This window comes from Herpailurus yagouaroundi, unplaced genomic scaffold (assembly GCF_014898765.1).
Source record: "Herpailurus yagouaroundi ecotype Mexico unplaced genomic scaffold, PumYag 246, whole genome shotgun sequence".
Classification (NCBI taxonomy): Eukaryota; Metazoa; Chordata; class Mammalia; order Carnivora; family Felidae; genus Herpailurus; species Herpailurus yagouaroundi.
This window is the reverse complement of record NW_024412463.1, coordinates 4,591,829-4,663,668: the sequence shown is the minus strand read 5'-3', so window position 1 is coordinate 4,663,668 and position 71,840 is coordinate 4,591,829. Positions and strand designations below refer to the sequence as shown.

The 71,840-nt window shown below is 46.1% G+C and overlaps 1 protein-coding gene and 2 long non-coding RNA genes across 4 annotated transcripts in view; 2 read left to right on the top strand and 1 right to left on the bottom strand.

The window, feature by feature from the left end:
* CYP24A1 (cytochrome P450 family 24 subfamily A member 1) overlaps window positions 1–6,507 on the top strand; it is a 20,182-nt gene extending 13,675 nt beyond the window's left edge. For both annotated transcript variants that reach the window (XM_040459716.1, XM_040459715.1), the window contains exons 8-12: window positions 129–295; window positions 1,123–1,201; window positions 1,906–2,103; window positions 2,640–2,759; window positions 5,073–6,507. In XM_040459716.1, the coding sequence (XP_040315650.1) occupies window positions 129–295; window positions 1,123–1,201; window positions 1,906–2,103; window positions 2,640–2,750 (555 nt within the window). In that variant the 3' untranslated portion in view covers window positions 2,751–2,759; window positions 5,073–6,507. The remainder of the gene's footprint in view (window positions 1–128; window positions 296–1,122; window positions 1,202–1,905; window positions 2,104–2,639; window positions 2,760–5,072) is intronic.
* Window positions 6,508–32,637: 26,130 nt separating this feature from the next.
* On the bottom strand, window positions 32,638–40,136 carry LOC121020102 (uncharacterized). The gene is made up of 2 exons (XR_005785938.1): window positions 39,768–40,136; window positions 32,638–33,112 (listed from the first exon to the last, which is right to left on the bottom strand). It is a non-coding gene; the product is annotated as an uncharacterized LOC121020102 (long non-coding RNA).
* A 27,473-nt stretch (window positions 40,137–67,609) lies between these two features.
* Window positions 67,610–71,840, top strand: part of LOC121020131 (uncharacterized) — a 12,810-nt gene continuing 8,579 nt past the window's right edge. The window contains exon 1 of the long non-coding RNA XR_005785963.1: window positions 67,610–67,859. This is a non-coding gene — a long non-coding RNA (uncharacterized LOC121020131). The remainder of the gene's footprint in view (window positions 67,860–71,840) is intronic.

Genomic DNA, 71,840 nt, shown 5'->3' with positions numbered 1-71,840 from the left:
AAAAGGCGTCATGAATGCATTTGCAAAGCAAGGTGCTAGGCATCAGCTTGTATTCAGCTCATAACGGTTTTAAGGCAGTTTATTTGCAGAAACTCAAGTTTACAAGTTTATGTCCCTTTGGCTTTCAGACGGCAAACAGCTTAATGTGGATTCTCTACAATTTATCCCGTAATCCCCGGGTGCAACAAAAGCTTCTTAAAGAAATTCAGAGTGTATTGCCTGAGAATCAGATGCCACGGGCAGAGGATTTGAGGAATATGCCATATTTAAAAGCCTGCCTGAAAGAATCCATGAGGTGAGAATACATGGAGAAGCCAAGAAGAATATTCTAGGAAGCCGTTCTCTTAAATACACAGTCAGGGTCTCTGCACCCACAGACAGCACCCATAGTTGATTCAGAAACATTTGTCAAACTGCAAAAAAAAAAAGAGCCTTCAGATCATATGACCATATTCTTTTTCTATTACTCATTTCCTAAATCATTTGGGCAAATTCTACTAAAATTCGGGAAAGTCAGTGTCCTCTCCTTTAAATCAGTAATAATAACAATAATAATAATAATAATCATCTCATGAATGCTATAAGCACTAATTAAGATCAGGGCATAATTGAAGGATATGAAAAGAGGTTGAGCGAGGGAACCATATTATTATTTGATAAGACAAAGAGACATCTTTGTTTTTGAGCCTCTGTTATAAAATGTTCTGTGAAAATTATGGTTCCACCCTTTCTGGAAAACAAAACTCACAATGTGTCAGCATTAGAAACAAACAGCTTTCGCTTCAGGAAGGGCAGACGGGAGAACACTAGGACAAATCAAGCTGAAGCGTGACACGTAAAAAACACACATTTGAAGTCTAGAATGAAACAGAAAACCACTTTTGACAGCTACTAAGCAGTGACTGGGGAGTTAACCAACACGATAAAAACAAGGGGTTCAAACAGGAGGTATAAATATCAGGAAGAAAGAGACTGAACTTTACGAGAGTTGTGATCACGCTCGCTTTTTGAGTACGAACTTATGCAGGAATTATTGATTTAACCAGAATCTGCATTTTCTTTGACACTTGATCTAGAAATGGGTCTATGCTTACCTTTACACCTTTAATTTTGTTTTTTCAGGCTGACCCCAAGTGTACCATTTACAACCCGGACTCTTGACAAAGCTACGGTTCTGGGTGAATATGCTTTACCCAAAGGAGTAAGTAGCATTTGCTCTTGAAGCGCTTTGAAAGATACACTTCATCAGATCTCCATAAACACCTGTCCTGGGAGAGCATTCATTTTGGAAATATGTATATTTTAGGATGTAGTTGACCTGTTGCATCGTACGGTGTTAAGATGAATGTTTCAGGGACTCAGAGACCTAGATTCAAGTATCTCCTTGAGTGAGTTACATAACCTCTGAGCCTCAGCTTTCTCATCTGTAAAATGGGGATAATAATGGAACGTACCCCCTGGGGTTGGTGAGAATGTGATGCAACATTTTAAAGTTCTTCACCGGTTTATCGCCTGGTACATTTCTAGTACTAAACACGGTCTGCCAGTCACCATATTATAAACTTGGGGGTTGCTTTTACATTTGTAAGGTGATCACTTCTGTAAATTTTGTTCTTCAAGTGTTTTCTTCTAGTGATTTTTAAAAATTTTTTTTTCAACGTTTATTTATTTTTGGGACAGAGAGAGACAGAGCATGAACGGGGGAGGGGCAGAGAGAGAGGGAGACACAGCATCGGAAACAGGCTCCAGGCTCTGAGCCATCAGCCCAGAGCCCGACGCGGGGCTCGAACTCACGGACCGCGAGATCGTGACCTGAGCCGAAGTCGGCCGCCCAACCGACTGAGTCACCCAGGCGCCCCTCTTCTAGTGATTTTTAAGTGCTTTTATGTTTCTGTGTGTTTTTAGACAGTGTTGATGCTCAATACCCAGGTGTTGGGATCCAATGAAGAAAATTTTAAAGATTCCAGTCAGTTTAGGCCCGAACGGTGGCTTCAGGAGAAGAAAAAGATTAATCCTTTTGCGCATCTTCCGTTTGGTGTTGGGAAGAGAATGTGCATCGGTCGCCGACTGGCTGAGCTCCAGCTCCACTTGGCTCTGTGCTGGGTAAAACTCTGGTTTGTTTGTTTGTTTCTTTCTTCCTTTCTTTTTTTTTTCTTTCTTTCTTTCTTTCTTTGCTTCTTTCTTTCCTTCCTTCCTCCTTTCTTTTTTCTTTCTTTTTTCTTTCTTTCTTTCTTTCTTTCTTTCTTTCTTTCTTTCCTTCTTTCTTTCCTTCCTTCCTCCTTTCTTTTTTCTTTCTTTCCTTCCTTCTTTCTTTTTTATTTCTTTCTTTTCTTCTTTCTTTCTTTCTTTCTTTCTTTCTTTCTTTCTTTCTTTCTTTCTTTCGTTTTTTCTTGTGTTTATTTATCCTTGAGAGGAGGGGGGCAGAGAGAGAGGGAGACACAGAATCAAAAGGAGGCTCCAGGCCCGGAGCTGTCAGTGCAGGGCCTGACGCAGGGCTCGAACTCACGAGCTGTGAGCCTAAGTCGGATGGTTAACCGACAGAAGCCCCTGCACTCTGATTTCTGCATTTGTGCTCTGTGCTATTCCACCACCCAGGAGAAGAGGGGTAGCGCTACCTTTTCTGTGCATGTGTGTTCCAGATCGTCCGCAAATACGACATCGTGGCCACGGACGACAAGCCCGTAGAGATGCTGCACCTGGGTATTCTGGTACCCAGCCGGGAGCTCCCCATAGCTTTCCGCCAGCGGTAAGAGCCTCAGGTGAGCATCCGGGGTGCTGTGGACGACCGACGAGTGAGCTGAGCTCAGAGGTCAACCACACTTGGCTTTGAATCCCTGCTCACCACTGATTTGCTGGGTGACCTTGAGTAGTTTTCGAACCTTTCCGTGTCCATTTTCTTTTCATTTGTAAAGTGGGGACCGAAATTGTATCTCACTAGAAAGTTGATATGATACTAAATACTCAACTGAGCCGAAATCCTAGCATCAACTATGTGCTCAGTAAAGACAAGCTGCCGTTATGGGTTTCGTGTGTGAATAGCAGGGGTGGACAACCTTTTTCTGTAAAGGGCCGGGTGGCAGATATTTTAGGCTTTGCAGGCCCGAGGCCTCCCCCACGTCCCCTTAACCCTCTGCCTTGTAGCTCAGAAGCAGCCTCGCAGGATTCATCAACAAACAGGTGTGGCTGCTGTGTTCGTTTTCTATTGCTGCCGTTACAAATTACTAAAACAAATGAAATACAAATTGCTAACGCTTGTGTTAAATAATAAATGTATTCGCTGAACAGATTTGTGGGTCAGAAATCCGACCCAGCTCTTACCAGGCTAAAGTCAAGGTACTAACAGGGCTATCTAGATTCCTTTCTAGAGGTTCCAGGGGAGAATCCATTCTCTTGCTAATTTGGGTTCTTGGCAGGTTATTGCTGCTTGTGGAGGGCAGCTGGTCCCAGCTCCGAGGCACCTATGTTCCTTGGCTCATGGCCTCTTCCTCCATTTTCAGAGCTAGTCAGAGCGGCCAAGTCCCTCTCCAGGCTTCCAGTCTCTCCTCCTTCTGTCATTCAGAATAATCTCCACCACCCCCCCCTCCCCCGCAACCCCTCCCAGGGGCGCCTGGGTGGCTCAGTCGGTTAAGCGTGTCTGACTTCAGCTCAGGTCATGATCTCCCAGTTTGTGGGTTCGAGCCCCACATCGGGTTCTGTGCTGACGGCTCAGAGCCTGGGGCCCGCTCCAGATTCTGTCTCCTTCTCTCTCTGCCCCTCCCCCGTCCACACTCTGTATCTCTCTGTTTCTCAACAATGAGTAAACATCAAAAAATTAATAAAACAAAATAATCTTCCCATCTCAAGGTCCATACACATAATCTCATCTGCAAAGTTCCTTTTGCCATGCATTCACAGGTTCTGGAGATGAGAGCATAGCCATTGTCCCAGGGCTATTATTCTGCCTACCGAGACTGTTCCAATAAAACTTTATTTATAAATACAGGTGGTATGCTTATTTGACCACAGGGCTTTGATTTCCAGACCCTGGAATGTAAGTGTATATATTTACCACCCTGTATTAAATACAGTGTAACACTTTTTCTGCATTGTACCATTCACTGCCTTTTCCAACTGTATACCTGTTCTCTCACCACCTTCACAACTGTGGCCATATGCACGTACCAGCTACTATTTATTTAATCACTACTTAATTGTTTCCTTGAAATTAACACCTAATAGTATACTTTAGCCTTATTTCCCAGGCAATAATTTCCTTGATGAAATGATAAGTGTTTCAGTTCAGCTATTTTTCCCTAATGCACAATACAATGCATTTTTAACTATTAAGGTGATACACACTGAGCTTGAAAAATCTCTACTCTCATCTTCCGGGGAAAGATGACACTTCCAAAATCAGGCTTTCTAGCATCACATGCCACTATTCAGTCTCATTCTGCCCTCTCAAAAGCCTCTCCTGGGATTTACCTAGAACTGGCTGCAATTTGCTAACTGCGAGTGAAGGGGAGTTTGCTGACAGGTGGATTATTGCGGGAAATATGCATTTGCAGATGAAATTTCCCCCCAGGTGTCTGGCATTAGACAATTGTCACATTCCGAGCATCCCAACAGAATGGAATCAAGTAGGATAACGAAGGAATTTTTGATTAATTTTGAAACGCCCAAGTCTTCAGCAAGGACAACACGCACACTTATCATAAGAGAACCACACCTTCGACACGAGCCCCTGGCATTTTTGGTGTGAACACTTATTTCTTCGCTAATAATTCCTCTCGTTTAATTATAATCCTTTATTTTTTTTTTAATTTTTTTTTCAACGTTTATTTATTTTTGGGACAGAGAGAGACAGAGCATGAACGGGGGAGGGGCAGAGAGAGAGGGAGACACAGAATCGGAAACAGGCTCCAGGCTCCGAGCCATCAGCCCAGAGCCCGACGCGGGGCTCGAACTCACGGACCGCGAGATCGTGACCTGGCTGAAGTCGGACGCTTAACCGACTGCGCCACCAGGCGCCCCTAATTGTAATCCTAATTATAATCCTTTAATGTATAATTGGTGGTTACTTTACTTTCCAGAATTTTTTTTTTTTTTTTTTTTACCATGACCAACAGCAGCGATTTTTACCCTCTTGCAAGAATGGTCCTATGGCTTCTACGTTACTGGAAAGCAAACTGCAAAAGCTAGAGCCTGCAACAGTGCACAAAGGACAGCTGGATCTAGACGCTTCTACTCCTTCTTCGATACAATTGTTCCGGAAGCTGCACTATGTAGACGATGGCATTTAATAAGATTGTATCTGGCTCCGGAGAGCAGACTGAGTGTTGGGAGACAAGACACTACAGGGTATGCTGCTGGCTTACTCCGAACCCGTGTCCGCACCGGCTTGGCTTAGAGAATTGTTCAGGATCCCGTTTTCTTTTGCATCTCACCGTGACGTGACAGGGAGGCTGAGAATGAATAGATTAGTCTGCAGACGTCACGACATGTTTCTGCCCCCCCCCTTCCAAATTCACACCGCTTGGATCTTTACTTCTCAAGAGTGAGTTTACGTTTCATGATGTTAAGCTAAATTGTCTGGGGCTTGGGGTTAATAATGACAGTCCGTTTATTGTAACTCTGCTTAACGTGATATTGGGGAAAATACTTGTTTATCACGTCAGCAAAACTAAATGTTAAGGTTACCGGGTCTCCGTGAAACTGCATTTTTCCTGTTTTGAAATTGCAGCATTCTTGGGAAATTAGAGAAGAACTCTATTTTAAGAAGTACTTTGATGAAGTCAGAACCTCTTATCTAAGAATGCCTTACTGACATACTGTGGCATCATTTCGTGAGAGGATTCTGAAATTCTTTATTTAGGTAATGGATTTCCTCTATGGCATTAAGAAGTGAATCAGCAGTTTTTTAAAGTGTGTATGTGTGTATACTGTAATGGAAATTTGCTTATGTCATTTTTAAAAATATATATGGTATTTGATTTAGGATCTGTGGTTTAGAGCAGTGTTCCCCAAAGTCCAGCCACAGTTTAAAAATATTCAGTGACTTATCATGCCTTAATTTTCCCCTCTATAGAATGGAACAGTAGTAAAGTGTGTATATGTTACACATTTGCTGTATCGGCCATGTTATGTGATTTCAACTCCCTGAGAAAATACAGTTTCATAATGGAAAATGCATAGAGATTTATACAATACTTACAAAACTTTGTGAAAAAACATCTGTACGTATGGTTTATTTTTATATATATTTACTACTACGTTTCCTAAAAACATACTATATGTTTCTGTATATTTGATAGGTTTCTCTTTTTAGGTTATATTTTTAGGATATTTCAGAAGTGTACTTTTATATCATTCCATTTGAATGATTATGCACATATCACTAAAATAGATGTATGCTTTCTCCCTACTGTGAAATTATTTTGTAGAATTCTAAATCCACATGTCATCAGATCTCATCTGTAGATCTTCATTGCACTCCCTGAAAATCAGAATAAAAGTTTCCAAATATTCCAAAAATGTTTCCTCTTCATTGCATCTGTTGTCTTACTAGGAAATTTTCTCAGTGTGGCCATTTTACAAGCCCCGGATCACAAAATCTACTCTTACAAACAGCTGGACTCGTCCAGAACAGTTTTACAGAAAGATAATCATTTGAATGGCAAAATCGTTTTCCATTTTTTGCTGCTTAAATATTTTTCAAGTCCATCTAGTTCTCTTTTTTTTAATGTTTATTTATTTTTGAAAGAGAGAGAGAGCACACACATGGCGAGAAGAGGGAGACACGGAATCTGAAGCAGGCTCCGGGCTCTGAGCTGTCAGCACAGAGATCGACACGAGGCTCTAACTCACAAACCGTGAGATCATGACCTGAGCTGAAGTCGGACCCTCAACCCGCTGAGCCACCCAGGCACCCTGAATCCATTTAGTTCTATCTGAACCACCACCTCCCTCCGGGTGATTGCAGACCCTCCCAGCCGCTCTCCAGTCTGTTCTTTGTCCACTGGCTGTATTAGCCTCCTCAAACCCCAAACCTGATTTGGTCTTATCCCTGCTTCTGTGGTGTTCCATTGCTTCTATGAAAGGATCCAATTTCTTAAGCCAGACGTCAGTGTCCTGGCATATTTGGCCTCTCTGAACCACAGGCCCCAGCCCACATCGCCCACACCCAGATGCCTCTGGACCCCTCCACACTGGCTTCTGCCAGTTTCTTTGATTCCTTCAACACTATCGGCCCACAGGGTTTTGCACCTGCGGTCCCTCCTCCTACCATCTTCCCTCCTGGCACATTCTTTGCCTGCTCTTCTCCTACGCACCAGTCAGAGATCAGCTCAAGCTTCCTAGAGGAAGTCTTCCTTGACGACTAAGATGCCCCAGAGGCTGACCCTGGCATCGGGATTCATTAAGGAAGTGATTCCAGAAGATACTGTGAGAGACTGAGGGCAGCAGGGTAGGAAAAGGAGCCGAAGGCAGTGCAGCTTGGGGAACGTTCCAGCTTCCTGATCCTCTGGGGAGCTCTGGGCTTGTAGCTCACAGCATGGCTGGTTTGATCCGTGGGAACAACTCCCAGGCCGCACCGTGGGGCTGTCCTCTCTAGCTCTTAGTGGTGTCCACACAGAGTAGCCGCAGAAGCCCAGATTCATCCTGTTGATGGGATTCATGCCAAGTCATAAGACCTCTTCCCTGAGGCCCGGTGGTCAGTGTGGAGTTTGGTGCTGGTCACAGGGCAAATGTAACTCAGATGTATTAAGATTGTCACCAGTCATGCATGCCATTCAGTGCCTGTTCTGTCTCCCTTAAGACCGGCTCAATTCTTTAGCTTGAGCAAAAGCCTAGTGGATGTTTCTAAGAAACCAGCTCATGTCACCAAGGAGAAGACAGTCCACTCACTTTGTGGTGTCCAGATAATTTTCTGAGAGAGCAAGAGGGAAGAAAAGAGAGAAGGAGAAGACAAGGGAGGAAGGAAGGAGAGAACTGAGAGATGAAGGGACTCCCTCGACGTTTGTGGTGGAGATTCCACACACTGGCACTGACCGCCTGACGGGCAGATTATTGATGGAGTAATTACTCATACGCAGGTGGTCGAGTGGAGTTGCATCACACGCACGCATTCGGCCCATGCAAACTCGACCACCCATGCCCAGGGTGGAGGACCGACGGAGAGCAGGCGACACAAGTGATTCCAAGAACCTCACTCCACGAGGAGCTGGTTGGACCTGGAGACCCAGCTTCCGTCCCATTTCTCATACACATCTCAAAGTGTGAGTGTCTTCTGGGCCTGTATGCGGCCTGAGGAGTCAAGGATGTGCATTTTCACATGACCTAGACCGTAGACATGAGCGAACCACTTCATGGTGTTTCCAGCTAAGAGAGCAGAAATGTCTTCCAGCCCTGGAGGGAATGCGAGCTGTGTGGACAGATAAGAGACGATACTTTGTCTTTACAATATAACTTGGGGATGGTTTTAGGGAGGTGAAGGTAACTCTAGGCAATTTTGGCCTTGCTTGCTTGATCCGAGAACCTAAATCCTCAGGGTGCCTCCCCTCTGAGGCAACACCTCTGTGTCCCATGTCCTGTAGACTCCATGTTGGTGTAGGAGGAGAAACATGGACTTAGGTTATTAGCCTCACTTGGGTTTCCATTCTAGAGGTGCCATCTTCTACCTCTGTGACTTGGGTTATCTGCTTAACCTCCGTGGGTCTCAGCTGTTCAATGGAGGCTAACACACCTCATACAGAAGTGTTCCTCTAAGGGAAAATTTGACGTGTGCCTAGCCCAGTGCATGGCACAGAGCAGTAATGGTGTCCAAAGTCATATTTCCGGATCAAAGCAACAAAAATGAAACAGCTCCCCTTATAAGCTCTCCTTATAGAGCACGTCAAATAAAATGTTCTGGACCTAGATGGAAAAAATGGGATACAACCACAGCGTCTACAAATTCGGTCAGTTTTCTCTCCTTATGGAGCAGGGCTTAGGACACTGGGAGTGCAAGGAATTAGTACTACGGGGTGTTTATTTCTGTTCAGTATTTTCACGAAACTGATGGAGAATTCTCAGACCAATAAAAAAAAAAAAACCGTTTATTCCATCAGACCAATAGTCTCTAATCATGGGAGCTTTTGTGCTAAATATTGGAAACCACATTCCATTTGGTCCAGACAGAGCTGCCAAATACTGATTATTCTAATTCCATCGATCTTGGAATAATCTACTTTTATTCATTGGTATTTTGTTAGGAAGAATTTTTCTTTTTTTTTTTTTTTGTTTTAAATTTTTATTTAAATTCCAGTTAGTTAACATATAGAAGAATTTTTCTTTTTCATTTGTTTATTTACATGTGTGAGCTTATGACTTTTTAAATAAAGTATAATTTTTCACTATCATTATTTATTTTGATGTTCAAATTGTCCCAGATCTGGCTGGTGGGAGCTTTTTCAGATAGGTTCCTCTGTGTGCGCAAGTGTGTGTGTGTGTGTGTGTGTGTGTGTGTGTGTGTGTAAAGAGAGAGAGAGAGAGTGGGACAAAAAAACAGAAGTAGTAAAATGCTAATACTTGATACATGAAAATTCTTTGTATTGCTCTTTACCTTTAAAAAAAATTTTTTAATGCTTATTCATTTTTGAGAGAGAGAGAGGAAGAGACAGAGCACGAGCAGGGGAGGGGCAGAGAGAGAGAGGGAGACACAGAATCTGAAACAGGCTCCAGGCTCTGAGCTGTCAGCACAGAGCCCAATATGGGGCTTGAAGTCACAACCGTGAGATCATGACCTGAGCTGAAATCAAGAGTCAGACGCTCAACCGACTGAGCCCCCCAGGCGCCTTATAGTAGGAGGTATTTTAAGATGCACTTATGTTGGACCCTTGTGAGATCTGACATATGATTTTGGATTTCTAGCTTCCATGGATCCACGGGAGGCCTGATCTTGGGCTCCTGCAATCGCACAAGGGCCATCAGCAGACAGGCTCCTCCCCCAGAGGCAGGGGTGTGCTTCAGGCCCCAGCGTACCTGCCAGCCCTCCTCTGTATTACCCGCCACACCTCATTTCCTAACTCCATTTTGCACATCCTAGGAATCGCCTACATTTTCCCCTTGGTCTTTCGGGAATCTCCTTGGACTTCACTGACATATTAAAAAGCCCAAAGATCCGATTAGAACAACTCACATTTACAGAGAGTGTTCTGGGTCCTTTCCTGTGCCTTATTCTTCACTGGTCTTGCTGGGCAGCTGGGAATCTTCCCATTTTTTTAAATAGGCTTGGAGAAGTCAAACGTCTTGCTCAAGAAAAACCCAGTAGGCAGGAAACAGACTCAGCCTGATCTCCCTGACTCCATGGGCCTTACTCATTCCCTCATACTTCGTGGAGCTCAAAGCACCTGCAAATGGGTCAATCCATTAATCTATCAGCAAGTATTTCATATAAACCTGTTGAACAACTCTGGCTGAAAGCCAAGGCTCCATTTATGGTTCAGCCTAATTTGTTGGACTTCCCCTAATCTCCTGTATTGAACGTTGATCCAAATGACATAATCACTTATTGCTGTCCATGATTGTTCTGTCCTGCAGAACCTCCTTTTATCAGCAAAAAAATATTTGTGGAACTCTTAATCATCAGGACGCCTTGCACCTGAGGCCATCCGAGTAGCATCAACTCCCAAGCATGATGCCTTAGAATTAATGAGAAGATTTGCACCGTGGACACTTTTCCTCCAGATTTGTTTTGGTTTAATGAAAAGGAGTGTGAGATACTTTCCGCACATGCTGAGCAGGAAGGTGAACGGAGGAGGAGCAAAAAAAGATCCGGAAGTCAAAAGCCAAGAGTTGGTGGCACAGCCTTGAAGGACGATGAGTGCCTCGTAATTATTTTTCATTTACATTTGCTTTTTTTTTTTTTTTTAAATCAGGAGATTTCCTTCCTCAACTCATTTATTGTTAATGCTCCTTGTTTCATTCGCCCAGACTTTGTGACACCGGGCGACATCTCTCGGAGGCCAAAACCAGTAGGTCGGTGGTGGCTGCCCAAAATACAAAATTGAGAAGAATTGGAAAGTTGAGTCCAGATACAGCAGGAAGAGAATCACGATTAGCTCGCAGAATTTCACACCCTGTGTTAGAGATTTATCCATCCTATACACAATAATATTCTGGATACGAAGCCTACAGATATTTAATAAGAACACCTAACCTTTGATAAGCACTGTCTCTCTGGTTGGCACTGTATTAAGTCCATTACATTGATTTTTTCCCCCCAGTGCTTTTATTAAGGGTGCAGGTATACTCCTCACAAGTTATGTGATGAATTTTGAAGGTGGGCAGACAAATCATTTTCATTACCGATAATCTGTGTGTTTATAATTATCTTCTGGTAATACTAGTTCTCTTTTAGTATTTCCAGTAGTATTATTAAATTTGCTTTTTCAATGAGTCGATTTAAATTTTAAAGACAGGATGATAGTAAATGAATGACATTTCATGAGGCCTACAAATGAGGCAACAATCATGAAAACGGCACAAGGGTACCTGGGAATTAAGGATTGCTGGAATTTAATAACCCGACGATGAAGAGATGAGTAGATTTTCCATCTTACAGTTGAGGAAGCCGAGGCCTGGAGAGTACTGATGCTCGATGGAACTGATGTGCTACAGGGCCAGGATATGAACCCAGGAGATCTGACTGTGGTGGTCAGAAACTCAGGTGGCCTGTGGGTCCCCACCTCGTGGTGATCACCTATTTTTGACTTGGGCATGGGTAGCCCTGTAACTTGCTTCTAACCAATGGTTTTGATGAGTAAGCAGCTATGTTGGAAAGCCTGGCAAGGAACCAAGGGTGCTCTCCTATTAAAAAGGGACGTCCGAAAAGGAACTTAATAAGTCCTAACAGAACCAGCATCATGCACTCATTTATCCAACGAATACCTATTAAACCCTTATCTATTAAACTGCATACCTGTTAAGGGTAAAGGAATTCTGATCTATGACAAGAGTCGTTCCTTATGGCCACCTTGAAATTCTGTTCTCCACACTGTAATTCACTAGGAGACAAGCTCATCCCGCCTTTCAAGCCTGACTTCATTGGTTCTTTTTTACATACCTGCATTGCAGGAAATTGTCAGAGATCATTGCTCTCAAATAATTTCCAGGTAGGAAAGCCCCACATAGGAGCTACCTCACCTCTCCTTGGAAACGAATCCACGAAAACAAGAAAGAAAACATGAGCAAGAAAAGACATCACTGAAGTGGACTCTGGTTTTCATTAAATAACAGAAGCAGATTATTCATTAAAACAAGCAATTAACATCACAAGGCCACAAAGACTACTTCAGGGCTGCCTTCTGGAGTTATGGTGGTAGTTACATCAGAGCTGTAGAAAAAAACAAATATGTTGCCGTTTTGTTTTTAATGAGATTCCTGAAACTAAGTCCATTTTTTTTTTTTTTTTTCTCTTTAGAGTTTCCGGAGTAAGGTGCTGAGTCAGACTTTGGACGACCATTAAGTAAACTTGCCAAATCCTTCCAAGGTTCACTAGCAAGTGACCTGGAAAAAAATTCATATTAAGGCTTTAAAAGTCTACAAGTGCCGGAAGAGCTTAAAATAGTTAACTCATCAACTGGCCCAGCATGAACTTGGGATAAGCTTGTCTTGCATGTTCCTTGTTGGGACCAGAAAACAAAAAATCAGAAAACAACTTCATCGGAGGAAAGGACGATTCCATTGTATAGGTCAAAATCAAACGCTTTAGGTAATGAATGACTACGTAGTTATTCATGTCCTGGCAGAGCTGATGAAATCACATTTTATCCCTTAATTTCTAAATGACTGATCAGAAGACCTTGGAAGTTCATGAAATTACACTACTCTTCTAAAATGAACTGCGTAAGTTGCCTTCTTTCCCCTTTTTTCAGAAAGGTTTTGCATTGTCAGTACCTTAAAAGTGACCTGTAAAACTCACCTATGAAACCATATAGACGTGGACAGGATAGGCTACATACATTGTAGGGTCCAATATGCAAGGAAAAAGAGGAGTTCCTTGTTAAAAAAACAAACAATTAAGAATTTCAAGATAGCGGCTTGCAAAGCATTAAACCAAGAACAGGGCCCTTGTAAGCATGAGACCCCATGCACCTGCCCACAAAGGTCCCATACGCATGGACTTGATGGAGACCTTTGACCATGACATTAATTCCTTTAATGGTTACTGCTTTATTCAGATTTTTTTTTCTTCATGGGTCAGCTTAAGCAATTCAAACTTTTTTTTTTTTTTTTGAGAAAAATATCAATGTCATTTTATTTATTTTTTTTTTTAATTTTTTTTTTCAACATTTATTTATTTTTGGGACAGAGAGAGACAGAGCATGAACGGGGGAGGGGCAGAGAGAGAGGGAGACACAGAATTGGAAACAGGCTCCAGGCTCCGAGCCATCAGCCCAGAGCCCGACGCGGGGCTCGAACTCCCAGACCGCGAGATCGTGACCTGGTTGAAGTCGGACGCTTAACCGACTGCGCCACCCAGGCGCCCCAATGTCATTTTAATTTATAGACAACTTGGCCTATAATTGCTCAGTATATTCCCTTCCAGTTTAAAAAATATCTACCATAGGGGTGTGGCCTAGCAGGCTCAGTTGGAAAGCATGTGACTCTTGATCTTGGGGTTATGAGTTTGAGCCCCACGTTGGGTGTATAGATTACTTAGAAGTAAAATTTTTAAAAATTTTTTAATTAAACAAATAAAAAATATCGACCATAATTGTAGGATCTTTGAAACTCTTACCATTATTTATTTGTATGCTCTCTGTACCTCAATAAAAACCTATGTCCAGTCTTTACAAAGAACAAAACTTTTTTTTCCCATTTCATTAACTGATGTTTTCATTCCTATTATTTATTAACTTCTCGTTTCTTCGTCTTCATTCTGATTTTCCCTCTGACTTTTATAGCCACAGATATGGAAAAAAAAATAGGGCTTGGACTCTTTCCCTTCAATAATCACTAGTTTTAAAAATCTATTTTTAGTTCCAAAAGTTTTGGAACAAACTTTGTGAATTAGGAAGAAGCAAGAGAGGGGTGCCTGGGTGGCTCAGTCAGTTCAGCGTCCGACTTCAGCTCAGGTCATGACCTCACGGTCCGTGGGTTCGAGCCCCGCGTTGGGCTCTGTGCTGACGGCTCAGAGCCTGGAGCCTGCTTTGGATTCTATGTCTCCCTCTCTCTCTGCCCCTCTCCCACTTGCACTCTGTCTCTCTCTCTCAAAAATAAATATTGAAAAAAAGCGGGGGAAAGAAGCAAGAGACTAGTGAATGAGAGAACCCATGTTGGAAACCACAATGTCCATCCGGGCCACAGTTACTTTTATTCAACTGTCCTCACCAAAGGGAACCCAGGTGCCAAACTGGTGCTGACCCCTTTCAGAGAATATATACCCGTAGTTTATAATTGCTCACACTTGCAAATGTCACGTTGGTGCAACACTTCCGCTGTAAATAAGGACAAAAAATAAATTTTAAAGAATAACCCTTTAAAAACGCTTGGTGGAAGTTATGGAGTGGCGAACTTCCAATAAAACTTGATTTGCAAAAACAGGTGGCCATTCTCTGGGATGTGATTTGCCAGTTTGATTTTTTTTTAATATTGCGTTGAAATATTTATCTAAACTAAGTTTTTTGGAAGCACCTTTATATTTGCAGCCAGAGGGGCGGCTAGGTGGCACAGTATTAAGCATCCAACTCTTGATCTCGGCTCAGGTCATGATCTCGAGGTTCGTGAGTTTGAGCCCTGAATCGGGCTCTGCACTGATGGTGCGGAGCCTGCTTGGGATTCTGTCTCTCCTTTTCTCTGCCCCTCCCCTACTTGCGCGTGCTCTCTCTCTCTCTCTCTCTCTCTCTCTCTCTCTCTCAAAATAAGAAAAAAATACTTGCATCCAGAATGAGAGCCTCACTTGCTTTACCCTAGCCCTGGTTCCGGTGAGTAACAAAAGTTGCACAGAAAGCATGAGGAGAAGGAAGCTAGGAAATCACCACGTGCCTTCCATCCAGCCTGCCTTGTAAATCACATGACTCTAATTCCATCTTAGACTGCTACCACCGTCATCTACGTAGAGAAGCTAATAGCAATAACTATCTTTTACTAAAGGGCTTACTATGTGCCACGAATGTACTCAGCACTCTGCCTACGTAATTTCACTTTAAACATACAGCAATAAGTCATTACTATTACCAAAGCCAGGATACAAGTGAATAAACAGGGTTGGATCAATAAACAGGTTGGAAACTTGTCTGAGGTCATTTGCCTAGAAAGGGAGAGCCCAGACGTGGACCTTGGATTTGATTAGAAAGCTCAAAGCCTTAAAAACTGTATTTTATCACTTCATTTTATATGATTTTTTTTAAAGCAGAATTATCCAGACCAACCCAAGTGGATCAGGGTTTCTCAGCCTCATCATTAGTGACATTTAGAGCTCAATAACTCTTCATTGTGGGGGTGCTTGCTGCCCTGTTCATTGCAGAATATTTAGTAACATCCTTGGTCTCACCTTCTGGATGCCAATAGCACCTTCTCTTAGGTCGAAATGATGTCACCAGACATTGTCAAATATGGTGAAATCACTCTGGTTGAGAATTAGGGCTCTAGATCTCTCTTTCACTAGACTTTTTCTCAAGATACTATTTAAAATACACACACACACACGTGTGTGTGTGTGTGTGTGTGTGTGTGTGTGTGTACATATATATACATGTATATATATACTATTTTAGTGCAAAATTTCAAGAATTCAATGCAAATTCCATTCATTAAAATGACCATGCATTCATTCCACAAACATTTATTGTTTCCCTAGAGACCTGTATACACACAACTTTAAAAACACCTACATCGGCAGCTGTGAACTTTCCAAGATATGTAGGAATGAGGTATTAATTGTTGGAGATCACAATCTGCCCTATGGATTAGCAATGAAACAAAAAATTGGTTTGTCAGGCCAGATTAGGCTGACCAGTTTATGACCCCCAGGAGCCACTGAGTTCATTGTAACAAAAGGTGCACTTGACGGAACGCATTCCATTTACCCAATTTGGAAGGAATTTCACTTGCCTTTGAAACAAAGTTTAGGGAATGTATAAATTTCCATACGGTGTTGAAATTGCTCTGGGAATCTGTTCACTACTAACATATTTACCTTGCAGTACAAACAGTTCCCATGGATCCTGTATCATCATCCTTCCGAAAGTCAGTTGAGAAAAATGACTTGCAATCATGCTATTGCTCAAGCCACGTTGTTGACAATTCGATTCTAGGCAGTGGCTTTGGGAGACACGTTTGTCTCAATAAGTTAATGCATTTCTATTATTGAATAATTAGGCTGCTAATTAGCTGGGTGCCAGTGCTGTATGAGGAAAATATTAGGATTTTTTTCCTCCTGCCCACCACTCATTCTACTCGTTTGAATAGATAGCTGGTAATACTTCAAATTTCCAGTAAGTTGTAAGAACTTAAGCCATCAAACCAAATATTAAGGGCTATGCACTCAACTGGCTGTTGACTTCACCTTTGAACACTATGTGAGTTGGGGGTTTCGGACAGTCTAGTCTTGATCTGATCTGCTTTGTCAGAGCCCTGTATCTGGTATACGGTAAAGTGCTCACAACCTTAGCTGGAAAAAAAAAAAAAAAAAAAATGGATGATCTTTAAAAGTTCCTTAGCTTCATTCCCTAGAAGACTCACCAAAAACTGTAATTCTGGAATGACTATGAAATCCTGCTTCTCATCCTCTGCCACATTCCAAATAATCTTTTAACACCTTCTGATATAAATACCTGAATCGTTAGCTCATTCTTCGACCTTGAGAGTTGATTAGATTGTTGCACTGGGGTTGAACTTAGATGCCTCCTATTGTGCTGACCCAGTACTTGACTCACAGTGGAGGATGGCAGGAGGTATTGCCAAGTTCTACCGTATCGAGGGGGAATTTTTTTTATTACAGGTCTGAGCTGCTGGCATCCTGAATATGCATTACCAGGGCACATTAAGGGCATCAAATTCACTATCCCTGCAATCTAAACGGATTGTAGGCTTGGCTTCCCAGAAGTGTTACCAAACTTTATGAAAGACTTCAAAAAGTAGCTGCATTCTGCAGTAATAAAAAAGGGAATCCGAGCCAGCGCAGTGGTAGGTAACATACACGGAGACTGTGTGTGCCGGCCTTAATGGCTGTTTGCTATAAGCACTCTCTCACTTTTGTCTTCCTATTGATCGGAAGGACCTGGGATCATCTCCATGGATAAGGGGACAGAAGCTTAGAGGGGTCAAGAAATGTGCCACAGGTCACAGAGCTAATAAGTGGTAGACTTGGTTTCTAAATCGAATACTTATTTATTGTATCTTTTTTATTTCATTTTATTTTATTTCATTTTATTTTATTTCATTTCATTTCATTTCATTTCATTTCATTTTATTAGCTCTTCCATACTCCTTCACTTTTTAAAATTTAAATCCAAGTCAGTTAACATAAAGTGTAATGATTCCAGGAGTAGAATTTAGTGATTCATCACTTACATCACCAGCGTTCATCCCAACAAGTGCCTCCTTAACATCCGTCACCCATTTAGCCCAACCCCCCACCCAACATCTCTTCAACAGCCCTCAGTTTGTTCTCTGTATTTAAGAGTCTCTTGTGCTTTGTCTCCCTCTCTGTTTTTAGATTATTTTTGCTTCCCTTCCCTTACGTTCATCTCTTTTTGTTTCTGAAATTCTACATAGGAGTGAAATCATGTAGTGGTCTTTCTCTGACCCCCTTATTTCACTTAGCATAATACAGTTTAGTTCCATCCGTGTGGTTGCAAACGGCAAGATTTGATTCTTTTTGATCACCTAGTAGTATTCCATGATACAATCTTCTTTATCCAGTTGTCTGTCGATGGACATCTGGGCACTTTCCATACTTTGTCGATAGAGCAACTATGAACGTTGGGGTGCATATGTCCCTTCAAATCGAGCGTTGGCTGACACCCTGACTGCAGTCTCATGACAAGACTCTCAGACAGAACTGACCAAGTGAGCCACCCTGGATCCTTGATCTACAAACGCAGCATGAGAATAAGATTTAAAAAAAAAAAAAAAGTTCTTCCCGTTTTAATCCACTAATTTTTTTGTGTGAAATCGGTTATGTGGCAATAGGTAACTAATACAAAAGGGGAGAATGTTTTCAAGGGAATGGTCATAATGACAAGCCATGGGACCTGGGATGGATAAGCAGGAAAGTGAAGAAATGTGGGGTGTGCAAAACCAGCTGGATGGGTACAAGTGCAACAAAACCCCAGCTCCTCCGGGCGCCTGGGGACTCAGTCGGTTGAATGTCCAACTCTTGATTTTGGCTCAGGTCACGGGATCAAGCCCTGCGTCGGGCTCTGCACTGAGAGTGGAGTCTGCTTAAGGTTCCCTGTGCCCCTCCCCCCACCTCTAAAAACTGAAAATTAAAAAAAAATTTTTTTAAAGTCCCAGCTCCTCCCTATGGTCAACATAACCCAGCCCCTGACATCCTCTGATGTAATCTCTCCCCGTCACCCTCCAGCTCGCTGGCTGGTATTGCCACACACTGATTCTGCTGGTGCTATTGTTATAGCTTCTTCAGTGAACCAAGTTCATTCGTGCCTGACAACGTTCTGCAGTGACAATCCCTTTACCCAGGACACTCTTCTTCCAGATCATTACATTGCTGGCTCCTTCGTTACATCTCCACGTAAAAATCGCTTATTCAGAGAGAAACACCTCATCCAATGCTGCCATTCCCTACCCCCTACTAAGCTGCTCAATAACATCACCCTGTTCTAGTTCCTTCATAATTCATAGCACTGTCTAAACTTTTTACTAGTTTGCTTCTTTGTTTACTTATTTATTCCTTCAGCCAAGAATAGAAGGGAACAGGCATTTTAGCTACCTGGCTCACTGCTGTGTTCCCCGGCATCTTAAACAGTACTTTGGCCACAGTGGGATCCTAATAAACAGCTGCTGAATGGATGGGTGGATAAAAAGAAACAAATGGAGAGACCATCTTAAATCCCGACTCACGCACACGGTACAAAGTGTGGACAACCAGGAAGTGTAGTTAGATGGTAACTGAAAGGAACAATGGAGAAGCTGAACAAAGACACCTTCAGCCTCAAAGGATCCTAAACCACTATTCATGACTCACCTCTGGGAAGGAAGCCAAGCACAGTGAAACCAGATCCTGATTTCTGAGTGGACGTGGCACTTTAGCCACATGAACAAGGGTTCTGATGCGTCAGGAAGAGATGGGAAGGAATCTCCCATGTGGGGCTGGCCCCCCATCCCTACACCGTATCGAATCCTATCTTTGGAAGCTTCTGGAACACCACGAGGTCATCATGACTCCTTTGGCACTCTGACTATGGCCACATGGTGACGTAAATGTTATTTGCAAAGTCATTCCTCTAATTTCATAGAACACATTGCAGCTTCAAAGAAAATTCCACCAAAACATGAGTGATCTTGTATTCGTTCGCTACCACACATCATCTTACGTTCCACACTAATTGGACACTCTGAACCTGATATTAACACACTATTGGCAACTAAAGCCACGGTAGCCTCACCCCAATTATGAAATTACAAGCTATTGACACATCACATGTGGGCATTTTTTAATCATTAAAGACAACCCCGGGAATAGTTTAGATTTTATGCCCATCTGCATGTTGCTCAATGTCTATAATTGGGCAACTTGAGACTTCAAAGGGTGTGAAGTCCGATTCCTTGTCTTCATGAATCACTACCCCCTGTGAGTAGATCTCAGCACATTGTAGGACTGTTAAACACATGCTTAACGTCTTAACCCAGAAAATAAATTCCTGGTTTGAAAGGGAAGTGGTTTTCTTTCATTCTGATGAAAGGCATAAGTGTGTGTTTTGAAAACTGTTACCAGAGCAATAATGAAATCATCTTTAGAGTTGGGAACTGGGGTGATTAAGAACCAATATTTCTTAATAGGAGGCTGATTTGTGTGGCACCTTTCCAGCCCACAGGCATTGTGTGGACCAACCGAAGTGGCTTCATTTCATTTAACCTGAAACACAGCTTTGGGATGCGTCCCAAGAAGCACTTGAGTGGCATAGCCAATGCTCAGCATAGAAACTGAAAACAACAAACACAAAAGTGATGGGTAAAGCAATGAGGAAATATCAATGATCTTCTGAGGAACAGATTTCCGGTGTTCATGATGTTTTTCTTTCCTTTCTTTTGGGGATTTTCTATTCTCTTGCTACACGACTCAAGTAGTACTCATTTATCTGAAATCACTCTACAGTCATAACCTGAAGGAGAATTCCTGAGCAATTTTTCTGGGGTCAAAATTAGAACCATCTTACGGAATCCTCCTGCTTCACTGGAAAAAAAAAAGGTATTATAAAAGAGACTCTTGGTGGTTTTCAGTGGAAGTTTATGATCTCTGTTAGGCTGAGGGAAGCTCGAAGAATAGGAGAACTGCTGAGCAGGAGAACAGAGAGAACAGGAGACAAGGCGAAGAATAGAAAAAACAAATAGAGGAGAAAAGGAAGGGTAGGAGACGCTAAGCAGGAGAGGAGACTTGCTGGGTGAAGGCAAAACAAAGCCAAAGAAGTTCGTGTGCCAACAGGCATGAGTCCTTTCTTGGTGAGAAGCCATGTAGCTATGGCTGGGGTAAAGGCTCTTGAGTAAAAATGTCCTAAGTGGAGGGGTTTCTCTAGGGTTACATCACCCCTATCCATGTGTTTGTCTCCCCACCCAGATCCATTTTTGCCCCCCTCCATTCCTGAGAGTCTGACCTCCATGGTAAGCACCACTTGGACTCTAGATCCTTTGCCGGTGGCTGCGTTTGGATTTAGCCAACAGGAGAGCGCCAAGAGCAGGATATCAGAGGATGGGAAGTGAGAGAGGTCAGAGTATCGCTTCTGTCACCGCTCTGGCCTCATGTCCAGCACTGGCTTCATCCCACTAGATGACAGCTCCTTCCAGAAGGACTCTCCTCCCCTGATCCAACTCTCACTGGGCACCTGCAGGAAATATTTCCTCTACTTGCCCCTTCAGGCTATAGGCCTAGACCTCAGCATAAGGTTGTGCTTCAAAACGATCTCTCAAATGAATGGAAGGAATGAAAGAAACAAATGTTTGTTTCTGATAACCAGGGGAAGTACATTCTATCAAGAACTCTTCATGTAAACTCATTCCCCCGAGGGGGGGGAAAAAAAGAATTAATGCCCTTTTCCTACAGTGGCAGATCAATGACATCATCATGACAGATTTGTGCTAAGCAAGCAAGCTAATTCCTTTGTTTTTAAAATAAAGACAAAGTGTTCTACTGGACAAAAGAACTTCAATCCCTAATATCATTTCTAGAAATGACCTCTAAGAAGAAAGAACTGATTTTTGATGAGGAAAATAAAAAAACACTTTGAAGAAGCTTAAGTGGAACTCTAGGTCCCTTCCCTGAACCACACAGATAGACCAAGGTGTCAATCCACTGCTCAAGCCAAGAAAAGAAGCAATCTAGAAAGAGAAACCAAAAGACTATTGAATTCCCTACTTCCTTGCCAAAGTACATAAACCAGGGGTCTTTAGGCATCCCCATGAGATATTTCCTTCTACACATTTTGGCCCATAGCCAGTCACAAATCCCCTGAGTTCAATTACGGCTCAAGAATCACCATCCCCACCAGGGATGTGATAAAATTCTTCAGTGAACTCATCAGGAACTCTGTGTACAGGGGGGAAGAAAAGGCAAAATCAGGAAAAACAATGCCCTATGGGGATGGGCCAAAATTCTTTCTTCTGAGCACTTAATCACAAAATAGATATCTACTTTCCCATCAACCACACCCTCAACTAATACTGGATTTGAACGCTGGGGTCCACGGCATCCAGATTTAGGAATAGTTTATTATCCCATGCTGGTAATTTTGAGGCAGATACATAAAAACAACCAATTAAAAAATGGTCAACTGGCCAAAGATAAGTGGTAGAGAAGACGGAGGAGAAATGTGAAGGGAATGTGTATTTTGGGAAACAATTTTGTAAAGACCAAACATGCCTCTCTGGATTGAAGACTTTTATGTGTCAGACAGAATGAACATCCAAAAGCTTGCAAAGATTCTGATTTGACAGTAATAATATTTCTCTTGAAGAAAAGACTAATGATATACTGCTACACACAGGAATCTTCCAGGCCTACTTGCCAAAGCCGGTTATTATCGGCAGTAAACTGAGATTGTGGGGGTAATGTCATGGTGTCTTGTTCTATTTTTTAAACACATTGGGATAATTACAGAATATTATGTGAGTGCCCCAAAACACCTCAAGGAAGGGAGGCACTGCCCATAAAACCGGCTCCCGCAAGGAAATCCATATAAACTTATCGTGTCTGGTGCCCAGAACGTCGAGATTCCTTTGCCCCTTTCTGTCTCTCTCTCCTTCAGGACACCTGGACCAGGTCTGTAATATTCGTGTGGGGAGAGGAATTCAGTCTCGACCCAGACATGACCAGTCCATAAGACAAGAACTGTGATATGAACACCTCTGACTTGCTTCCTTCCTCTTAGTTACTGGCTTTGTAAACAACCACAGATGAGGTAGCCCTTCCCCAAACGCGCCCAGAGCACTTACCTCCATGACCTTCTGCTAAAGGCCTTTTGGTTGGGTGCCATTTTGAAGCCCCTTTCCCTTCCTTTCTCCTCTGAGTATTCTTTGACTTTCAGACAGATGCTGGCAATAATTGAAACCCATACGTTGGTTTTCTGTGCCATAGAACCCAGAAGGTGCTGGCCTGAATTCTTGCTTCCCTTTCTTCTCCCTTCTCCATGTGTTGGAACCCTTCCAAAATCCCATGCTGCTAAAGACATTACCAAGATACATTTTTCACATTGCAAAAAGAAACTGTGAACCTGTTTCCACACATGAAGATGTGCAAGCCACAAATAGTTAAAGCTTAACTTGACACAGCAGCAAAATTTTAAAAATTGTGTACACATATTCTCTTTTTCCATGGTCCAAATCACTGGACTACTTATATATGAAGAGGAAAATTACCAAAATCACCAGTAAGTACATTTTGACACTAAAAATATTGAATCTGGTGTGTTAAAACATAATTAAAAGAATTAAGTCAACAAGAAACTGGCATATAGGAAAAAGGAAGTATAACCCCTCCTGAAGTGGTTCTGTTCTTTAATCTCCATTTTACAGGTGAGGAAACCAAGGCACAGGCAAAAGTAACCTACCCAAAGATAAGGGACAGAGCTGGCCTCAAACCCCGGCAGGTCGTCAACATAAACCCTGGCCACACACATATTGACTTCGCCATAATGCCTTACTCCGGAAAAGCAGTAAATAAGAGAATGTCTTGAGAACTTACTATGTGCCCGCCATTGTACTCTGTGCAGTGGGCGTAACACAGGAAGCAAAAACAGACACATTTCCTGCCGCCATGAAGCTCCCAGTCTGGTGGGAGAGAAGGATGTTTAATCAAACATCGCCTGGGGTGCGTGGCTGGCTCTGTCAGTGGTGCCTACGACACTTGATCTCAGACATTACTGAATCGGGGGTGGTTCATGGAGCCATAAGTGCCTTGAATGGTACCATGGTTCCAATGGTACCAATGGTTCCAATTATGGGTGAGGGTGTTTGGTCATTGAGAACTCCTCCTATAGACGCCCTCTGATATGTTGGTCTTCCTTTGAGGATGACATTTTATAGGAGCATTTGATTTGCTCAAATTCATATATTATTTAGGGCATAGACCCCTCTCAGTTCAAAATGTCCCTTTAGGGACCTCGGTGCACACACTGGACCTCCTTTTCATTTCTCCTGCCTTGTTGGGAGCAGGGGACAGATTATTCCCTCCCTTTGCAGGTCAACAACAGCGTCGTGTCCAATCAGCCAGTCCCAGGATGGCACCACCTAGATTTATCAAGCCAGTAAAATCAAGCGTATAAACTGAAAACCTTGGGAATTGTCTTGGGAATTGCCGTAGAGGAGCCTCCGGAATATGATTATTTATTGATGAGGCCATAAAACCTACGCTCCTCTAAAGGTCATTCATCTCAGCTACGTCAGAACTGTTTGAAAGAGGATTGGGTTTCCACAGGGGCTGGGTTGGGACTTGAAAAGAAAAGAATGGTACGAACAAGAAGCATCAAAACCTCACGCAATCGACACTTAACTAAACATGCACAAAACATAAAACTATAGCGACAACCAGGTGCTACTCAGATTCGTGTGTATGTGGCCACACATACATGAGGATCCAGGTATATATACAAATACGACTTAGTGTGGGTGTGGTTGACGTTAAATCTGACACGGGGTGCGGTAGAACAATCCAGATACAGGAGAAAAAGGAGTTTGGGAAAAATAGTGGGGTGGAGGCTTTCCCTGAGTTCGGGATTAGGCTTCCGAAGAACACCCCAAAGCGATCATCTTCTGTTTGCTGTTGGTCAGATTTTGAAAATATTTCTTCTAATTGTCTGAATCGAGTGGACTTCTGTCACCACACCGGCACTCTTGAATTCGCACCCCAGGAATTTACGGGGCGCCCCCACTGCTGAATGACCCTCACGTTCCTCTTCAAGACTTCACCCCATCTGCACCTTCAGAAGCCCCTTTGGGTTCGGCCCTGGCACCGAGAGACAGAGGCAAAATCAACAGCGCCTTCTCGCCTGACTCTGGCAAGAGACAACATGACTGCCCTTCCCAGTGAGGGTGAGGAATGTTGCCCGATGAACCTGTTCACCTCAGCTCCCTCCATCTGGTGAGTGATTCAGAGGGAGGCCGGCCCTGCTATGTCTCCTCACTGGATCTGGTGAGCCCGATAAACAGGCAGTTTGCCTTTTGATGTGTCTAGACACAGAACTGACTCAGAAAGTCCCTGTCAGGAGCTCCTACAAAAAGTGCAGAGAAACTCAGGAGACGAAAGGCTGGCTTCCTAAGCGCTGCACTGAGCAGGCCCCTGAAGGGCTAAATGCTCTGGGTTACTCCCTCTCTTCCCGTGAAGGAACCAGATGACGAGTCAGCGGCTTGAAAGACCCTGTTCTTTCCTTTCCTTCCTGAAAAACAAAAATAAAACTTCCAAGTGCCAGTAAAAAGCTTCCCTCTAACAATACCTCTTTACCTATTTATGTTGCCACGATTCAGAAAAGACTGAGCTATCCTGACGAAAACTAAAGGGGTTTGCATATGTAGACACGCTTTTCCAGGCCTCTTTCAGGTGTTTTCTAGACAGGGGCTCTGAACCCGGGGGTGAGGAGGTGGGCGTCGAGATCTGTGGACCCGTGAAGAGCCATCCAAATTGGGGGTGACAGATGCATGAGCGTTTTCAGGATGGGGTCCACAGCTGGGGGCTCGAAGGTGCAGGATCTATCTGTTAGCTCTCCAAACTGACTGAACCAGTATGGCTCCTATTTCCTGAACCTGTACTCGAGGCCGGGCGTGTTCTAAGTATTCATTTCCTCGTCCCAACCAAGTTATGAGTCGGCAGCCCCCATCTTACAAACCCCAATAAAAGTGGGCACAGCCGGAACTCCGACCCAGGCCCTCTGGGTCGAGGCCTTGTGTCCCTAACCCCTGGCCTGGACTGCCTCTCCGAAACGAGAGGCGGCAAAGTGACTCATTCGTTCCCACTTGGGCTGCACCCGGTTGGAGCGGGAAACTGAAAATCAGGTGGCTCCAACAGAGAAACGCTGCAGCATCCGGGCGATATTTTGATTGAAATCCCACGGTATTTGGCAAGCTCTCCTCTGTGCTGCAGGCGTGGCTGGCGTAAAAGCTCGTGAGCGACAGCTACCTGCCAAGCACCTCGGACCCGTCCAGGAACTCCGTTTCCCTCCCTTCGGTCTTCAGTCTCCCTGGCAGGCCATCTCACAGAGAAGACATATAGGCTTCATGGGGAGATCTACAATGAGCGCTATGGATGCTTCTAGGCACAAACACACTCGCAGCCGGTGAGATAAACATTGCCCGGCATGCTCCGCTTTTCTCTCCTGACGTGATGCGCTAGGCGAGCTCAAGTGGTGAATGCTGTCACGTCTGTCCTGCTCGAGGGCCTCGACAGGAGCATGAGTACCAGAAGCAAATAGAAGGTGAGCACGGGGACAAGAACCACACAGAGAGTGGAGCTCAGAGCCACAAAATGAGCTGATGTGACTGGTCACACTACATAGTTGCTCACTACCTTGTGTCTTGAAAATGTGTGTGTGTGTGTGTGTGTGTGTGCGTGTGTGTAATTTGTAACCCAAAGTTTAATAGGCAAAAACGCAGATTCCTATCCTCGATCATTTTATGATAGTTTTCTATTCTCAAGTGTTAGAAGCACAGTAACCTTTCCATCCTTCTTTGAAAGATGACGTCTGTCTAATGACTTGATTGATAAGCCAGTAAACACCTTTGCTCACTGAGTAGGAAAAATTATTTTCCTGGGGAAGCTGCCTTGCCTTAAATGAAACCAAAGTGCTCGGGTTTACGACTCGCCTCTGACTCGTTTTCTGGGTTTGCACGGAAATCCAGGAGAAAGGCTTATAATTAAGCCAGGTGTTTGTGCTGCTGTCTTTTCTTATCATTGCCCTATAGATGCTCGAGAGGCATCAAGAAATAGAATCCAGGGGCGCCTGGGTGGCGCAGTCGGTTAAGCGTCCGACTTCAGCCAGGTCACGATCTCACGGTCCGCGAGTTCGAGCCCCGCGTCGGGCTCTGAGCTGATGGCTCAGAGCCTGGAGCCTGTTTCCGATTCTGTGTCTCTCTCTCTCTCTGCCCCTCGCCCGTTCATGCTCTGTCTCTCTCTGTCCCAAAAATAAATAAACGTTGAAAAAAAAAATTAAAAAATAAATAAATAAATAAATAATAAAAATAAAAAAAAAAGAAATAGAATCCAGAGTTCGTGAAAAATGAGATGAACCTTCCAGTAGGTGTCTTGTTCTGAGTCGGAGCCGGAAGCCGTTCCAATGGCTGCATTTGTTCAGGGAAGGGAAAGCACTTGAGCATTAACGATTTACCAAGTTGTATTTCTGCGGTTCTATTTTTGGGCTCTGCTGATCAAAGAGCCCTGTACCTTATGAACCCGGACTCTGAACATCCTCTCCCTGGTTTACTATAAAAAGGAGATTCTTTAATAAAAAATAGAGCTAAGGTGAGAATCCAAAAAGCTCCTGAGTCCTCGGTTTTCCTTGTGGGTCCCGAACTTCTGGCTGAACAGGCACAACCTGGCGAGTGGTAGGAAGGAAACAGAAGTGAAGTGTTGTCTTCCTGTGAAGTCTTTCCTCAGAGTGAAGAGTTAAGGAAATGGTCAAAACGAGGGTTCCTGACTTAAGTTAACAATGCTTCCTTGGGAGGGGAAAAAAACCAACAACAACAAAAAACACTTGACAGGAAGTGTGGCGGGTCGTATATTGTGAGGAAAACCAGTGGGGCTCTGGAAGATTCTCTAACCTGTGTCACAAACCAGCAGGTTTTGAGCCAAATGTGGACCTCAGCAATGCTTTGTGTGGCCTCAGTGGTGTGTTTTAAACTTTGAATTAGTTGACAACTTTTAAAAGTCAGATTTCCTCCTCAAAGTTGGGATTTGCACTTGTCTTCAAAAGTGGGAACTGTCTGCTGTGGACCAGCTGGGCACGGTCGGTAACACAGACCCCTGTGGGGAAGCCAGGCCCTCCCTGGTGCACCCGTTTCCATGGCCTATTGCCTCCCTCTGGGTCTATATGACTCATTGAAATCTCTTGCCTTCCCCTCTATGCATTTGGAGTTTTAGGATGTGCTATGGGCCACGGGCAAGTCCATTATCCACTCCAGTCTCCATTTTATTTACTTCCAAAATGAAAAAAAAAATAATTTTTTTTAAGTATTTAGTTCTGTTCAGCTGTAAATTCTGTAAGAGAAGTACCTTCCTCCACTCATGAAAACTCTCATGGAAGAAGGTGGGAAGAGAGACTCAACATTATGTTCCTGGTGATTTCTGGGCTGAGAAATTTTTCTAGAGAGCTCTGATTTGCATGTCTGATTTCTTTTTCTCTTATTTCATTCTCTTTGATTCTTTCCCCTAAAAAAAAAAAAAAAAATCAGTATGTTCTCCGGCTGCCGCTTGGCCCTTCCACAGCTCTGCCTCTTCTTCCTGGCGACATTTTCAGGTTCCCAGATTGACACTTTCAGCAGTCATGTCAGACTCATATGACTGAAAACTCGTCTTTTGGCTGACGTGAGCCGTGTCCCCAAATTAATCTTCCAACCTAGCCCCTAAAAGCACAGGGGTTCTTGAACACATGCTACAGGGGCACCTTTACAAGCTAGGCAGGTGCCGACTGGACATTGACTTTCTATACAAAGCTGATCAGAAACTAGTCACATACACGTGCACACGTGTATGCTTGAGCATGTACACACACACACACACACACTGAGCCCTGGGCAGCTTTGCAGATGTGTTTTACTTACCCCATTTTGTATTAAAAAAAATATTGTAATCCATTATTTACAAACAAACAAACAAAAAGAGACATTTCACATGAGCAATCCAGTTATCTGGCCAATTAAAAATTTTTTTTAATGTTTATTTATTTTTGAGAGAGAGAAAGACACTGTGCAAGCAGGGAAGGGGCAGAGAGGGGGAGACACAGAATCCGAGGCAGGCTCCAGGCTCCGAGCTGTCAGCACAGAGCCGGACGCGGGGCTGGAACTCACAAACTGCGAGATCACGACCTGAGCCAAAGTCGGATGCTCAACCGACTGAGCCACGCAGGTACCCTCCCCCTTTAAAAATTTTTTTAATGGCTCCTCTTTAAATAGAAGGCATGTCGAATGTGGGCCGACGTCCCCAGACGACAAGAATCGGCCAGGATGAACAGCAGCTGCCTTGCCAGGGATGGGTCTGTGCTCTCCAGGCTGCCAAAGGCCCAGTCTAGCACTTTTGTCACCACCCCCAATTTTCCAGCTCCAGACAGCATGGGAATCCGATCTACAAGTTCCTGTTTGGATCTGAAATGCCTTTGTCCTTCAAGAACAGGATGCGAATCTAGATCAGATCAAACACCCGCACCCCTGAGGCAGAAGCGGATGCTTGCATTGTTCCCATTTTACAGATGGTAAAGAGGGGCACGGAGAAATCAAGTCCACGGTCCAAGGTACGTGCCCCGGAGAAATCAAGTCCACGGTCCAAGGTACGTGCCCCGTGAGTGGGCCAGCCAAGGTCTTTGATGCAAGAGTCCACTTAACCAAATTATGATAGTTTCTTTTTTCTTCCTTTTCCTTTTTTCTTTCTTTCTTCTTGTTTTTTTTTTTCTGTTTTGTTTTTGTTTTAGAGGAGTGTTTGTAGGAACAGTGAGTTGACTTAAAAAAAAAAATCCGGAGTTAAAGGGGCACCTGGGTGGCTCAGTCGGTTAAGCATCCGACTCTTGATTTTGAGTCAGGTCATGGTCTCGTGGTTCATGAGTTCAAGCCCCCCGTCGGGCTCTGTGCTGTCAGCATGGAGCCTTCTTGGGATCCTCTCTCTCTCTCTCTCTCTCTTTCTTCCCCTCTGTCTCTGCTCCTCCCCCACTCATGCTCCATCCCTCTCTCAAAAAATAAATAAACTTTAAAAAAAAAAAGAAAGAAACAGAGCAACAGATGTCCCCCGAGAAGGCACGTGCTTCTGCGGGCTGCTCTACCTTCCACCATGTCCTTTTTATAAGCAATTGCTCCAAAATCCCTCACGACACTGCCAGACCCCTCTGCCACCAGAGCTGACTTCTCCAATAGGCACAACGCCTGGGGATCATGATACCCTGGGTCCGCAAAACTGTTTTAACTTTTTTTTTTTATTAGAAGAGAGGTAAATATACTAACAAACGTATGATAATGAATCCAACCTGGATTGTGTTTGTCTTCATGGCAATGCAGTCATGAGATACAATGATATTTTTTTTTAATTGGAAGAAGTGGCCATAAGAGCAAAATTGCCTGCCGCTGGCAAGAATCAGGATTGCTGAAAGACGTCACTTTGCGACTCCTGGTTCAGCAGAGCCACAGCTGTTTTTCTGAATTTCTGGGGATGCTATAGGGTGACTGCTTTTCATATGGAGATCAAGAACACAGAGTCTGGGAGCGCCTGGGTGTCTCAGTCTGTTAAGGTTGAGCGTCCGACTTCAGCTCAGGTCATGATCTCGTGGTTCGTGGGTTCGAGCCCCGCGTCGGGCTCTGTGCTGACCGCTCGGAGCCTGGAGCCTGCTTTGGATTCTGTGTCTCCCTCTCTCTCTGCCCCTCCCCTGCTTGTGCTCTGTCTCTCTCTCTCTCAAATATAAAAGAAAACATTTAAACAAGAGAAGAAGAAGAGGAAGAAAAAGAACAGAGTCTGGAACCAAACTGTCTGGGTCTGAAGCCAGGTTCTGCAACCTACAAGTCATGTGACCTCCGGCAGTTGACTTGCCCTCCTCATCTGTGAAGTGGAGATAAAATCTTTAGACTCGCTTGGGGAATGAATGAGCGCATATATATGTAAAGCACTTAGAACAGGAAATGCTCACTCTTATTCCTTGCACTGCGGATTGAATGATTGTGTCCACCCTGCTGCCCCCACGAAATTCCTAAGTTGAAGCCTAGCCCTCCAGTTGGAGGGTGTTTGGAGATGAGGCCTCCCTCGGAAGTGATTAGGTTTTAGATGAGATCACGAAGGTGAGGCCCCCATGGTGGGATGACTGGCCCTATAAGAGACAAGAGAGAAAGCTTCTCTCTCTCTCTTTCTCTCTTTCTCTCTCTCTGCTGTTAGCATTTGGTGGCGACTGTCTGACACTTCGCTAACTCGGGGCTTCTCATCCTCGACACTATTGACATCTTGGATCAGGATATTATTACAGCTGTTCTGGAGTCTCCCTGGCCTCTACCTTTCGGACGCCAGAGGCACCGAAGCATCCTCGCATCTCTGGCTGCGACAAACAAAAGCGTCTGCCGACTTCAACCCGTATCTTCTGGAGGGGATCCGTTCATCCAAAAATGGTCCCAGGGGGCGTGGGTGGCTCAGCTCACTCATTCCTCCAGATACGTTCTGAAAAACATAACTGGAGGCAGTATGGGACAGTGGTCAGGGGCTCCGCTTCCCAGGGGAAAAGAAGAACAGGCACAGAGCCTTGACCCCTGCTCTCAACCTTCTAACGGCTTCTTGAATGGGAACAGTCATAAGAGCCAAAACCAATTCAGTACAAAACGCACTTAGCTCAGACCTTTGAACGTGGCTAATCATGCCATCAGGGGAGCGATAATAACAACTTATATTTACTGAGCACCGACTATGTGCTAGGCTGCTACTCTACACGCATGATGACATTTGAACCCTTACCATAGGTCGCTGCAGTGGGTGCTTTTATTCCCATGCTTCGTTTATGAGAACCAGAAACAGATTCACAGACGTTCAGCAATTTTCCTAGGGTCCCATAGTAATCAAACGTTGGAACCAGAATTTGAATCTAATGTTTGCCATCCCGACCACACTGCTTCTTACTCATTGAATGTTCGTGAAAACTTTATCAAGTGGACACTGTTAACGGCCCCATTTGACAGACGAGGAAACTGAGGCACAAGAAAGTTCACTAACTTGTCCCAAGCCACCTAAGTCAGACATGCTCATATTGGCTGCCCCGGGGGCCAGGAACCATCCAGAGTACTCCCATGTACGGTCCCATTTGATCGTTGCAAACACTACTGGAAAGAGATGATCACCCCACCTTATAGAACAGAATACAGAGCCCCCAAGATACACTGTAAATTGGTTTTGGTTACACAGCAATTATGCAGGGTCATTGGGATTCAAATCTGGTTCTGACTGACCACAGAGGTTAAGCCCTTAATTGTCACAAGATCCAGTGGCCTCCTCCCCCTGGCCCAGTGGCCCAGATCTCATGTGGACATTTCTCTCTCCTTTCTATGTCCCTTCCCCTCATAACTCCCCAAAATTAGGATCCTGTAGATGCGGCCTGAAGTTGGGACTAAACTTTAATCTCAGGAACTCACTTAAAGGTCACAGCTCCCAAACAGAGAAACTAGGGACCTGCCAATGATTGCCAGCTGAACTTGATCACCTCCACGACTCACCGCGGAGTCATTCAGTTCACATACTGCAAAACTGAGTCAGAGACACATTCTTCTATTCCTCTTAGGCAATCAAACAATTAAAAAACAGCTCTCGGGGCGCCCGGGTGGCTCAGTCGGTTGGGCGTCTGACTTCGGCCCAGGTCACGATCTCACGGTCCGTGAGTTCGAGCCCCGCGTCGGGCTCTGTGCTGACAGCTCGGAGCCTGGAACCTGCTTCCGATTCTGTGTCTCCCCCTCTCTCTGCCCCTCCTTAGCTCACACTCGCTCTCTCGCTCTCTCTGTCAAAAATAAATAAACTTTAAAAAAATTAAAAAAAAAAAAAAACAGCTCTCTTGAAAGCCCAAAAAGCTCCATGTTCATCGATTGGAAAGCTTTTTCTGTATATTTGGATAAGCACTGTTGTTTCCAGAATAAATGAGATTGATCAGTTATGTTTATAAACTTACCTTAAAAAATTAAGAATGTTTCTCTAAACGTCATGCAAGTTCAAGAAGCCCCAAGGTTGGTAAATACTCAGAAGCAGCCTGTATCATGTTAGGGTTGATTCAGGGAAGCAGAGCCACGCGGAGGGGGACAGAAAAGGGATTTATTATGTGATTAACCCTTAAGCAATTGTGGGCGCTGAGCAAGGGTTCTCAAGGGCCCGTGATTCTGGTTCTAGCACGAGGCCTGACGTCAGCAGAACTGGTGGTTGGGAAGATAGGCGGGAACTGGGGAGACCAAAGACAGTCTAGACCCTCCAGGGTACACGAGAACTTTGTCTCTTCTCTTTGCCTCTGGTCCCCATGATATACGTGAGCCACAGGAGCAGCTGAAGTCTTTTCACCATGGCCTTACACGCCTGCCCGGCCCAGGACGCGAAGGCCAGAAGGGGGCTGACCATTGGGGCTGGTGGAGACACCACCCCAGGCCCACAGCTTGAACGGATAGATGAACGAGAGCTTTGGAGGGCTGCAGAAGAGTCCTTCAGAGAGCCGAAGAGAGGGCTTCTCCTTCCTTTCCCTCTTCTGAATCCCATGCAGATTTCTCTCGTGGACAACTCCTTCTGGAAATATACAGGAAAGCCAATTTGGAGAAATGTCCCACCTTGGCTAAACCGACATGGCGCAAATCTGCCAGCCATCTGATGAGTTTCTTACTTGGAAATTAATAATAGAAGCAAATGTATTGTTTCTTCCACCCACCCACCCACTTATCCATCCATCCATCCATCCGATCGTCCATCCGTCTGTCCATTCATCTGTCCATGCATCCATCCATCCATCCATCCATCCAACACTAGCATCCCTCATTAGGCACGGGAGACACAGGCCAACAAAATGAGCTCATAGTTCTCCGGGAGCACACTTCTTTCATCTGGGTACTGGTCTCCCTGCTTCCCTTGGGCACAGCCCCTCCCACCTCATTGGGTTCTCTACAAAATCGCCAAAGTGATACTTTTAAAACACGGGTCACGGCGCTCCTTGCTCTCAGCCTCCCAATGGCTTTCCACTGCACTAACGATAAAATCCGAATCCTTACCATGGCCTAGAAACCCTCCCCATTCTGACGCCGGCCACCCCTCTGTTCCCATTTCCTGAGGTTGCCACCCGCACTCCCCACTGCACCCACACGGCCTCCTGCTTTTCCTTCATCTCACCCAGCAGGGCCCCCAACCTCCCGGTCTGCGCATGCACCGTCTGGTTGCCTGGCCCACACTCCTAGGCCCTCCGGGCACCGGCCTCGCTTCTTTTCAGCCTCCATCGGATCTCACCCCCCGAACAAGGTCCTCTCTGTCCCCCATATTGATCCCTCCAGCACGTTCTCCTCTTACCCAGCTTCGTATCTCCTCATGACACTCATCACTACCTGACTCACTATGAATTTGTTCATTTGCTTATCCCTGGTCTTCCTCACTGCCAAGGGCACTCCAGGAAGGTAGGGACTCTTATCTGCAGTCACTTTGTCCCTGCCTTACTCTCTGTCCCATTTCCTAGTTTTATTTCCTTCACGGCACTTAGCACAATTTAAACTGAGGTATTATTCACAGCATTTGTTTGCTGCCTGTCCCGTTAACACTAGACTCTGGGGACCCCGGGGGGGGGGGTGGGCAGGAGGTGGCCTTTTAAGTTCTAGGCAGAGGCTCGCAGACACTCAGCTCCCTTCTGTAGGATTAACGAAGGGCCCTCCTGAGGACATCCATGTGCTACAGCAACCTTGATGTTGGGGGGGGCCATCGTGGCAATAAACTTCTTCCAGTGAATTGCATCTTAAAAATGTCAGAACCCCGCCTAACCCAGCGATCACAATCCATATCGCCATCAAGGGGCAGACTGATACCACACGCTTCCTGATCTGGTGCCGCGATATGCACACGGCACCACTCATGGAGTGTTCCTGTCAAAACGCTCCACCGGCATCTAATCAGGAAGAAGCAATCAGAAAAACAGACCCGAACTGACACGGGTTCTGCACAACAGCTGGCCGGCTCTCTCCCAAACTGACAGCTAAGCGTCCGACTTCGGCTCAGGTCACGATCTCACGGTTTGTGAGTTCGAGCCCTGCATCGGGATCTGTGCTGATGGCTGGGAGCCTGGAGCCCGCTTCCGATCCTCTGTCTCCCTCTCTCTCTGCCCCTCCCCCGCTCATGCTCTGTCTGTGTCTCCCTCAAAAATAAATAAACATTAAAAAATAATAAATAAATAAATAAATAAATGGCATTTGGGGGTGGGACACAACTGAGAGATTTGAATGTGGACCAGACTGATAATGGCATTGTATCAACACCAAATTTTCAGAATTTGCTAATTGCATATGCCTGTGTGGAGAATGCCTTTGCTCTTAGGTGATACTTGCCAAGGTTTTTAGGAGTAAAAGGGCATGATGACCGCAACAATTTGCTCTCAAATGACCTAGCAGAAAAATGATGTACGTATATACTACATTATTATGTATTGTACGTGTTACATGATATATATTATGTATCATAAAGAGAAGGAAGAAGCAAGGGAGAAGGGGCAAAATGCTAACAGTGTCAAGAATCTGGGTGAAAGGTAAAAAATGCATTAATGGTGCTAATTCTTCCAATGTTTCTGTGGCTTGAGATTTTCAGTCAAAAGCTGAAACATTTTTGGAAAGCACCAAATGGATGAATGGATAAAGAACCCGTGATCTATGTGAAAGACGGCGTACAACGTCATGCCTGTAGATAACAATATTGCGGAATACACTTCAAGACTTGTTAATAAGGGGTAGATCTCAGTTTTCAGTGTTCTTCCCGCCCTAAATTTTTTTTTTCTTTCTTTTTAAATTTTTTTTTTCAACGTTTATTTATTTTGGGGACAGAGAGAGACAGAGCATGAACGGGGGAGGGGCAGAGAGAGAGGGAGACACAGAATCGGAAACAGGCTCCAGGCTCCGAGCCATCAGCCCAGAGCCCGACGCGGGGCTCGAACTCCCGGACCGCGAGATCGTGACCTGGCTGAAGTCGGACGCTTAACCGACTGCGCCACCCAGGCGCCCCTTTTTTTTTTCTTTCTTAATCCAACCTACTGCAAACCAACCCACAGAGAATTCTTTCGTATTTCCACCTGGCTTCCTTGGAATATCAGCTCTCCAAAGGATCCAAATCCCTCCTGTCTTTGATGAGTCATTTCACCATGTGTCAGTTCATGGTTAGACATTTCACATTTCACGGTGGGTTGAGTTGGGAATTTATAAGCTCTTATACAGCAAGTTATTTCTGTTAGACTTAAAACGTTTATTTTAATGGAATGCTTCACTTATTCACACACACACACACACACACCGAGTCACCAGGTTGGATTTGTCCCCATTGACACTGATCTCATCCAAGAACTCGATGCCTCATCTGCCTCCGTTGTCCACCTCACTTTCCCCGGGTGAAGTCACACTTTGACCGGAAAGTCAGGCCTCCTTGGCCTCTTTGAACCCTCCCTCAGGAGGTCAGTAATAACTCCACAAACAGCCAACTCCCTCAGTTGGTCTGAGCCACGCTGCTGACTGGTTGAGGCATGCAGCAGAGACGCTGAGAGAGAGAGATGCTGTGGGGACAACTTTTTGTTCTCCTCTCCCCGCTCCAGCCTCGGTGGGTGCAGGGGGCGGCTCTCAGAGCAGCTCACCGGAGCTCACACACACCAAGTGGGAGCTGTACTAAATCATTAGCTCAACCCCGACCCCGGCTTGCACTTACAACTTGGCATCAGAACACAGCAGGAAACAAGTCCTCACGCTTGGCCCTGAACCCCATAAACCCGAAGCCTTTTTACAGAAGGTTTCTAGCGGTAAGAAAACGCCGTTCTGAAAAATGCACATCAAACCAGAAGGCGTTAAAGATATTGGAACTATAAAACAAGGAGAAAAGGGTCCAGTTGAATTGCCCTGATTCCTTCTCAGCAAATCTAGTCTTTCTCTTCTTTGCCAGAAATAATTACTACCCAGAATTCCTGAATGTGGTGTTATTTCCAACTTGTTTTACACGATGGCTATATAGGAACATATTCATAAGAAATAGGTCACGTTTGCAGGTTTCATGAAGCACATCTCTTTCTGCAATTGGCTTTTTATCCATTAAGCTTTTGAGATCTTACCTTGCTGATACCTAGAGATCCAATTCATTGATTTAAAAAAATTTTTTTTTTTACATTTGTTTTTGAGAGACAGAGAGACAGAGCACAAGCAGGGGAGGGGCAGAGAGAGAGGGGGAGACGCAGAATCCGAAGAAGCCCTCAGGCTCCGAGCTGTCAGCACAGAGCCTGACGCGGGGCTTGAGCTCACGAACCGTGAGATCATGACCAGAGCTGAAGGAGGACACTCAACAGACTGAGCCACCCAGGCGCCCCTGGCCCGTGTGAAACTCTTAATGAACAATTTTAACACATGGGGGGCGGGGGGAGGGGGAACGCCGTATACACTTACAACTTAACATAGCGTAACTTTTATCCTTTGTCCCATGTCCACACAATTGTCTTTGCATCTTATATAAAAAGCACCTGCCTCCCAGAATAACAGCCTCCTAACACGTATGTCGATCTACTAATAATAATGATGATTTAAAAATAATAGCTAACATATACAGAGTGTTGGCTGTGTGTCAGGAGCTTCTTGCATTCAGTAAACGTACTTCCAAGCCATCGTCACAATCACCCTATTATTTAGATACTATTATTATTCTAATGTTGCTGAGGAACCAATAGAGCTTAAAGCAGATACGCCACTTGAGGGGGGCCGCAGGGCTAGGAATTGGTGAACTCAGAATTTGCACTGTCCCCTTAAGAAGATGTGCGACGTTGGCAGATTGACTTAGTTATTCTGCCTCTATTCCACCTCACCTGTAAAAGGGCAGAAAGTACTAGGAGCTGTTATCAGAAGGACAGAACTGTTGCCTAATGTAAGTAGGCGGTAAGGTGCTGAGCACGTGGTAGGCACTTAGTAATTAGTAGCGATCATGATTTTTGGGCTTAGTAGTTCTGTCATTTAAGAATATGATAAATAGGGGCGCCTGGGTGGCTCAGTCCATCGAGCGTCCAACTTTGTCTCAGGTTATGATCTCACGGTTCGTGAGTTCAAGCCCCACGTCGGGTTCGCTGCCGTCTGCACAGAGCCTGCTTGGGATGCTCTGTCTCCCCCTCGCTCTGCCCCTCCCTCACTTGTGCTCTCTCTCTCTCTCTCTCTCTCAAAGATAAATAAATGTTAAAAAAAATTTATGAATAAAGGCACTATTAAAAGGAAAAGCTAGGGGTGCCAAGGTGGCTCGGTCGGTTAAATGTTGACTTTGGCTCAGGTCATGATCTCTTGGTCTGTGAGTTCGAGCCCCATGTGGAGCTCTGTGGAACCTGCTTCGGATTCTGCGTCTCCCTCGTTCTCTGCCCCTCCCCCACTCGCACTCCGTCTCTCAAAAATAAATGAACGTTAAAAACATGTTAAAGGAAAAGCTAAAATGAGAGATGCTTGTTGTCACACTGCCCTGTTCTGAGGGCGAATTATTCTGACCCCTTGACATCTGGATATTTCTTAATCTGTGTGACCATTGGGGATGGCTTGTAATCATCTTCACAGCTACTCGGAATACTCTCCCCTTCTTTTTAAAAAGGTTTTTAAAAGTTTATTTTGAGAGAAAGTGTGCAAGCAGAGGAGGGGTAGAGAGAGGATCCCAAGTGGGCTCTGCACTGTCAGCTCAAAGCCCGATGCGGGGCTTGAACTCACGAACCGCAAGATCATGACCTGAGCTGAAATCGAGAGTTGACACTTAACTGACTGAGCCACCCAGACACCTCGAATTTGCCCTTGATTCTAAAGTCAGGTTCAACCCTTCACAATCCACGGGAGCAAGTGATACAACTCAAGTGTCTATCCAGCTTAAAAGAGGGGATAGAACTGAATAATCGTATATGCCTCGAGAGAGAAAACGTAAAAAAGTTTTGCCTTAACAACCTGAGTCATAACCAGAAAACTTTTGTTGCTCAACCAGCCATTGTCCATGGCCCAGGTATTAAAATCATAGAATTTCAGGCCTCAAGGAGCTTCACAGATGATAGAGTAAAACACTTCCAAAGTCTTTCAAATAAATTTGGGAAATGCTGTCTCCCACGCACCATCTTGAAGGTCACGCCGCATGTACGAGCACTTTAAAGGCACCAAGGAGTCCCATAATGATAATTTAAAAGTCTTTGTAACCTGCTTAGCACCTTGCTTCCCTAAATAATTGGGTCACAGAATGCTGTAATTATTAAGGCCACAATGCCCACGTCTGGGAATCAATACCCTGCACTCATTCAGCTCAGGGGTCATTGATCTAAGGAAACCTACTTTACACAGAGAGAATGCGGAGGCCCAGAGGCAAGCGGGCAGATGGCAGACGGGGTTCTCTGATACCCAGTTTGGTCCCTTCTCCACCATCCCACACATTCCCCTTTCTGGAAAATAAGAGCTACCTTCCTAAACTTCCCTCATCCCACTGCCCAGAGAGGACACATCACGTTTCGTGCAGAACTCAGCGTCCATGATTAGAGACAATTGCTTTCTGTCTCCTCTTCCCCTCCAATTATGACATTATCATCAGCATCTGTTGAGAACCTACTAAGCACTGAGCTAAATGGCTTAAGCCATTGAATTCTTACAACCTAGACATTATTATCCCCGTTTTATAGATGTGCTAATTGAGGTTTACTGAGAAAACTAGCAGAAAAGACATCTGCCTTTTTGAAAGCCCTGTTCCTTCTGTGTATGGTAGCAAGCTAATTTAGCCTGGTCACAAGTGATGGATAGGCAGGCTTGCAACGGACTCTAGAAAAGGCAAAGAACTTTACAGCTGTTTATTAGTCATTCCGCCAAGCAAAGAGAATATCGTCTAAATTTATAAGGGAGCTCAAGGCTCAGGGAGAGTAAGTCACTTCCAAGGCTTCAGAAAAGTTCAAAAGCTTTTCACAGCTCTGATCTTGCTCAAAAGTTCTCCTCTTCCAGTTTGACGGGGAAGATCCAAGCCGTATCATTGCCATCTTCTCGGCCAGTCCTCACCCTCACCTAGCGGAAGCAACTTGAGTTGAGAGTTAGGTCTAGACCTGCATCCTGGTATGTGTGCCTTGGGTAAGTTATGGTCCCTCTTTGAGACTCAGTTTCCTCATCTGTGAAAGGGGCGCCTCGCACAATGCTTGCACGCACTTGGCCTTCCATACATGGCAGCTGCTTCTCCTTTTACATACCTGGTGATTTTTGCCTATTTGTATCATCCGCATGTTGTGGCTTACGGTGTCCCCCGTAGGTGCCACGGTACCACCACTGCATGCGTGTGCTGACGATGGGGATGTTTTCCCATCACTGTCAACAGAGACCAGAGACAGGCTGGGGCAGTCCATCACCTATGCCCTCCGTGACTACAGTGACCTGGGGAAAAAAAGATTGCTCAAAAACTGCCAGTGACCCTGCCTGGGGATCTGCCACACGCCAGCTGGATGGCTGCCCTTATCGGGAGGTCTTAGTCACTTTCTCAGCTCTGCACCTGCGGAAGGAAAACAGGCTGTCAGCCACCATCCAAAGGTCGAAGGAGAGCTCAGCAGTTGTCAGCTGCTGATCCTGTTTCTTTGTGAGTCGCCCGCCCGGAATGTTCAAAAAATCTGCTCACTCCCATCTTTTACACTTATCCAAGGGATTAATGCCTCAATGTGTGACGAGTCCCATTTGCTGTCAATTCCCTCAGCCCGAAAGTTGGTACGAATACAACCACATTGATTACTTCTGCATCTTTGGGTAAGGCTTCCCTCAACTTTGGGTCTTGTAATTTCCCTCATTATATACTCCCCAAGGTTTGCCTCGGGGCTTTGTTGTGTCTTTCGTGAGAAGGAAAATGGGATAGAGGCAAAGGGAAATATTTATTGGGAGACATCAATGGGTTTTTGTGCGAGGCTGTATTACAGCTCGTTGGGGTGGGCACGATTGTCCTAATTTTGCTCAGAAAAGCCAAGTAAGTACCTAAGCACAAGTTCTTTCTCCACGTGGCACAATCAATATCAAAGAAGGTCAATTATGGATTGAGTTCCTACCATCTATGATGACGATGGTGATAATGATGAAGGAAACAATACAGTATAACCCCATGGAATCATGACCCATGGGGTTCAGTCCCAGGTAGGAGTCACCATGAAAGAAACACAATCTGCCACCAAAAAATAATTATAACTCAAGGTTTTTACATAGATTTCTCTACAACAATGAGGGAATCTACAACCAAGAGAGGAAGACAGATGTGATTTAGATTTAGCATCGTCAATGCTACAAGGTGGGGCAGACAGGTAGAGGCAAACAGAGAGTTTGGTGAGATTGATCCCTTGTGGATGAAAGCAGGAGACACTCCGGCCAGAGCCCGCCTCATCTACCCCATCCATCCGTTCTCTACCTTGCTGACCTCACCCCTTTCTCTTGGTACTGCAGTCTTGCTCTCGGTACTCCTCATAGTCACAAGGTGGCTGCAGAAGGTCCAAGAAGTATAGCATCCCAGGCAGACAGGAAGGGGAGGAGCTTTCTTCCTAGAGCAGTCAGGGAAGAACATCTTTCCCAGAAGCAGCCTGCAGATTTTCCCATACATCTCATGGGCCACACTGGGTTATCTGCCCATCGCTAGACCAGTGAGCTGGATGGATGTCTTCCATTTGGCCCCCAGATTATCATTCTGCTCTTCGACATCCTATGTAGACCAGTAAGGACTACCTGTAAGGACATCAAGGCTCCCATCTTCCCTGACTGGTTTCAGCCAATGGGGAATCCTAGCAGATGGCTAGAGGGAGAGAATACAAGATGGGGTAAGGGGGGGCGGGCAATCCCCCTGACATCTTCCTCAAGTGTGGCCTCAGGCTGTCTATGGACTTTGCTCCTCTCAAGAGAGTTCCCCCTACCTGACCCTCTCCTAAATTCTGTGATGACTTTCCTGATCCCTTTGGCCAAGGGAAGGTAAGAGCTCTGTTGCTGCTAATCTGTGGTTATTTCACTCCCCCTCGAATTGCCGTGCATGCCATGAACTGCACGCCCCGAGGACAGAAGGACCCTTTGGGCAGAAGTGTCCCTGTCCGGAAGCTTCAGAGAGAGGGTGGGAATTGAGCAACCTCTAGAAACCCATAGAGACGCCACCCCCCCCCTTCTTCTCTCCATCTTCTCCCTCTTTTCCTCCATCGGTTTTCACTTGTGGGCAGTGTATTCTCATGACTCCAAGTCACCGGAATGATTTAGAATCTGAGGTATGTATCAGTGGTTCTCAAAGCGGAGTCCCTGGGCCAGCAGCCTCCAGCATCTGGGAACTTGTTAGAAATATAAATGCATAGTCCCGCTCCGGATCTATTGAAGCAAAAACCGTGTTTAGCAAACTCCCTGGAAGATTCTGGTGTGCATTGTGCTAGAGAAGCAGAAGTTTGGATGGTGGCCCACACTGTCGGTCACCCGCTCGCTGCCGGACTCAGGTAGTGCTAAGCCTCGGGCGAGGAACAACGTTCTCAAGCCAGTTCTTTCAGGACAGGAGGTGGAGAGGTCTTCCCCCCCGCCCCCCATCCTTCGGTCCTTTTCCTCCTTAGCAACCAACCCTACTGAGGTTTGCAGTCAGAACTGTTGCTGAAGAAGTGAGCACTGGGGATAGCAAGAGGGAGAGGAGGGGGGAGAAAAGAGAAAGAAAGAGATTGTACAGAATCCCTGGGACCTGGTTAAAATGCAACTTCTCCAGTACATCCGGGTGGGTCCTGAGACTGAATTTCTAACAAGCCCCGCGTGGCGGTCAAAATTGCTGGTCCCTGGACTCGCCAAATGCCCCTTCTTTACCAATTTACCTTTGGAGTCAAAACTGAGAGCTGGCTGCCCTTAAGCACTGCTCCAGCGTGGGCGTTCTCGACCCCAAGCGCACGGGCGTCACCCAGGGCTCCAGAAAACACCGAGGGCTGGGCCCACCCCTAGAGGCTCTCATTCAGCCCCGAGGAGGCGAGTCTGGAGAATTTGCCATTTCCAACAGGCCCCCCCAGGTGATGTCAACGATGCCGACAGTGTGAGAACCAGCGCTCTAGCGGAACTTATTCTTTGAGATTTCTTGCCTTAAGGGACATTGATAGCCTTAACTGATTCCAGCAGCTGCTGATCCCAGGTATTGAAAATGAAAAAGACAATTATTTACCGTTTCACAAAGCTCCCAGCGGAGGGAGCGCCAGGCCCCGGCGGCCTAAAATGTAATCCAACCCCACCACCTGCTGGTTATCTCAGGAAGTGCATAGGTGTCTGGGGTGAAAATCGCGCTCGGGAAATTAATCTCCGCCGATACGATAGGACACGGGACCCTGACCACCGCCTTCCTCGCCTTTATTTCTTTAGGAAATAAATAGGATTTGTGCATTTAAAAAAAAAGACAGTTCCCCCCATTCCGACCTAAGTGGTGCCTGGCCCATCGTAGTAAAAGTGCAGGGTAGCATTTACTAACATTTGCAACGTGCCCGGCCAGGGTCTGCACTTCGGCAGACCGCCCTCCTGCTTGCTGTGAAAAACTGAGGCGGAAGGCACTTAAGGACCTCACTTAAAGCCACACAGCAAAAATGGATGGAGACGGAATTCAAACCACCTGCCCCCAGAGCTCCCTGCTCCGAATCCCCATGCGGTGCTACCTCGCAAAATATTAGCTGGGAGAAGCGCCCCGTAAATATGTTCTGGACTAGTTAACACACATCTCCCAGTTTAGCACTAGAATATGCTTTAGATGCAAACTTTCCCCTCCCCTAAGTTCTATAAAGGAAAAAAATATATAGGGCACAGGGAGGTGAAGTGATTTGCCTAAGGTCACACAGCAACTTGGTGACAGAGCAGCAAGTTCATTTGGGCTCCTTCAGCCACACCACACGTTCAGCAGCATTGACTGAGGGCAAATTGCCAGGCGTCCAGCCCCGGGCTATGCCCCATGGGAAAAAGCGCAGTTGTGACTATACCCCTGCCCTGGACAGTTAGGGGCTCTGATTATATCATCTTATGATTCTAGAAATGATAATGATGTCACTCTTTAAAGATATATAGTCAAGGGCCCACTACATTCTCTATTCCACCACTTAAAAAATTCTCGGGGCACCTGGGTGGCTCAGTCGGTTAAGCGGCCGACTTCGGCTCAGGTCATGATCTCGCGGTCTGTGAGTTTGAGCCCCGCGTGTGCTGGGCTCTGTGCTGAAAGCTCGGAGACTGGAGCCTGTTTCAGATTCTGTGTCTCCCCCTCTCTCTGACCCTCCCCCGTTCATGCTCTGTCTCTCTCTTTCTCAAAAATAAATTCACATTAAAAAAAATTTTTTTAATTGTCTAGTTATTCCAATAAACTATTAACATTTAAAATTTTTTTAACATTTATTCACTTTTGAGAGACAGAGCGCAAGTGAAGAGGGGGAGTGAGAGGGAGACACAGAATCTGAAACAGGCTCTAGGCTCTGAGCTGCCAGCACAGAGCCCGACGCGGGGCTCAAACTCATGGACCGCGAGATCATGACCTGAGCCGGAGTTGAACGCTTAACCGACTGAGCCACCCAGGCGCCCCAACTATTGACATTTTTGGCATGTAATACCTACATTACTATTTGCTCCATATTTTTCCTGTAATCCATTCATTTTGCTTTTACGTGTCCTTGTCCTAAGGAGTAATCTTGCTCAATCCTGTGAACATCACTTAACGATAAGTTTGCTGTTTTATTGATTCATTTAAAACACACAGAATCCACTTGTGTAATGCCTAAAAGCATCTTGCTATCCACCACTGACAACCTACCATGTTTTGGGGAGAAGTGACTGGGTCCTCAGTAGTCTTGGGACATGCATTCCTGCCTTGGGAATGACACCTGTAGGTCATGTAATACGGGCGTCATACTCATATGGGGCATTAACCTCACTGAACCCAGGTTTGATCACCTGAAAATCGGAGTTAATGCCATTTCCTAGCTGATATGGTTGTTATTTTTTTTTTAATGTTTTTTTTTCAACGTTTCTTTATTTTTGGGACAGAGAGAGACAGAGCATGAACAGGGAAGGGGCAGAGAGAGAGGGAGACACAGAATCGGAAACAGGCTCCAGGCTCTGAGCCATCAGCCCAGAGCCCGACGCGGGGCTCGAACTCACGGACCGCGAGATCGTGACCTGGCCGAAGTCGGACGCCTAACCGACTGCGCCACCCAGGCGCCCCGTATGGTTGTTATTGAAATCAGGTGTGATCATCCAAGCCAGAATTTGACGAGATGCCCACACATAGCAATTATCCAATCAATGCCAGCTATTAGAATGAACTAGTTACTCTCATGAAGCATTACGTTGTATTTTTTAAAATGAAGATCCATGGATCTCAAGGCTAGTTATACATTTGGCTCTTCCTCATTTTCTTTAAGAATGTAGGTCTCTCCAAAACAGAAGAGACTCATAAATATGGAGAACAAACTGAGGATTACTGGATGGGGTGTGGGAGGGCAGATGGGCTCAATGGGTCAGGGGCACTAAGGAATCTACTCCTGAAATCATTGTTGCACTATATGCTAACTAATTTGGATATAAATTTTAACAAATAAAAAATAAAATAAACAATAAAAAAAAGAACATAGGTCTCTCTTTGGGAGAAGGAACTGTGTTACCTATTTAACACTTGGAAAAGGTATGAAAAAGTTGTTATTGTGAATTCCCTAAAGTTTTTGCACAACTCAGTGGGAATATGGGCTTTCCCAAGTCTTAAAATAAGTAGGAGATTTTCACTCTTATTTATTTTCTAAATCTGTGGGTTGGGAGATTATGCTGTTAAAAAGTACTTGGGGTGCCTGTGTGGCTCAGTTGGTGGGGTGTCCGAGCCTTGATTTCAACTCAGGTCATGATCCCAGGGTCGTGGGATCGAGCCCCACGTCAGGCTCTGTGCTGAGTGTGGAGCCTGCTTAAGATTCTCTCTCTCTCTCTCTCTCTCTCTCTCTCTCCCTGACTCATGCTTTCTCTCTCTTTCTCTAAAATTAGAAAAAAAGTGCATACTTTTTCAACATCAGGAAACAGACCACAAATTCTTAATGCTTAAGGAAACGGACTCTCACTGAGGATGGGCTCCTCCGTGATTCACAAAGGACAGTTCTCCAGCTCCAAGAATAAATTGTTCGCATGGAGGAACCAATTAGAATTCACAAAATCTTCGATCTATTCAGGAGGAGAAAATTCCATTTGACTGTATTTTGGGGGCTTTTGATGCCGTAGATATGAAAATAAGGCAGGCTTCCAACTTACAGGAGGACCTTATGACCCAGGGTGTTTAAATAATTATACACGGAACAGAAAAGGCCGGCATTATTAAAGCAGACTCAGATTCAAGCTCCGAGTCCCGTTCAATGGGAGGTATTGTTCTCTTCTTGAGGGAAAGTTGAATGAAAGTGGATGGTTGCAGACAAAATCAGAGAAGCATGTTTTTCCTCCCCACGGCTGGTTCTGCGGTGGCATCACGTCCTCGCGCGCCAGCCAGGGGAAGAGAGAAACAATACTGCAGTTGAAAGAACACTGTGTTTTGCACACATGCTTGCTTTAATAACATGCGTGGTGTTTCTGCTTTGCACATATTGTTTGATCTCTGGTTATAAATGCCGCAGCCAATTAGCAAGGCTGTAATCTCTGCCCGCACCAAAACAGGAAGAGTGGAGGGCCTGACATGGCTCCCTCCTACAGGGATTGTCACCCTGGATGAATACTGACATGACCCGAGTCACCTGGAAAGAATATAAAGTACCTCCGTGCATGCCCACTCAGGACCTAGGGAAACTTAAGCCCCGGGGAGGGCGGCTCAGGTGACTCCCGTGTGCAGCCAGGAGGGAGGACCCCGGAGCCAGCCGGCAGGTGGGAGGGCCCGGACAGCTCTCCATCATGAGCACACTGGGCTCTCCTCCCCAGAAAGAGGTAGTGTGGGCGACTGCGGGGCCTCGTAGCGAATGCTCAGCCATCAGAGGAGAACTTGGTCCAATGTCAGCCTGACTCTGATTGGCCGAGTTTCTTCAGACCTGTTCTGTAACCTGCCTGAACCTCTCTGAACTTCCGTCCTGTGAACCAGGGATAAGAACTCAATCTCCTAATGTTTCACAAAATCAATATCGTGGCTCACAAGGAATATATACATATTTTTTAAAGACCAGTGTAGGATACAGTAGACTATAACTGAAATAAAATGTATCACATAGAGTAAGTATGAGCATTTTTTTTCAGGTGTGTGTGTCTGTGTGTGTGTGCACACACACGCACAAATTTCTATGCATGCATAAATTTGTGTGTCTTAATCGTCAGTGACCATCAATAGAGTTTGAAAGCCTCTGTTCTCGCCTGTGGGGTTTGGTGAGGATTAAATGAGATAATGCTGTGGCGGATGTCAGATATGAAGTTCTACATAGATTAGGTAGGTCGATAGGTGGACAGATGGATAGACGGACAGACAGGCAATCTAAAGCACACATGCCTACTAATTCAGTGTAGAGACGGCAGAAACAGCAGGATGAAAGTGTGACCCCACCAGCTGCGGTACGGTGAGCAGAAATGGAAGGTCAGTGTTCTTAAGGGAGCATGATTTTCAAAGGCACTTAATTCCCTAATGTGATGAATGGGAATGTCCTCCCCCCATTTAGATGCAGGAAATATCACATCCCTTCTTCTTCTTCTTCTTTTTTTTTTTTTTTTTTTCCAAATGAATCCATCTGCAAATCTTCAATCTCAGCCCTGGTTATAGTGTCTCTGCTTTTTAAAAAATAATCATACAGGGGAGCCTGGGTGGCTCAGTCAGGCAAGCTTCCACCTCTCGGTTTCAGCTCAGGTCATGATCTCGAGGTTCGTGGGATCGAGCCCCGCATGGGGCCCCATGCTGATGGTGTGGAGCCTGCTTGGGGTTCTCTCTCTCCCTGTCTCTCTCTGTCCCTCCCCCCCCCCGCAAATAAACAATTAAAAAAATCACACAATATTAGAAAGTAACAATAATAATATGATAGCTACTATTTATGAACAATGCCAGGCCCTGTGCTGAGTACTTAAACATACGGTATTGTTTAACCCTACCTACTATCATCCCTAATTTTCTAGGTGGGAAACTGGGGTTCCAGTGCCCCAAGGGTTCACTATGAGGTTACTGTCTCTGTTTCTGCTGAACTACCTCCGTCCCTGACCTGCCCTTCTTCCATCTGCAGAACCCAGGCGCTTCACACGGTCTCAGAGATGCTCCTGTTGACACGTCTTTGCCCTGACCACAGGCTCAGACCTCACTGCCGTCTTTAAACCTTTCGTGATGACACAAAAGCCACATTACGGGGAAGTGTGAACGCTGAACACAGTTTGGCTCGTTTCTCGAGGGACCTCTCGTGATTTCAAAACTCCTACGTTAAAAGTAAGTATGTCGATATTTGAGATACGCCGCGGTAACGAAAACCCTGCACCAGGCTCTGTTGATCCCCCCACATCTTTGCAAGCAGAACCCGGTTCATCGTTCCAGACGGCAAGGCATCCAGCCCTGGGCGGGGGAGCCACACTTGCTTCAAGCCAACAGCAGCTCTTGGCAACCCGTTACAGTTTTCCAGTGATTTGTCTGCAGGTGGACAAGTGGCCCAATTGGCTCAGGGATGGCCAGTGAGGGAAGGGAAACTCTGTCAGCGGTTCTTGGAGACATTTTCCTCCCATCAGAGAAAACCACATAAAGAAGACGAGACGCCCCTTCCTGCTTTGGATGCTGTCATGTCAGGATATAACATTCAGATCAGTACAACCATGATATCATCACCCCAAGGACAAAAGTCAAGGTTTCGAGGACAGTTCAGTGGGAAGACGGTAGGTTTTACTTTCCTTGATGACATTATGAAGTCACGGTATCACCCCGGGGCTGCAGTTCTGGGGATTTCTTAAGCTGTAAGTAAACGTACTTATGGTTTAAACCACTGCTTCGGGGGCAGTCTGCTTCTTGTGGCCAAGAGTATTCCCTACCGATACAGGAGTCTTTCAGGCAAAGAGAGGAAATAGGTCATTAGAAAGAAAAACCTGAACAAACTTAGGGTACCCACTTCCTCGGCCTAATAGTGTCTTGACCATTTCTGCCCTTGCTTATTTACTCATTCAGACTTGATCGTCAGCAAGCTTAGCCCCCAAAGTTCCTTTGAGTTTAAGGAGCTTGGATAAAATGTTACTACCTATAAATACAAAGTCTTTGGGTCCCTTTGTGTTTCGGACAATATTCTTCAGAAACCTTTTCAGATAATTCCATAAGCGTTTATTGGTCGCTGAGAATGTTCCAGAGCATGCTGGGCAGTGAGGGGACCAAGACGCCTGAGGCACGTTCCCAGTCCTCGTGGGCTCGCCATCTAGTGGAGAGACGGGGAAGAAGATGCCACGTGAGCAGAGAGGAGGGACGCTCTCACTCAAAACGTTCTCAGCTCCCTCAAAGAATTTTGCTACAAAGCAGAAATAGTGTGAAATGAAGGGCCTGTCCCATCCTTGGTAATGTTAAGAGGCCGGTGAAGAAATGTTTCGAGGTATCTCTGAAGCACAAGAGAGGAAGAGGCATGAGAAGAGTTTGCGGATGAATAAAAGGATGTCAGAGATTCCAGGAAACTCCCAAGGCTTCAACTGAAGTGATTTCCGCAGAAGCTTCTGCCCTTCTTGAAAAATCCCTCAAGGCAGGAATCTTTAAAGCCTGGATGTTAGTTAGAACTGGAGACAAGGGGAAAATATGTCCCTAACAAGCACAAAGTATAAATACACCTTTCTAGATTCTTATGTTGCCCCACCATCATCATCCACTGTTGCCTTGTTCATAACTGATTTGACAACTGTTTTGTTTTTTTTTTAAGTTGGCCTTTGCTGAGTTTTTCCCCCTCAAGGAACTTGACTGATCTTTCACTGCAGCAACAATTCCTTTTATTTTGATCCTTATGGTTTACTGAATCATTTATTATGCATTTTAAGTGTCACTAACCGGTAAGACCAGCATGAGCAGGTAGGAGTGCAAACGAAACGGGGTCCCGGTGAGCATAAAACCCAACAGGGAGGAACAAAGCGGGCCCAGACCACAGCCAAAGCAACCCTCCACGCTATCGGCTGCTAGAGGCATCCTCAGAGCATTTTACAGGCTCTGTGTGTGCAAACAAAAGAATCACCTGTTGGCAGAGGAAATGGAGGAAAAGCTAATCCAGAGGTGAATCATAAGATCTATTTTACCTCAGTCAAACATTCTGTTATCTGGGCTTTACAATTTGCTTCCCTGAGAAAAATGTGGTAGCTCTTGGGTTGGAATGCAACATGATAGTCTTGTTTTCGAAGATTTGCCCAACTTTAATCGACACCTTGAGTTGCAATCTCAACGGTCCATCAAAAATGCGACAGGTCTTACAGGATCAATATCTCCAATGCCTTCACACCCGGGTGGCCCGTTAGCCCCGCCTCTCCGGGGACATTCCGTCTGTTTGCCCCTCCCTGCCCACCTCGGACCCCTCTCCACCTGGGCTCCGCCTCCCAAGGCCAGGCTGGCGGACTGTGTCAACACACAATGGACGTAGTGTCGTGCCCTTGTACTTCGGTTGGGTTTGGCCGGTGAGGACACCAGGCAGGGAGAAAGAGAAAGAAAGGAGAGTGAGGTGATCCCAGGCTGGCTGTGTCCTTCCACGAAAAGTCACTGCTCCTAAAGCAACCGGCTTTATCCCACTCTCTTTCAGGCTACCTTGGGGTTTCTGTGCTTTGTCCTTTGCTAAGCCATGCCCACACCTCAGTAATCAGTCTCTCAGGAGATAAATCATCCTTGGATTGTTCTCATCGGAGTGTGCTGTCTGTTTCCTTTTGACCCTTACTGAGGTTCTAGTGGCTGGCTCCTTTGGATTCTAGCCACTGACTTAGGATTCCATAGGCGTAGGAGAAAACCAATAGGGGAAGACCCAGTTACTGAAATTCTTTCCTTTATCACCAAGAATACAAAGCTGCTCTTCAGAAAAGGAACTTGGTGGCAAGGGTGTGGGATTATTTGAGAAGCTCCCTTCTAGCACATGTTCTGTGCACAGCTGTTCTTGGCTTTCAAACAAGGCAGTGTCCCCTTGTGGAAGTTTACACACTGTAACCGAGACGAGAAAAAATATGATTCGCAGGAAATCAGTAGCCATAAATGTGTCATCATGGAATGTCGTGATACGGAGAGAAAGCTGTAGTGCCCGGTTTTCAAAATGCTCTTCCGTCTCTTTGGAGTTTAGGGCAGGACTGAGAGTGGGCTAAGTCAATAGAGCACTAAAAATCGCAGTAATTGAATCATTGCACACATCGAGCAAGCTCTGTGTGCAAGGCACAACGTTGCAGGCTTTCTATGTCCTGTCTCACTTGGTATTCACCCATGCTTTAGGACTAGCTACTATTTTTAAGTTTATGTATTTATTTTGAGGTATAGAGAGAGAGAGCACAAGCAGGGGAGAAACAGACAACAGAGAGAGCGAGAGAGAAAGAGAGAGAGAGAGAGAATCCCAAGCAGGCTCCGCAGTGTCAGTGCTGAGACTGGTGCAGGGCTCGAACTCACGAACCGTGAGATCATGACCTGAGCTGAAATCAAGAGGCAGACGCTTAACCAACTGAGCTGCCCAGGGGCCCGAGGAGTAGGTACTATTATTCCTATTCTACAGATGAAGAATTTGAAGTGGAAGGAAGTGAAATGACTCATGCTTGGTCACCAAGACTCTGAACCACATTTGTAAAAGAAGGCTGATACTGCCTGCGTCCCAGGACCCTTGTCAAGATGAATCAAGGTCTCCTCTGCCTCCCGCAGAGGTCCTTGTCACATAGAGGACACTCGGGGACATGCAGAAGGGCAGGAGGTTGAAATTGCAAGGTCATGGAGTTTCTTGGCTCCTGCACATCTGATTGGATAACTCTTTGTTTGGCCAACTCTGCTGGCGCTTAAATTGAAGCTAATAATAACACCGCACAAAACAACCTCCGTTTATTTTATGCTGACTTGACACCAAGAGCTTTATGGGCACAAGCTCACACCAACCCCACACAGTCCCAAGAAAGAAAATATTATGCTCATTTTGGTAGTGAATAAACTGAGTACTCGCCCAGCCAAGAGGTGACAGAGCTCACAGTAGAACCCAAATCTGCCTAGCTCCTCCACCTTTGCTCTTAACCACTGCCCTATGCCCTGTGCCTACTTTTTATTGTATTTAACACACATCGATAACACATCGATAACACACATCGATCTTGTGCGCCCACGATCACACAGCCGTTTCAATGCCAAACCCCCTTTTTCTTAGTTTTCAGGTGAAGTCAATGTCAGGCACCATAGTATTTTGGGAGTGATAGGTTTGAGTTGTCCAGTCAAACTCACTGTGCTATAAAATTGTCCTTTGCAAAAGAGTGAAGGAAACCTATTGGTTTTCAACTCTCAGCCTTACTTAAAATGGGTTAAACCTCCATGGGGATTCCAAGAAGATGCAAAAATCAGACCCTGTACTGGTTTAACCTCAGCTGCCTGGGAGAGTCTCCACAATATTTGTCCACAGCCAAATTAATTCTACACCAAATGTCTACCACCAGGCAGCCCTAGGCCAGGAGAAACGAGCTGGGAAGAAGCCCAGTCTCTTTTTTGACAGAGTTACAGTGGGTGTGCTGGGCTGAACACTAAAGGTTAATTGCTCTGAGTAATACTGTGGCATTTAATCCTGGTGCCAAACGACCTGAGACAATATTGACCAAGATTCAGCCAACATCAGAATGCAAACACAAATGAAAAATCCAGGTCCTTCGGCAGAGGGAGCCCAGGCAGGAATCTGAATATCCAGGAAGATCAACCCAGGGGAAGGCAGTCTCCTCAAAACCTCAAGGGCCTTATATGCCCCTGATACGCCAGCATTCTACCACTAGAAGTGCTGTGTGTGCAGGGCCTTTGCATAGGCAACTCTGTGCTAGAAACAACTTTCTCCACCCTACCAGGCTGCTGGTTCTCACCTGACCAATGCCACATTTTATTCAACTCTCACGTATAAGATGTTTCCTTCAGGAAGGCTTTCTTCCCCACCCTAGGCTGAGATAGGGTGTCTCATCCTCAGCAATAGTCCCCTTTGCTGACCGCTATTTGAACTTTTTTTTTTTTTTTTCAGATTACACGCATGTGTTTCTCCCTGTTATTCTGTGGCCCAGACAGTGATTATATTCTTTTTATCTTTGTGTCCTTTTATAATCTCAACACTCAGAGCAGGCCCTGGCACATAAGTACTTAATAAATGTTGAAAGAAATAAGGATGGATGGATGGATGGATGGATGAATGGATGGACAGATGGAAGGGGAGATGAACGGTTGCCTACCTAGCTGGCTGGATAGATGATGACTGGAGGGGTGGGTGGATGGATGGATGGATAAATAGATAGTTGGATGCTCGGAGGGATGGGTGGATAGGTGGGTGAATGGATGATTGAGTGGACGGTTGAATGGAAGGATGAATGAATGAGCAGATAGATGCCTCTTTGAGGCAGCTGATGAAGGAGTGACAGGAGCCCCCAACTTCTGGGATTCAAAGAAAACAAGTCTTTTCAACTATGATTGGTCCATAAAGTTCTGTAAATCCATCCCTACAGAAGAAGGCACAGGCCATGCTTTCCCTTTCTCAGAATGTAAGTTGTGCCATTTTTGGACTCCTACTCTCCTTCAAGATGGTCTAGTGGCTTATTTTACCAAATTTCACCTAGATAAAAGTACAGTTCAATGTGGATCACATCTGTGATTGGTCCCAAGAGTCCAAAACCACACCTCCACTCGTTCTTAAGGAAACATAACACTTGGAGAGAGTTTCCTATCCTAGCTCTCTGGCAGGGAAGCTATCAGAACACCATTGGTTTCTCAAGTTGTGGGGATGTGGGGGTTGGAGGGGCAAAACTGTAGTGAGGTTGGTAGCTGGTCTATAGGGTAGATAACATCAACCTGCTACACGAAATATCAGATCTGCCTTTGAATTTCAACTCTATCACTTAAGAGTTGTGAAAACTTCAAGCTAAGTGTCTTAACATCTCCAAGCCTGACTTGGGTCATTCACAAAATAGGAAGTCGTAATGATGGAAAAGTAGTATGAGAGAATATCTCAAGGCGTTGTGTCAGGATTTTCAAAAATAGCACAGTGGAGTAATTGTTCAACCCACAATAGTTGACATAGTAGCTAGGAGGTGAAGTAACTGAAGTAGTAATACAAATATTTTCAATTCAATTAATACATGATTAATAGTTGACTAGGAGAGCATTTCGCAAATTACAGAGTACGTGCCAGTGATGATAGAGAAGAGAATTTTACATGGTATATAAAGTGAGCTTTAAATAACAACAAATCACCAACGAAGAAAATGAGAACGTTATTCCTTCTGTGATTTTGTTTTTCAATTATCAATGAGGGCTTCTAATTGTGTCAAAGAGAAAGTCTTCGTTTGATGCCAGAATTTCTTTAACATCTTTTAACGGCGTGAACGGGACTCCGCTGTGGGTCTTGGGCAGGCGGGAGAATCTAGCTAAAATGTAAGACCTTTCTTTACGGTTGTTGCGTTATTTTTTTTTTTAATTTTTTTTTCAACGTTTATTTATTTTTGGGACAGAGAGAGACAGAGCGTGAACGGGGGAGGGGCAGAGAGAGAGGGAGACACAGAATCGGAAACAGGCTCCAGGCTCCGAGCCATCAGCCCAGAGCCCGACGCGGGGCTCGAACTCACGGACCGCGAGATCGTGACCTGGCTGAAGTCGGACGCTTAACCGACTGCGCCACCCAGGCGCCCCTGTTGCGTTATTTTTAATGTTACCTTTCATTTGTGGGAAATAATACTAGCTTTCGTTTCCTTGGTGACCCGGGTAAACTAGGCAACACGTGTCCCTTTAGAAAGCACAGCCAACATTTCAGTTCTGATCAGTTATGGTAAGAGAATAATGCCAAGTGGCCTCATCCACTTTCCTTTTTAAATGCATTAAGTAAGATTTAAGTCAATTTGAAGAAAATATGTACATAACTGTTTAAGTGGCGTGGGGTTATGGTAAAAGCCATCAGTGAATAACTCACATTTGGAAAACCCTGCGCCAGGAAGAAGAAAATGCAAACCTAGCTATACTGAGAATGTTCAAATCCACCTGTGGAAAACTTACCATCTTTTTTCTAGGTTTCTGGGTTTTTTTCTTAATACTTTCTAATGTTTATTCTTGAGAGAGAGAGAGAGAGGGGGGGTGTGAATGGGGGAGGGGCGGAGAGAGAGAGAGAGAGAGAGAGAGACACAGAATCAGAAGCAGGCTCCACGCTGTCAGCACAGAGCCCAACTCGGGACTTGAACTCATGAACCATGAGATCACGACCTGAGCTGAAACCAAGAGGCAGATGCTTAACCGACTGAGCCACCTAGGCGCCCCCAAACTGTGAATTTTTATGTGCAGTTCTCTGCTTATTGAATGTTGGCAATTAATTCTTGCTTTTAAAAAAACCATTCTTTCGGGGCGCCTGGGTGGCTCAATCAGTTGAGCGTCCGGCTTCGGCTCAGGTCATGATCTCACGGTTCGTGAGTTCGAGCCCCGCATCGGGCTCTGTGCTGACGGCTCAGAGCCTGGATGGAGCCCGCTTCGGATTCTGTGTCTCCCTCTCTCTCTGCCCCTCCCCCGCTCATGCTCTGTCTCTCTGTCTCCTTCAAAAATAAATAAAAACATTAAAAAAATAAAAATAAAAACCACTCTTTCCTCTCCAACATCGTGAGGAATTAGTCACTAAGATCATGGCCCTCATGCCCTTTATTTGTACTCTCCTTGGAAGACTAATGAAACCCAACCAGCAAGGAGCTCCAGCGCTGGCCTGAGAGAGAAGTTAGGTGTCAGGACCCCGTAGTTTTTGGCAGCTGACAAAGAATAAAGACCAATGCCCAGAAGCACATGATGACATTTTCAACCTCATGTCACCAAGGGAAAAATTGATGAGACAGAATACTGGTAAGAGACCATTTTCTTTTACTAAGCAAATACAAAATAATTTAACTGCTAAGGCCCGATTTTAACCTGGACACAAAGAAACAGTCCCTCTCATACTTTGATTTATTCATTCATCCATCCCACTGTGGAAATACCAATTTGAGTGATAGAGACCCAGCTCCTGGCTCACAGAAGGTCATTTAGTTGGAGAAGAATTTGGCTGGCTGGCGATCGATTGATCGATCGATCGATCGATCTATCATTGATCTCATGCTTTTAAAACATGACTACCCTTTGATCCAACACTTTACCATCTGGGAAGTGCTTCTAAGAAATATCCAGAAAATGGCTGCAATCCTATGGCTGCAAGAATGTTCATCTCTGCCATGTTTATAACAGAAGAACGTGTCAAACACTTAAATGTCCAACATGGCCAGATGGTTAATTCATCTGGAACACAGCTGCTCAAAGGGATACCCGACCTCATTTAAATGACATATTTGGCATTGTATGGAATGGTAAACCAACCAACCAACAAATAAGGTGTTGGCTCTAAAACAGTAGTTCAACATTTTATTTATTTATTTATTTATTTAGACGAAGAGAGAGTGGGGGGAGGGGCAGAGGGAAAGGGAGAGAAAATCCCGAGTAGGCTCCATGCCTGGCACAATGTGGGGCTCAGTCTCAGGGCCATAAGATCATGACCTGAGCCAAAATCAAGAGTCAGACGCTTAGCCGACTGAGCCTCCCAGGCGCCCTCTAAGTTTTGATCTTTAGAACTCTTTCACACCGATAAAAGTTCTTGAAGACCCCAACATGTTTTTATTTATTTTCGTTAGGGCTATCAATGTTAACCGTATTAGAAATTAAAACTAAAAAATTTTTAAATATTATTTCATTAAAAAATAATAATAAATCCATTCCATGTTAACAAAAATAACATCTTGATGAAAAATAACTGTTTTCCAACAGTTTCAAACAAAACTATTTTGTTTGTTCCAAAACGGGGGGGGGGAGAAAAGCAAAAATACGGTATGATCTTACATTTTTTGCAAATCTCTTTAATTTCCGCTTTAATGGAAGACAGCTGGAGTCTCATACTTGCTTCTGCATTCAGTATGTTTCCATAAGCTGTTTGGGTTCAAGTACATGAAGAAAACCCAGCCCTGCCCAGTTTTGTAGCTGGAAAAGAAAGAAGTTGTTTTAATAGCCTTTTCAAATCTAACGTGTGCTAGGATACTACACTTGACAAGGGATAGTTTCTTAAAGTTAGCTGCAGTGCGAAATCTGAAACCGTTTCAATGAACGTTTTATTCTCTCTCCACCTGTGAGGAGAGGGGAGTGGAAAAGACAAGATCAGTATTATAATGAAGATTGTATGACTTCACAGATGCCCTGAGAGGGTGGAGGACGTCCATGGGTCCCTGGACCACACTTTGAGAATCACCGTGTAAATGATACACAAACAAATGTGTCGCTCTGGGGAGGTAGCCTAGGACGGCTATGGCTCCAGCCTGTGGTTGCTGTTTGTTTGCATTTGTTAAGATGACCTTTTGAATTATTCTACTTCTCCCATGTGCATTTTAATGTCAAATATCAACTTTTCCAAAGGCCATCGTCACAGACTGGTCCTACGGGCAGCGGATTCTGAGGTGGAGATTTGCCTGTAGGGAGTCCATCCCGACATGCTGTTGGGAAGCACCAGGAGAGGGAGGGTAGGAAGCGTGGTTGGGCGGCAGGAAGAGGCAGACACCGTGGCGTGGTCTCACCACGCCCTCAGTCAGATGGGGAGCTCCAGGCTGAGTCACCCCTTGAGAGATGCCCCCAGTGAAGCAAGGTGACCAGGTCTTCATATCTCTATACCAAAGGGTCATTGGGGGCCGACGACCAATGGTCTGGGGAGAGGGCAAACTCCAGAGAGAGAAAGAGCCATGCCCAGCCAACCCTTCCAGAAGCTGGGGAATTAGCAGTTGGTCCCGGAGTGGTGGTCCGGGCAGGGTACCCCAGCCACATGGCTGTCAATGCCAGAGTTGGGATTAGTTGGCCGTCTGGTTGCCTCCTGAGACTCTGTAAAGAGACCCTCTGGACACTTGCTTCATCTAGCGTAGGCTCGATGACCATCACACTGGACTGATCTCAAGTTAACAACAAGAAGAAGAAAGGATGGCGTCCACACACCCTCCAGTCCCGCGTGAATACGGCTGGCCCTCAACTCTCTGCTCCCCTCGCTAGGAGAATATGGTCCACCTGTCACGGGCAAATATGAAAATCAGGCTCATGTGCAATTCTCTCTGGGTCCCCCCAGGGTGTATTCTGGGAAAGTGGAGGACTTTTCCTGAAGGTGCCCTCACTGTCACCATGGCGGTGGAGAATGAGCTAATTGATCAGGAAGGAGAAAGGCAAAGGTAGAAACCAGGCTTTGAGAGGATCATCTTGAATCTGAAGTGCTAATGTTAACAAAGTGAAACCGTTGGCATAGAAATCCGCGCCCATCATTTAAGACTTGGGGGGGTGGGGGGGTGGGGGTCACAGCTCCTGGGGTTACAAACGCGTCTGACACCCACAGAGCCATAGCGAACATAGTAGCTGCCTGTGTCTGGCCGGCACAGTAACCTTTGCCCTATCCTGGATGCCGCACATGAAATCTCTAACTGGCTTCTGTCTTACAGCTCATGTTTGCTCTAATATGGAGAAGAAACACCAAGGACGTTTACTGACATGGTTGCTCCGGAATGCCACCCACTTTCCTGAAGGCAGGAAGAGAAAACCAAACGAACCCTGCCTGCCCTCGAGTGGGTATCTTCTGCCTCTTATTTCATTCCCTGCAGGAAGGAAAATCTCCTGAGTGTCCACATGATGAGGGAGAATTATTAGCACCTCACCATACCATATTTCCATCTCTATTTGCAGGAGTATTTGCAGATGCTTCTAACTGAGAACAGCTTTCTGACCAAAGTGTCTCCACAGCAGAGCATATCGACAACCTTGCAAATATCCATACGGGTAGGTTCACCATAATGAAGACTTGGAACAAGCTGGAAAAGGGGCAGAAAATAGATTCCTGTCCTCTTGCCACTCCCAAGGACACCATTCAGCATGGAGACCATTAATTCTAACTATCAAAAGAAAGAACCCAGGGGCGCCTGGGCGGCTCAGCCGGTTAAGCATCCGACTTCGGCTCAGGTCATGATCTCACGGCTCATGTGGGGCTCTGTGCTGACAGCTTGGAGCCTGGAGCCGGCTTTGGATTCTGTGTCTCCTTCTCTGCCCCTTCCCCACTCACTCTCTCTCTCTCTCTCTCAAAAATCAATAAACATTAAAAAAATTGTCTTAGGGGTGCCTGGGTGGCGCAGTCGGTTAAGCATCCGACTTCAGCCAGGTCACGATCTCGCGGTCCGTGGGTTCGAGCCCCGCGTCAGGCTCTGGGCTGATGGCTCAGAGCCTGGAGCCTGTTTCCGATTCTGTGTCTCCCTCTCTCTCTGCCCCTCCCCTGTTCATGCTCTGTCTCTCTCTGTCCCAAAAATAAATAAAAACGTTGAAAAAAAATTAAAAAAAATTGTTTTAAAGAAAAATAAAAATAAATAAAAGAAAGAACCCAACTCCTGACACTGTGGGGGTCGAACACGGTTTAATTTCCTTGCCAGTTCATGCAGATTCATGCACTGTCTCAGTGGCCTCTCGGGGCTGTGCTGTCTCTCCCGTGGCTTTTATCTCGCTGTAGACTTGAGCAAGCAGGGGGCGGGGAGCCCTTGAAGCTGGTGTTGGAACCCAGTCTTGCCAAATCACGTGGGTTAGATTAGGTGAACCCCCCTACCCACCCACACTCTAAATCTAGTCCCCAGGTCTACCCTAGGATCCATGAAGTCAGTGTCTCCTTTCCCATCAATGCTGTCAAAGAGGAGCTAACGTGGCCCCTCTCTTCCCAAACGCAGCCCCAAGAGTGGCAAGGATTCTATCTTCCAAGAGTGTTGGATCACATGGAAGTGGGCCGCTCTTTCAAGTTTTATTTATCTTGAGAGAGAGAGCGCGAACGCGACACACAGGGAGAGAGAGGGAGGGAGAGTGGGGGAGGGGCAGAGAGAGAGAGAGAGGGAAAGAGAGAATCCCAAGCAGGCTCTGCACTGTCAGTGCAGAGCACGATGTGGGGCTCGAACACGCCAACCTTGAGATCATGACCTGAGCCAAAATCAAGAGTCAGTCGCTTACCCAACTGAGCCATGCAGGTGTCCCCAAAGTGGGCCACTCTCAATAAAAATATCTACGAACATTTGTGGAGACTCTTCTCTAAGAGTCTGAAGACACTGTTGGGCTTCTGTGTCGACCAAGGGAGCATCTTCCTGTGGATTTCCTGTTCACTAAACAAGGAATGTTCTATCTAAGCCCCTGTCAGTTTCCTGCTCTTCCTGGCTAAACACACCCTCCTTGGTCTGTGGGTCACCGTTCCCTCCCCCCCCGAGTGCTCCACCCTCCTCAGCAACGGCCCCAAATCACAGTTGCCGGATTTGGCAAATAAAACTACAGGGACACTCCGTTAAATTTGAACTTCAGATAAGCAACAAATAATCGTTTAGTGCAACTATGTCCAAAAGAGTGCACGGGACATATTCCCACCACATCCATGCAACATTTGGGATATATATTTAAAGCTGTTACTCATTCGTTTTCTGGCTTTCTGGGAAAATTCAAACGGAACATGCATTCTGTATTCCCTTGTTGTGATAAAATATGTGGGACATAACGTTTACCGTTTGAACCGTTTTTAAGTGTGCAGCTCCGGGGTGTTCCACACCTGCCTATCGTCGTGCGGCCAGCCTCCCCCCAAACTGTCGTATCTTCCCCAACCCCAGTCTGTCCCCACTACCCAGTAACCGCCACCCCTCCTCCCCACGGCCTGGGAACCGCCATTCTGCGCCCTGTGTCTGTGAGCTGGCCTGTTCTGGGTTCTGGGTGCCTCATGGAAGTGGGGGCCACGCAACATTTGTCCTTTCGTGCCTGATCTATGTCACTTAGCATAAAGTCGTTAGGGTTCATCCATGTTGTAGCAGGTGTCGGAATCTCATTATGTAGTCTGGCCGACGCTCCCCCGAGGTGTTTAAACACCTTCGAGGGTAAAGCCCAGACTGCAAGGAAGCAAGGTAACAATCAAGCTCTCCTGATCTGGCCACGTTCACAGCCTTGTCCTTTGGTGTGAATGGTGGCGCTACGAGCCCCAGTAGTAATGTCCTGCGCTCCCCCGCCGGGCGACCGCATGACCCCAGAGCCTGCTGTGTGCTTCTCTGCCCCTCACCCCTCTCTGGAATATCTATCCTGCTTCCTCCAAGGCTCTTATCCTTCTGGGTTTGCAGGTTTCGAGAGCTCACGTTTACCTGCAAAGCAGTCCCCACGCTCGCCCACCCTTCTCCCCGGTGGTTCTCAGCAGGGGTGATTTTACTCCCCGGGGGTCATTTGGGAACGTCTGGGGGCACTTTGGGTTGTCACCACTGCTACTGGCACCCAGCGAGGCCCCAAATGCTGCCGAACATCCCATATGGTCCAGGACACCCCCACAACGAAGGAAAACGTCAGTGCCAAGTGTCTACGAGGGCGAGGGAGCCTGTTCCACCTCAAGCGACACAAGTGGCTTCTCCCTTTCCATAGTCCTTGTCTCATCCCTCAGGGATATTGTTAATAATAATAACAGGAGCTGCCCTCCACTGACACCCGTCACAAGTCACGGACCAGCAGCGTCCTAAACATCCGAGAGCCACCAGGCATCGCATTCCCGTGTCACATCGAGGAAACAGTCCCAGGGAGCTTAAGAAACCTGCTTCCATTCACCTGCCAGGTCTGCGGCAGAAAGAGGATCCAAACCCAAGTATGGTCTCTCCCACATTGGATTCAACATCCCATCAGCCGGTTAACAAACGAGGCAAGGTGCCGACTTTTGGCTGTCACTCCACGTACACGAGCAAGCGAGATGCTATTTTTGCAAGGAAAGAAGGTGCATGGTCCCAGGGAAGACACATTTAGTCTCTGAGTCAGTGATCGCATTGTGGTCTTAAGCATCCACCCATTTCCGTGGGCTGGGTGATAGACGATAGCAGCAGGTCGCCCTTAGCGTGGGCCAGCGTCTGGGCTTGGGTTTCTGTCTTCGGAAACATGTGATCCTCAGGGCAGACGTTACCGCTCCCATTTTAGAGCGAGGAGGTGCACCATAGTCGGTTTCTCACAGTCTGGACGCAAGAGCCAGTATCCAAACTGGGGTCTGACGCCAGGGGCCCCACTCGTAACCACTCTGCCGATGATCGCCAACCCTCTCTCACGGAAGCCAGTAAATCACACGGAAGGATGGACACCACAGTTCTGGATTAGGGGAAATGGCAGACGTGGCCTTTGCAGGGGACGGCAACATAGCCCGACTCTGTCACCAGGGCCAGAGAATGAGCTGAGTCAGAAATCTGTGCTTTGAACTGAAGCGTCTCGCTGACCCGTCCTTTGCAAGGTGCTCTCACACGCCAGTGGGAGTCGGAGGGTGAGACGTGGGAAGGCATCCAGCATAGCTCCCCAAATATTGCTTGAGTTAGAAACATGATTCCGAGACAGAGATTGCACACAGATGAGCGTAATCAAGTGATCGACGTTCCCTGCGGTCCGCGCGTGGGTTCTAGATCGCCTGTCGGTCTTGTTACTACTATTTTTTTCTCTCCTTTTAATGACCTGTGTGTGCCTTTTGGTGTCTTTACGCATGGATGTATATATCGTATTTTTATATATATCCAACTGTTGAGAGCCCAGGTCCGGAAGTTACATGCATGTGTTTAAACCCCAGCCCTACCCGTTAAGTGGCTGTGTCATTTCGTTAAGCATGCTAGGTGCCAGGCACAGTGCTGAGTAGTCCCTGCAAACTAGCTCACTTAATTCCTACAACCCCTCTGTGATTTGGATGCTGCCAATAGCCTCGTCTGATAGACGATCAAACTGAAGCACAGAGAGGGCAAGTCACCCGCCCAAGGTCACACAGCTAATCAGCTGCTGGAGCCAGGATTCTTTTTCAGACTGTTTGACTCCAGAGTCTGGGTTTCTAACCGAGACTGAGTCCCGGGTTTAGCCTTGGGAACTTGATTCCAGCATCAGTCCCTGGTTTGATTGAGGGCAAGACATTATCCTTCTCTGAGCCTGTTTTCTCCTTACCCAAATAGATGCCTGTTGTGTCAGGATTATAAGGAGCATATTGGCGAACGTATAAGCAAGGGCTCGGAAGAATGGCCAGTGATGGGTGGACACCCAAAAAACAAAGGTGTGTACTAGATTTTTGTCTCGGCACACATGACCACGCTGTGACGTCTGGGTCATGCCCCACTCTGGCTCAGTGATCAAGCACACAGCTGAAATGGGCTCAGAGGGAGAGAGAATCCCACACATAGGAGGAGGGAGCGTTGGCAAGGCCAGCCGGGAAGAGACCCAGAAAGGGTGCCGGAGAGGGTTCAGGTTTCAGATTTCCAGTGGACTTTTTTTGGACACAGTGACCGGCTGCAATACAGATTCCAGGGGAGGAGTTTGCCTGCAGGAGCTGACAACTTTATGAGTTCGTCAATATTTGAAGAGGGGGTGGAGACTGTAAAGGGCGAAGATTAAGAGGCAAACTGAGTCACAAGGTGTGACAGTGACCACCACCGAAAGTACGTATGGCCAAGAAGAGCTCTCTTCTTAGTGAACCCCCATCAGGGGGACACCAGGAAGTAAATTCTTCCACCAAAAAGTTCGTCCTTCTCAACGCTCAGGACCCCGAGTTTGGACTAATGCCCTGCAGTCACCATTTTGAAATCCTTAATAATTTAATCTCTGGACTCTCGCTGGTGGAAGTAAAATGTGACAGGACAGCCCGACCACATGATGTGCGGCCACATGATGTGCGGCCACGGATGTGGAGTGACATGTGGAGTGACAGGGCTTCTTGCTCACTGCTGGTGGGAAGGCAAGATGGTGCACACCCTTTGCAAGACAGTTGGGCGAGTTCTTGTAAAACTAAACACGCTCTTACCATCTGGTCCAGTGTTTGTGCTCCCTGGTAGTTGCCCCAAGGAACTGGAAGCTCATGTCCTCACAGACACCTGCTCGTGGGTGATTCTAGCAGCTTTCTTCATAATCGCCAAAACTGGAAAATAACCATGACATCCTTAGCAAGTGAATACTACTCTTATTATTACAGTACTCAGCACTAAGAAGAAACAAGCTGTCAAGCCCTGAAAAGACATGGAAGAAACTTAAATGCATGTCACTAAGGCAGAGAAGCCAGTCTGAGAAGCCTACATCCTGTTTGAGCCCAGCTGCATGCCATTCTGAAACAGACAAAGCTAGAGGACATTGAAAACAGTAAGGGTTGGGGCGCCTAGGCGGCTCAGTCGGTTGAGCGTCCGACTTCGGCTCAGGTCATGATCTTGCGGTTCATGAGTTTGAGCCCCACGTTGGGCTCTGTGCTGACAGCTCAGAGCCTGGAACCTGCTTCAGACTATCTGTCTCCCTCTCTCTCCACCCCTCCCCTGCTTATGTTCTCTCTCTCTCTCTCTCTCTCTCTCTCTCTCTCTCTCTCTCAGAAATAAATAAACATTAAAAATTTGAAAAAAAAGTAATGGTTTCCAAGGGTTGGGGTAAGAAGGGATGAATAGGTAGACTACAGAGGATCTTTAGGGCAGTGACATTATTCTGTACGACACTACAATAGCAGGTGCATGTCATTACACATTTGCCTAATCCCACAGAACACATAACATCAAGAGAGAATGCTAACGCTGTGGACTTTGGGTGAGTATAGCATGTCCGTGTAGGTCCATCAATTGTAACAAATGTACTACTCCAGTGTGGGATGTTGATAAGGGGGGATGCTCTGCATGTGAGGGGGCAGGTGTGACTGCTCTAAAAAAAAAGCAAAGTATTTTTTAAAAAATCTGATGGACACTGAAGCATCTATGTGAGCAGAGAAGACACGTCAATGCACACGCCCCCTGCCCATTGCCGTCCCTTTAGCACATCATATTCGTGATGCCCCACAGGCAGATAATTCTAGAGGACCAGCAACCCTCAAAGTGAATGCAAGATGTGTGTGTGGTATCTACAATGGAGCTTGTAGGGCCACTGACAGCCCTGAGAAGTCATGCTTTCTATTAAATTGGAAATCGCTCCCAATGCAGAAAGAAGGCAACACATTCTCGAAAACACGAACAACAAAAGAACTCTATCTTGTCCTTTCTTACTCATGTTGTCTCCTGTTACTAGCCAGTGTACTGGAAATGAAGTCACAGAAAGGGAGACAGAGAGCAATCCACAGCTTCTTTTCCTTTTAACCCTTCCTTACTCATCACTAAACTGAAGGTAGAGAATGTTGGTAGCATGTACAAGTATCTAGAAGTGAAATAAAAACCACTGAGTACGTGGCATTTACTTTTAGTAAGAACAAAACACAGCAATCCCTATCAAAATAACACCAGCATTCTTCACAGAGCTAGGACAAACAATCCTAAAATTTATATGGAACCAGGAAGACCCCGAATAGCCATAGCAATCCTGAAAAAGAAAACCAAAGCAGGAGGATCACAATCCAGGACTTCAAGCTATCCTGCAAAGCTGTAATCATCAAGACAGTACGGCACTGGCACAAGAACAGACTCTCAGATCAGTGGAACCGAACAGAGAACCCAGAAATGGACCCACAAACATATGGCCAACTCATCGTTGACAAAGCAGGTGAGAATATCCAATGGAATAAAGACAAACTGTTCAGCAAGTGGTGCTGGGAAAACTGGGCAGCGACATGCAGAAGAATGAACCTGGACCACATTCTTACACCCACACAAAAATAAACTCAAAGTGGATGAAAGACCTAAACATAAGACAGGAAGCAATCAAAATCCTAGAGGAGAGAGCAGGCAAAAACCTCTTTGACTTCGGCCACAGCAACTTCTTACTCAACACGTCTCCGGAGGCAAGGGAAACAAAAGCAAAAATAAACTACGGGACCTCATCAAAATAAAAACCTTCTGCACAGCGAAGGAAACAATCGGCAAAACTAAAAGGCAACCAACAGAATGGGAGAAGATATTTGCAAACAGCATAGCAGATAAAGGGATAGTATCCAAAATCTATAAAGAACTTAGCAAACTCAACACCCAAAAAACAAATAACCCAGTGAAGAAATGGGCAAAAAACACGAATAGACACTTCTCCAAAGAAGACATCCAGATGGGCAACCGACACATGAAAAAAAAATGCTCAACATCACTTATCATCATGGAAATACAAGTCAAAACCACAATGAGATACCACCTCCCACCTACCAGAATGGCTAACATGAACAACTCAGGCAACAACAGATATTGGCGAGGATGCGGAGAAAGAGGATCTCTTTTGCACTGCTGGTGGGAATGCAAGCTGGTGCAGCCGCTCTGGAAAACAGTATGGAGGTTCCTCAAAAAACTAAAAATGGAACTACCCTACGACCCAGCAATTGCACTACTAGGCATGTATCCAGGGGTTCAGATGTGCTGTCTCAAAGGGGCACATGCACCCCCATGTTTATAGCAGCATGATCAACAGTAGCCAAAGTATGGAAAGAGCCCAAATGTCCATTGACTGCTGAATGGATAAAGAAGATGTCGTATTTGTATACAATGGAATGTTACTTGAGCCTGAGTGGCTCAAATCCCTAAAGAGTAAAATCCATCCTCCATGGCAGTCACTGTCACAACTGTTAAGAGTGAGCCGGTAAAATCAAGAAGCGCTTGTCGAGCGCCCACCCCGTGGCAGGAAGATGGCCATCTCGTTTTGCAGAGTGCTAGGAGTGGGGGATGCAAAGACAACCACAACGCTGCTCACAGCCAAGGGGGGGCAGCAGAGACAGGGGGCAAACTGGCTGCTCCCGTCACATAGCCGGTCAGTCAGTGTTGCGATCTGAACCCAAGCTCTTGAGCCCCCCGGGCCAGACGGCCTCTGTGATTTCGTTGGCACAGCCTGTGTGTGCGTGACAAATGCTTAATAATTAGATTTATGACATTCCAGATTTAAAGATAGAGCGCTGAGCTAGAATCCTGTTTCCAGCCCTCACTGTGGTGAATCCGATTGTGAATTCAGTATCTGTTTCAATAGTATGTTTGTCCCTTAAATGTTGCTTTCTGAAAGGGGCTTTCTCTGGCTCTCCCTGCTTCTCTCTCTTAGCAGCCTTGGCTTTGTTTCATAATGAGGATCACACTCTGTAATTCTATGTTTATTTGTAGGACTCTGTGTTCAATTACAGTGAGCCCAGGGAGGGCGGGGACAGGGTTTCTTTTCTTCTGCATTCTTAACCCAGGCCTATATATAGCCTAGTGTTCAACAAGTATTCACGATGAGTACTTAGATGAGCATGTTAATGAATAAAGCCACAATAATTACTAGTTTGCATTTCTCCTGAATGTTTTCTCAAGAACGCCGAATAGTATTTACCATGTTTCTCTTTTTGCATTGGCTGTTAGGAAGCTCAAAGCCATATCTGTGAAGCCATCGCAGCAAGTCTGTAAATCCGCGTGCATATTTATTTACCATCCTGGTTCCTCTGACGAACCCACTCTTATTTTCCTATCTTCATTTGCTATTTTTAACTTACGCTCCCATACTGGGCTTCATGTGTCCTTGTGAGGAGCTTTAATAGATATCATTGTGGAAATGAAATACATTAAGCAGGCTGTCTTAAATTTCTAACCTGCGGAGAAAAAGAAACGCCCTTTCCAATGCCACATGCTGTCTTCAGAGCCATCAGCCACTCTTAGATTACCTGCTTTCCCGTGTCCTATGCCCTCTGGGAGTGATGTTTGGGGGGCGGTGGGTGAGATGCTATTTCCTTCCAATTAGGCTGGTGAGGTGGCGTTGCAGGTGGTGTTCTAGAATAAATGAAGGTGAAAGGCAGACAGAACTGCAAAGCCTTATACAACGTGTTTTCCCTGCTCTGACGTGGCCCGTGGTTACCAGGGAAGGGAGTTAGTGACCCGGGTCGACGTGAGCAGCTGCAGTGGGTGAGGGGCCCGGGCAGGATGCTTGCAGTGCCCTGCAGGCATTAGTTCGAGAGGAATCAGGTGCTGGGTTTTTATTGGCGAGGCGAGAACAGCCCCCGGATCCAGGAAGAGAACCTGCTTCTCTAGGCCGATCAGATCACCGGAGAGGAGGGCCCCACCCGGACTTGTGTGTTTGCCCTGCTATGTGTATTCAGCCAGCAGGCTCCGGACCAGGAGGCAAAGGGCAGGGAGCCGGGCTCAGTTGACCACCTGGCACCAGGCAGCACCAGTTGGAGACAAGGCGCGCTGAGCTTCTAGAAGCATCTCCAGGTGACACCAGGGGACTGAAGACACTCCCACCGGGGACTCGACAGGTAACGGCTTCCAGGTCCTTCCAGCAGGGCATGGGGCTCGTTGTTTGGGGCAGGCAGTGAAATGTAGAAGCTGGGCGTCAGAGAGGATTGAGTTTCACCCCAGCTCTGCCACTGATTCCCTGTGCGGGCTTGGGTATGCTTGAGCCTCAGTTTCACCTTCTGCGAAATGGACCCAAAGATAGCCTTACCTCAAGGGGTTCTAGAAGGATTAGATGACAATGTAGGCGGTGTCAGGTACGAAGCAATAGCTCCACTTTGCGTGGAACGATTGAGGGCCATTTCGAGTGTAAGACTTGGGGCAAAAAACCAGCGAACGGAGGGGTATGCTATGTGATTCGGGGACCACTGGCAGGACAAGAGTCCCCCCCCCCCCGCCCCGGTAAAGCTGGCTTTGAGTCTGTGCCAAGGGGCATTGTCTAAGGAAGTGGAGCAGACGGGGAGAAGGACTCCTTGTGTGAACCTGGCTCTTTACATGAATTGTGTTATTTAACATTCGGAACGGTCCTTCGAGGTAAATGCCGGATTCAAATCCCAGCTGTCGGACTCCAACAGTCGGCATTACTCTGTGCAGCTCCTTTCTGCCTCGGGTGCCCTGGGGCAGCTTACTTACCTCTCTGGGCTTCATTTCCTCATCTGTAAAATGGGCACAATCATATTACCGCGATCCAAGCGAACTTTGTGAGGGCTGAGACTGATTTCACGGACACTTACGCGCTTGAAATCAACTCTGGCTCTCACTTCTGCTGCCATCATCGTCTTGATTTTACAATTCGGGAGACGAGGGAGGGACCTCTTCCCAGGTCTCACCGAACGGAACTGAGACCCAAGCCGTTCGGGATTTGAGTGAGGCACTCGCATGGGTGCAGAATTTAAGAGACACCAAAACTCTCAGTCATCAGGATAAATTCCGCTTTAAAGCACTATTTAAAATTGTCTTAAATTCACGCCAAAGCACCCACGGTGAACAAAACAACAGCATGTTAAGTAAAGATAGGATCAGTAATGGCATCGTTGCGGTTATTTAAACGCTGTGATGTCAGGTCCTCCTCGGGAGGAGGCTTTTTTCCCAAGATTTCTCAAACTTGGGAAGGGCTGTCTTTTTCCCAAGAAGGCATGTGCTTCTGGAAAGCAAGCATCCTGGCTGGTTTCCCACGACGGCGGGTGCTCACGGGGAGGGAGAGAAAGCGGCCCGGGAGGGCCGAGGACCCTGCTCCACGCAGGCTCATCTGTCTCACCAGAGTGACACGTTTGCTGATCGCAGCACTGTTGGCGGCTTCTGTCACCTCTGTGCAGCAGCGCTGGGCGAGGTAAAGGACGTGAGGAGCCCGAGTCACTGGAACCAGGTTTGCCCCCAGCTCTGCCTCTTTGCAGCTCGGGGGGGGGGGGGGGGGAGGGGGGAGGGAGGGTGTCATGACTCCTCTTACGCATTTAATCACCAGCGCCAATTAAAGACGGGCAGGACAAGGAGGCACCTGCCCTCGTGGAGTTTGCATTCTAGGCGGCAGGGGACTGCATCACGGAGCCTCAGTCTCTCCATCTCTGTAATGGAGGAGTGATGGGATGCTTCGAGGAAAAACAGACACAATAGAAGGAAAGGTCCTGGCCCTAGGACCAGGACTAGCGGGAAGCAAGCGAGGCACCCGGGGGCAAAATCCAGGGCGGGTGCTCATTCCCGAGTGCGGATTCTGCACCTGCCCAGACCTCCCATGCCTCCTTGCATTTGGCACCTGTGTGCCTCCCTTGCCTTACCCTAATCCTGGCCCTGCCTGGCTCCGAGTAAGCCTTCAGATGATGCTACCTGCTACGCTATTAGCTTAAAGATGTCTGCTGCAACACTAAGAAGAAGATAGTAAGCTCTAAGCCTTCCGGAACATCAACCATTTGTACAAACGTAACTGAGTGTTCTGACAGGAAGATGTCAATTGCCAAGCATTCCTGAAACCCCCAGTGCAGTTTTGATAAAGGCACGTCTCCCCCTGCGCCCACGTGGTCCCATACTGGAGAACGGGGCTTGGGGAGCACAGCGAAGGCTGACTTTCAGTCCTCACGTGCTCCCCTGTGACGTAGGCAGCCTGTACCACTGCACATGGACGCCCTCAGAGTATCTTCCCTTCCCAGCACTGTGCTGGGGACCACAGGGAGATGCAGGGTCACGGCACCTGGCCGAGCAGGTCTGGTCTCTTTACTCATATCGATCTCGCCCTCGGAGGTGGGGGCCTGAAGGCTTGTCCCGCTGGGTGTGCCAGATGGCTGTGAGGGCCCTGCCCTCGCCGGGGCAGTGAGGAGGCCCCACCTCCTTGCCTGCATTCCATGGCATTGATCAAAGGTGTTTCTGCTTACTTGGTGACTAATTCTGCCCTAATTCGAGGACCTGCCCTTTCCACCTGACTGTCATTTAGCTGCTCGCTGGCCGGGCGGCTTCAGAAATGCTCTCTCCGGGGCAGCTGCACTGTGTTTCGTGTTTAACCCGTTCCCCAGAGCAGGACTTGTTAACCTGTAACTAACATGAGGTGATGCGAACACCAGTCGTTGGTGTGAAAGGCGAGGGAGGCGTCCAGGGGCAGCTTCCGGTGTGGCTGTTTCACGCGTGGGTCAGAACACAGAGCCAATGGGATCGTAACATTAATAAGAGAAATAAATAGAGGGCGCCGGGGTGGCTCAGTCAATTAAGCATCTGACTTCAGCTCAGGTCGTGATCTCTCAGAGCCTGGATCCTGCTTCGGGTTCCGTGTCTCCCTCTCACTCTGCCCCTGCCCTGCTCGCACTCTGGGTGTGTGTGTCTCTATCTCTCTCAAAAGTGAATAAACAGTTAAAAATTAAAAAAGAGAGAGAGAGAGAGAGAGAAATAAATAGTATCAGTAAGGACTAACATTTTCTCACCTGACTACTGCCAAGCCCTTGTGCTAAATCTCTGCACAAAGATACTTGATGACCCTTCAATTTTGCATTCGTCCTAAATATGCCTTGACTTTAGAGCAGACCACATTCCTTGACCAGTTATGATTTTGATGTCTTGTCGCAAAAACAGATAGGTGATATTTCATATTCTGTGTTGTATTACGTTGCATATAAATATTTAATGAGATAAAAGCATAACTTCTAAGGCAGAGGACACAGTAGAAGGTGAGAAATAGGCAGTTAAGAGTTTGAACTGTGGTACCAGGCTACCGAGGGGTAAAGCCTGCTTCAGCCCCTTACCAGCACGTAATCTGTATGAGTCAGCTCGTGCTGCCGTAACAAAAATGCCATTCGCACAGTTCCAGAGGCTAGAAGTCCATGATGAAGGTCCTGGCAGACTCTGGTTCTGGTGGGAACTCTCTCCTTGGCTCTCTCGCGCCACCGTCCTCTCGCCGTGTCCTCGCACGGTGGAGAGAGCGCACGCTCTCTCTCGGTGTCTGCTGTTCCGAGGACACTAATCCTCTGAGTTCGGGGCCCCGCCCCACTAACCTCCTCCGACCTTAATTGCTTCCTCAGAGACCCCATCTCCAAACACAGACCCAGGGGGAGTCAGGGCCTCGCCATGTGACTTTGGAGGGGGCAACAGTTCAGGCCATAGCATGATCGTGGGCAAGGAAGGTGTGCATGAAGGTTCTGCGTCCATAAAATGGGACAATGGAAACACCGGCCTGCCCACCTCAGGGGTTCTATTTCAGACGTGATACGTCAATATAGGAAAACACTCAGAGCTGTGTTCAGCGTAGAGTAGGGACCGGAGAAGTATGAGGTGTCATTTTTACAAAGACACAGCACACTTTATTTGCCCCATATAATAATGGCTGATCTTCAGTCCCTAAAGGGTATACACCAGCCGCTGGGCTAACCACCATGTGGACTGAACCCTTTTTATCTTCGCCTGAGAGTGAGGAGGACGAATGTGTCACGATCTTTCCTCCCCCCCCTCACCCCTACAGAGCAGGAGCTAAGGCAGACAGCTGGCGTGAGTCGGGTCGTGAACGCAGGACAGAGCGTTTACCGTCTCAC